At 40.3% G+C, this 72,089-nt stretch overlaps 1 protein-coding gene across 1 annotated transcript; it reads right to left on the bottom strand.

Annotated features, from left to right (window-relative positions):
- Positions 1-23,006: 23,006 nt before the first annotated feature.
- LOC117878359 (60S acidic ribosomal protein P2-like) lies at positions 23,007-45,269 on the bottom strand. Its single transcript, XM_034772530.1, has 2 exons — positions 45,193-45,269; positions 23,007-23,362 (listed from the first exon to the last, which is right to left on the bottom strand). Exons 1-2 carry the CDS (start codon positions 45,267-45,269, stop codon positions 23,056-23,058), a joined length of 384 nt encoding a protein of 127 aa, XP_034628421.1. The 3' UTR covers positions 23,007-23,055.
- Between the last annotated feature and the right edge of the window lie 26,820 nt (positions 45,270-72,089).

Raw genomic sequence — 72,089 nt, 5'->3', positions numbered from 1 at the left:
GAAGTTCTCACTCTTCTCCGAACAGAACATAAGTATAAATTATGTAAGACTTATTTATGACCCTTCCTTGGTTCAGGCCTTGACATCAGTCTGATTTTTTTTTCCACAAACTTGGCTGTTTCTAGGGCGTTTATTAATTATAATCATTTAGCATTACAGTAGCAGATCTGGGCCCCAAATAACTGGGCAGGTCTCACTTTTCTAGGCACTGTGAAAAGCAGAGGAGAGAGACATTTCCTGCCCTAGAGAGCTCAAAATCTACAATTATAATAAGAAGCAACTGAACATATAGTGGGGTCTGGAGTAAAGCAAACACATTTTGCTTAAGCATTTTCTCAGCTCACCACCTGCCTAGCCATTGCCAAATAGCCACGTTCTGTAGGCACCATGGCAGAGTTAATTCTAATGGAAGTTTTTAAAGGAGGACAAGTTGGTTGATAGGGCTGGTCAAACAATTCCCTCAAAACTGTATTATGATGGATGTGTTTTTTATTTTTATTTTTTTTTCACAAAAAGTTTCTGCTTTCTGCAGAAATTGAAATATTTCATTGAACTATTTCAGCTGAAAAAAAAAAACTTTTCAGCCCAAACTGGGCTCATGTCTCCATTTTCCTCTATAGGCTGGAATCCCGCATCTTGACTGCATCACCCATAATGCACCATAGCCAGGGACTCCAGGTTACTCAGTTTTCCCTCACCAAAGGTGAATTCCCTTTGTCCCAACTCCCCTCTACAACAGAGATGCTCCAATTCCTCTTATATGCTAGTTGGAACTAAAAGAGTAACTGCCACTGCCAATATGTATCAGCACCAGTTATTATTTATCTTTAGTCAGATTTCTAGCACTTGAAATTACGATAATTTAATGGTAGAGTTTTGCATTCCATTACAGGGAGCCAAAACCTACAAACAAAATTGATACAAAATTCCCAGGTAGACAGCCTGAGGATGTTGCTTGACAACCCACTAATCCACCACTGAATTGTAGGGATGCATGGAAGTAAAAGAGATATTATAGAAATAGGATTTTCAATACAGGATCTGGTCACTGGACCATCATGTATAATGTCTCCTGCAGCAGCCAGCATCTGAGAATGCAATGAAAAAAAGATATAATGCACATAATCAATACAGGGAGGAGGGTTGCTATCATACACACACACACACACACACACACACACACATTTCATGCCTTGAAGCACAGGTGTTGTTGACTTTGGGGGTGGGGGAGGAATCATGTATTTTCTTTCATGTAATTTCTTTAGTCTGTGGAGGAGTGTGAAATTGTTTTCATGATATTTGTCAAATTTATCTGCTGCATCATGTTTAAAATTAAATATTGTCAGATAATCTACAACATTTGTAATGCATTAGCTATGTGTTATTAAGGCTTTGTCTATGAGAAGGCAATGAATTATGTAAGGACCCTAGTTTCATGCCTCCTTAGAGGACTTTTCCCCACGTAATGCTGGCACCTGTACTACAGTATGTTAATTTTCTTGGTGTATATTTTTCTTTATATTTATGTAGAGCAAATTTTAACTGAAGGGCAAAAGAAATGTGAAATGAAATATCGACATAGAGTATACTAGCAGCCACATAAAAAGAAGTACAAAATAAGCAAAGGCTCTCAATAGATGAAGCAAAGCTGGAATGCTAGCATTGAACCTTTTGTAAGACTCTTGTACTTTTTGAGTGAAATGCATTGGAAATGTTCCACAATGGGAACATGGGAAATAAAGGCAGATCATGAATAGTTCAAGATCAAAGTCTGAATCTATAATGCATTTTCTCAGAGTAGACATATGAATCTCTTATTTTAGTATTTCACTTCCAGTTGAAGAGGTATATAAATAGGTCATCACTGTACTTGAAAGGTGACTCAAATGGGATACTGAACCATCTTTGCTAATGGGCCAAATCCTGGACTCCTGGAGTGCATTTCACATAAAATAAATAGAAATATAAGTATGGAAGGGACATCAACAGGTCATCTGGTCCAGTCCCCTGCACTGAGACAGGAGTCAGTATTATCTAGACCATCCTTGACAGATGTTTGTCTAACCTGTTCTTAAAAACCTCCAATGATGAAGATCATACAACCTCCCTAGGTAATTTGTTCCAGCCCTTAACTACTTTTATGCTTAGGAAGTTTTCCCTAATGTCTAACCCAAATCTCACTTACTGCAATTTGAGCCCATTATTTCTTGTCCTGTCCTCAGTGGATAAGGAGAACAATTTATCACCCTCCTCTTTAAAACAATTGTTTTCATACTTGAAGATTTATGTCCCCCCTCAGTCTTTTACAGACTAAATAAACCCAGTTTTTTTCAATCTTTTCTCTTCTTTAATCATCTTCATTGATCTACTCTGGATATTCTCCAATTTATCCATATCTTTCCTGAAGTGTGGTGCCCAAAGCGGGCACAATACTCCAGCTGTGGTCTTTTCAGTGCTCAGTAGAGTGGAAGAATTACTTTACATTTCTTGCTTATGACACTTTTGCTAATACACCCTGGAATGATGTTCACTTTTTTTGCAACAGTATTACATTATTGACTCCTATTTAGTTTGTGATCCATTATAACCCCAAGATCCTTTTCTGACATATTCCTTCCTAGGCAATCATTTCCCTTTTTGTATTTGTGCAACTGATATTTCTTCTTAAATGTAATACTTTGCAGTTATCCTTATTGAATTTCATCCTATTTATTTCAGACAATATTTCCAGTTTGTCAAGATCATTTTGAATTTGAATCCTGTCCTCCAAAGTATTTACAACCCCACCCAGCTTGCTATAGTCCACAACATTTGTAACTGTATTCCCTGTGCCATTAACCAATTCATTTATTAAGATACATCCATGTGGGACTCCCCTCAATATGTCCTATCCTGCTTGACTGTGAACCACTGAGTATTGTTTTCCAAGCAGTTGTACAACCACCTTATAGTAGATTTGTCTAGGCTATATTTCCTTACTTTGCTTATGAAAAGTCACATGAGAGCATCAAAAGCCTTACCAAACTTGCGATATAGAATATCTAATGCTTGCCCTAATCCACAGGATTTGTCACCGTCAAAGAAGCATATTAGCTTGGTTTGACATCATTTGTTCTTGACAAATCCATGTTGACTGTCACTGCCTTATTATCTTCAAGGTGATTGTTTGATTATTTTCTCCATTAACTTTCCAGGCACCAAAGCTAAGCTGACTGGTCTTTAATTCCCTGGGTTGTCCTTACTCACCTTTTTTTAGATAGGTACTATATTTGCCCTTTTCCAGTCCTCTGGGATCTCTCCCATTCTCTGAGTTTTCAAAAATAATCGCTAATGGCTCAGCAATCTCTTCAGCCAGCTTGTTAAGTATTCTAGGATGTATTAAGTGAGTCCCTGCCAACTTGAAGACATCTAGCTTGTCTAAGGGCATGTCTATATTTAAAATGCTGCATAAGCGCAACTGCACCAATGCAGCTATGCTGCTGGAGCTCTTAAGTGAACACGCTCCTATGCTGACAGGAGAGTTTCTCCTATCAGTGTAGTTAATCCACCTACAAAAGAGGCAGCAGCCATGTCGATGGGAGAAACTCTCCTGTCAACACAGCACTGTCTATAGGGGAAGTTAGGTCACTGTCACTACATCCCTTTGAGGTGTAGATTTTTCACTCCCTTGATCAATGTAGTTATACTGATATAGGTCTATAGTGTAGACCTGGCATAAGTAATTCTTAGCTTGTTCTTTCCCTAATTTAGCCTGAGAACCTACCCCATTTACACCAATGTTCACTGTGTTATAGTCTAATCATTGCTAGCCTTTTTAGTGAAAACAGAAACAAACAAGGTTTAACACTTTGGCGATTGCTGTGTTTTCTGTTATCTTTTCCTTCTCGAGTAATTGGCCTACCCTGTCCTTCGTCTTCCTCTTGCTTCTAATGTATTTGTAAAATGTTTTCTTGTTATCTCTTATGTCCCTAGCTATTTTTATCTCATTTTGTGCCATGGTCTTTCTAATTTTGTCCCATATGTTCGAGTTTATATATTGTATATAATTATCATCCTGCATAATTTGACCTAGTTTCCATTTTTTGGTATCACTCTTATTTAGTTAAACCCAGGTGGTCTTTACAATACTTCCTATCTTTCCTATGCTTTGGGATAGTTTGCTCTTGTACCCTTAGTAATGTCTCTTTTTAAAAACTGCTGAATGTCCTGAATGCTTTTTCCCCACTTACACTTGCTTCCCATGGGATTTTGCCTACCAAATCTGAGTCTGATAAAGTCTGCCTTCTTGAAATCTATTTTCTTTATTCTGCTCTTTTCCCTTCTACTATTCCTTAGAATCATGAACTACATTTCATGATCACTTTCAGCCAAGCTGCTTTTCACCTTCAAATTCTCAACCAGTTGCTCCGTGTCACAATCAAAGCTAGAAAAACCTCACCCCTAGTTTCTCTCTCCAACTTCCATAATAAAGTTGTTTCCAGTATATTCAAAGAACGTGTTTGATAACACGGCTCTACAGCCAAAATGCTTCTGAAATAAATGTAGTCCAACTTTACTAATTCTGGGTCACTGAGAACGAAAATGATGCTTAAAATTGTTGATTGGCTCTAGTTTTCAAGATATGCTATTGGGTCAGTATATACAACCCTTGACTTGGGAATGGCGGAGGATAAGTGAGTTATAAAGGGAAGGGATCTCAATTTAAACCAGAAATGACTAAAATACATCTTTGACTGGATCTAGGAATAAATCTATGACTGGGTTTGGACAGTACTTGCTTTTTTGGCAAAACAATGAATGATGCAATCTGAAGCTGGTATTGCATCATACATGATATGAATTGCATCATGTTATTCCTAGAAGTCAAGGATGATGAAATCATAACGAAGTTTACATCACTCTGCTGAACAAATTGCCCTATATCAGCTCTAGAAGTCATACAGTGTCATGCTCTCTTATTTGTCAGTGTTTGATTTTGCAAAGAGACACATTTCTGTTTAGCCAAAGTGAGCAGAGATGCCTCGTACTTGTGTGAACAATGCAGATAACTTCTGCTATGTTTGTGGTGAAGTGATGTTTGCATCACAAAAGCGCAGTATAACCACTATGGTTAAGAAAGCCTATCACCTTTATTTTGGCTGCAAAACTGGAGATCAGGACAAGAGGTGGGCCCCACACATGCTGCAACACTTGTGCAACAAATCTTCGCCAGTGGTTGAACAGGAAAAGGAAATCTATACCTTTTGCAGTGCCAATGATTTGGAGAGAGCCAACAGATCATACCAGCAATTGTTACTTCTGCATGGTGCCTCCAGTTGGGAAAGGTGTGTCAAAGAAGAAAAAGTGGACTGTGCATTATCCAAACATTCCATCAGCTATATGCCCAGTACCCCACGGAGGAGGACTGCTGGTTCCTAATGCACCAGAATCATTCTCACTTGAGTCAGACAAGGAAGAGGATGAAACTTCTGGTCCTGAACCATCAATGCCACAGGACCCACCTTTTCTCCCATCCTCCTCCTCTGAACCACACCTCATAACACAAGGTGAACTGAATGACCTTGTGAGGGATTTGGAACTACCCAAGAGTAAGGCAGAGCTGTTGGGCCCAGACTACAGCAGTGGAATCTCCTGGCAGGTGATGTTAAGGTTTCCATGTTCTGTGACCATCAAAAGGATCTTGTCCCATTCTTCTTCATGGAAGGTGATCTTGTAGCCTGCAACAACATTGATGGTGTGATGGCAGCCCTCAACATCGTTCACGATCCAGATGAGTGGAGACTGTTCATTGATTCATTGAAGACAAGTCTTAAAGCTGTTTTACTGCATAATGGCAATGTTTTGCCATCAATTCCAGTTGGTCATGCAGTGCATGGAAACCTATGACAACATGAAACAACTTTTGAGGTGCATAAACTATGACCAACATCAGTGGCAGCTTTGTGGCGATTTGAAGGTTGTTGCTCTCTTGCTTGGTCTGCAGACTGGATACACAAAGTACTGCTGTTTTCTCTGCAAATGGGATAGTTGTGAAAGAGATTCACACTCAATCAAGAAAGATTGGCCACTCCAACAGTCATTGGAGCCTGGGAGGAAAAGTGTTCAGCATCCAACACTTGTTGAATCAAGGAAGATTTTTGTTACCACCCTTACACATCAAGCTGGGTCTGATGAAGAACTTTGTCCAGGCCATTGACAAAACACAAGCAGCTTTCAAGTACCTCCGTGGAAAATTTCCAAGGTTAAGTGAAGCTAAGATAAAGGAAGTTGTCTTTGTTGGTCCTCGGATTCGTGAACTTCTTCGAGATGATGCATTTGACCATGCACTGCATGGCAAGGAAAAGACAGCATGGAAAGCCTTCCAGTTAGTTGGAATAAATTTTCTCAGAAACAAAAAGGCAGACAACTACAGGTTGTTGGTGGAAAACCTCCTCAAGGCATACAAAAGCCTTGGTTGCAACATGTCACTAAAGATACATTTTTTGCACTCTCATCTAGATTTTTTTTCCACCGAACTGCGGAGCAGTGAACGACAAGCACAGTGAGCGATTTCACCAGGACATTGCAACAATGGAGAAACGCTATCAGGGCAAATGGAGCTCATCAATGCTTGCAGACTATTGCTGGACAGTGACAAGAGATGCTCCATTTAACGAATACAAGAGAGAAGCCAAGAAGCGCCGAGTAGACACTGAATAGGACTAAACTATGTACATCATCATTTTTTTTGTCTTTTGTTTCATAATACATTTTATTTATATAAACCTTTTCCTGATTTTTAAAGTGTTACATAAACAGGACAGGTGAAATATTATCATGTAAAGCAACCATAAACACATGAAAAGACCTAGGTTTACAATTTATGATTAAAACTCTACTATCTACTCAATATACATAGACATAAAATGTAAAAACTTAAATATCTTAGAAACAGTAGCCAATCAGTTGTTTTAATTGTCATATTTGAATTCAGCACCTCAAAATACATAATAAATAGCACATTTTATCTCTGAAGCAGACGACTTCTCAAAAATTGTAGACCAGTGTAATCGATGCCCTACTGTATTATTTTCCCAACAGGTGTCTGGGTAGTTGATGTCCTGTCCTGTGCTTTGGATGATTTTGTAGGTTGCTTGAAAAAAAAGCTTCACCCACCTCTTCTTTCTGGTTAGGTGGTATATAGTAAATAGCTATCATGACATGAGGCCTGTTTTTTTACTCCTTTTATCCATACCCAGAGACTTTCAACAGGTCAGCTTCCCACTTCTATCTCAAGCTCATTGCAAGAGTATCTTTGATATACAAGTCAACACCTCCTATGGTAATGGTAAGTGTCCCATTGGTGGAAGAGTAGATATTATATATTAGGTGCTTTAATATTTCATTTCTTTGATTTTGAGGGTTTGTGTCATGTGTTGTCAGGAATCAGGCCCTGCAGCAGAGCCAATCTCTGGGTGGTCTAAGGCACACAGCTGGCCTGCAGTAGGCTGCCTGAGTGGCTACATCTCCTCATTGGCTGAAAGTCATCCCCTGTCTTAAACCCAGCAGCAGCAACAGTCCAGCTGCTGCTCAAAGCATTTGCTCATAGATGTGATAGCTCCTGTGCTTGGTTGTACCCAGCCTTGACTCACTTTTGGCTCTGATTCCTGATCTCTGACTTCGGCTCCGACCCTTGATTTGGCATCTGGCCTCTGACTCTGGTTCTGACCTTGGGCTCCAATTCCTGGGTACCGACTCCTGGTCCAACCAATAGGCACAACTACCCACATCTTTGTCATGTGACAGGTGGTTTTTGTGTGTGTAGCAACCTTAATTACTTTACAATTCATATTTTTGTATTTTAATTCATATTTCTTAATGATTTAAGTGCTCACATTGTGTCCAGCACACTCCAAGATACAAAAATAATAATAATCGCTGCCTCGAGGAGCTGATCCTTAACAAAGAGATGTAGAAGAAAGGAGGAAACAACTTACATTTTAGAAAACTCACTGTGAATCTGTCTCCATAGTTATTAATAATATTGTGGACTCACATATTGTGGAGTAAGTGCATTTCTGGAGGGATCTGAATGAAAGACTATAGTGGGTTTGTGTAGCAGGATCTGTGAAACTGGGAGTTCTGCCATTGTTTTCAAATCCTCTGAACAGTAGAAATGCCACTGAATGTGATTAACTCCCAGTATCTAATCAGATTAATAATCATTTTAATGATGGAATCAATTTAAATCCACCCTGAGTCCTGTAAACATAAAACGGGTGGTGTGTGTGCGTGTGCGTGTGTATGTATGTGTATGTGTGTGTGTGTGTGTGTGTATATATATATATATAATATATTTCAAAGTACAATTTTTTTTTTAAGTCAAACAGTGCTATATTGTTAAGCTGCGAAACAGCTAACCTCCCTTTAGGTGTGCTGAAGTCCTGGCATTTAGACGTGACATGCAATCACAGTCATGCATGAGAACTACATCAACACATCTCAGAAGATTTATAAAATTTTCATCACCTGAAAAATTATGTTGCAATTCACTTTCACAATTCCTCCCCCCCCCCCCTTTTCTGTGTGCTACTTCTTAACAAGCCTCTGGAAAAGGGACAAATCTTAGGGATTTTTTTTTTAAAGCTGTCTGTCACACTGTAGCTGCATAGTTAGGAGTCTTAAGATAGTTATTTCAAATTATGCATACCGTTCTTATGTTCACTCTTTTTGCCTCTCACTTTTTTGTATTCCTCTATTAAACTGTATTTCTAAAAGCAAATATCATTAAGAAAAACTAACTTATTTTTAAGAGAACAACAGAATTTTGATAATAGTAATAAAACTAAGCAGTAATTTTAAATCTATACCCTGCACTGCTTACTCACATAATGAATTTAGTTTTCATGATTACAATACTCAAATGACTTCAGTGAGAGTATTGGTAGTACCGTTGTGCCTGAGAGCCCTAGTCACGGACCAGGACCTCTCTGTGGTAGGCATTATACAATCTCAGAACAAAAAGACATTCCCTATGTGACAGTGACTACAGTGTTTATTATTATAAACTGTTTTTTTAAAAGCTTGACCATGTTAGTTACCAAGCCTAAGGAATTACCAATTCAGAAAATGTTTGGTTATTACTATAAATATATTAGTATTATGGTATCACTTAGGGTCCCATTGTAAAAAGCAACAGAGAGTCCTGTGGCACCTTATAGACTAACAGACATATTGGAGCATAAGCTTTCGTGGGTGAATACCCACTTCGTCAGACGCATGCCATTGTGCTAGGCCCTGTACATACTCATAGCAAGACACAGTCCCGGCCCCAAAGGGCTTGCAAACTAAATGAGAATTTACAATCTAATAATTAGTGAGAAAATAATTTTGTCTAGCTGTCTAGTAAAAGACCGTGATTCTATCAACTTTATTAACATACAAATAGTTCCACGGAAGTCAGTAGTGAGTAAGGAATTGTATAAAATGAGTTTGGGGGGCAGATTCTGGCCTTTGGCTTTTCATATAGTTACAATAATAAATACAAAGAATAAAATCTGCAAAAATCACCTTCATCCAACCATGTTAGTCGGAGCAGTGTTCACGTAAAGAAAAGTGAGTGTGGGGCAGTAACCATAGACTGCTCCATTGGGAGAGGTAAACCCTCCAGAAATGCTTAATGTTTTAACTGATATAAATAAAATAAAAACTGAAGAGAACAGATTTTGTATTAATATTATAATAATGATTGTTAATTCTATCTCACCATCTCAGAGTATATATACTTTACAAATAAATGAAAATTGATAGGTCCCTCTGGTTTAAACAAGAAAGCAGGAGGTACAGAAGGAGTATGGTGGGGAAATGGGGACTGAAAGTATGAGGTTCAAAAAAGCCACTTTGGGGACATGCTTATCCTGTTAGCTTCTCTTATTATTTTTAAGACAATATAAGCTAATGCATTAAAGTAGAGAACTTCTTCAGTATTCAGACTGTGGTTGTACTTAGCAATGCAAGGCTAATGGAAATAGTGAGTTTTAAGGAAGAATCTGAAGAAAAACAAGGAGGTAGCATGGTACACAGGTTTAAGGAAGATGTCCCAGGCATAGAAGATGACAAGTCAAGAAGGCATGGACCTAAATATTTAAAACTACTGATAGATTATAGGTGCTTCAGTTTTTTGGAAGCCAACTTGAAGCACCTCAAAGGGAGGGAGTTTTCAGATGGTGGTTTCTCAGCACTTTCTGAATATGATGCCTCTTTCATAGGTCTCGGCCAAAAAGTGAGGTACCCAATGTCTCTAGTTACAGTTGAAAATGTAAACCATGGATTTTTAATGACATTTACAAATCTGACAACTTGTTGATGTCATAACTATGTTAGGTACAATCCTTTAGAATATTGCACAATGTCTTTAGACCACTAAGAGCAGGTGGATTTACAACTGGTACTGTGAATTATGCATTTACAGAAAGGAAAATATGTCACCATTTGGGGGATAATAGTTTGGTACACCCAGAAAGAGCTAAGGCAGGAGCACTCCAGGTTCCTGTACCCAGTACACAAAGAAGCAATTAAATCATCTCTGGGTCTAGCAAATTAATAGTAATAATTAGGGCTGTCAAGCAATTAAAAAATCGTGAATAATTGCATGATTTAAAATAATTGTGATTAATCGCACTGTTAAACAATAATAGAATACCATTTATTAAATATTCTTGCATGTTTTCTACATTTTCAAAGATATTGATTTCAATTACAATACAATATGCAAAGTGTACAGTGCTTACTTTATTTTTGATTACAAATATTTGCACTGTAAAAAACAAAAGAAATAGTATTTTTCAATTCACCCGATGATGGGCAATCACTGTTTACCAAGTATGATCATCTTCCATGGGAGTTATGGGTCCTCAGGTGGCTAATAAGGCCAATCCTTGAACCACAAGTTCTATTACAATGAGGGCAGATGTTTTCAGGCTCAGCAGGAGGCTGTTGACCATTACTGGACACCAGTATCTCCTTCCTCCTGTGCCTCTTGTGCTCTTCGGCTTGTCGGCGAGCAAGTTCAAAATGCAGAGGACCATCACGTAGGACTTCACTCCATTTTAAGCAATCCTGGGCAAGTGTCTCCCAAGTATCAATGTCAATATTACATTTTTTTATGTTGTCCTTCAGCAAGTCCTTATAACGCTTCCGTTGTCCACCCACATTACGATACCCATCTTTCAGCTGAGAAAACAGGACCTGTTTTGGGAGGTGATGGTCTGGCATCTGGACAATGTTATCAGTCCAGCAGAATTGCTGATGGATGATCATTGCCTCGATACTGGTGGTCTTTGCCTCTTCCATAACACTAATATTGGTGCTCCTGTCTTCCATTTGATCTTCAGAATCTTACAAAGTCAGTGTTGATGGTGCCTCTCAAGGACTTTCAAGTGGTGCCTATAGTTTGTCCAAGTTTCAGACCCGTACAACAGTGTTGGGAGAATAACAACTTGAGAAACAAGAAGCTTGGTGTCTGTTCGAATGTCGTGATCTTCAAAGACCCTATGCTGTAAACAAGAAAAAGCTACACTGGCACAGCTCAGGTGATGTTGAATTTCTGCATCAATATCTGCCTTGGATGAAAGATGACTTCCAAGATAGAGGAAATGATCAAAATTCTCCAGTGTCACTCCATTGATTTTGATAGATGGGGCATGTAATACCTCATTTGGAGAGGGCTGATAGAGCACTTTCATCTTCTTGATATTAAGAGAGAGACCAAGACATGCGTAAGTATCGGCAAACACATTCAAGATCATATGAAGATCTTTCCCAGAGTGGGCAAAGATTGAGTTGTCATCAGCATACTGAAGTTCCACAATAGATGTTGTGGAAATCTTACTCTTAGCTTTCAACCTGCTAAGCTTGAACAGTTTCCCATCCATTCTGTAAGTGATTTCAACACCAGCTGTAAACTTCCCCAGCAATTAGGTAAAGAATGACAGCAATAAAAACCGCAAACATAGTTGGAGTGCTGATACAGTCCTGTTTGGCTCCTGTTTGTATGTTGAAAGGTTCACTCTGGGACCCAGTGCTGCTCAGAACAGTTGCCTTCATGTTAACATGAAGCAATTTTAGGACATTGGATGTCCTGATATATACATCAGTCTTAGAAAGTAAAGTCCAGAGGGCATGGCGAATCACTGAGTCAAAGGCTTTAGTTAGATCAAAGCAATGTACAGTGGTTGGTTTTGCTCCCGACACCTTTCTGGCAGCTGCCGTACTGTGAAGATCATATCCACAGTTCCATGACATAGTCGGACACCACTCTGTGACTCAGGTAAAATTTCTTCTCACGGGGCAGAAAGCAGGTTGCAAGGATCCGGCCATAACTTTGCCTGCAATGGCAAGGAAGGAGATACAATAATTTCCACAATCCACTTCATCCCCTTTCTTGAAGATGGTGACAATCAAGGCATCCCTCATTTCACTGGAGTCTCCTCCTTTATCCAGATTTTAAGGATAAGCATGTAAAGCTGCCAAATTAGCTCTGGTCCACCGTTTTTAAAGATTTCAGCAGGGATCCCATCTAGACCTGCTGCTTTGTTGTTCTGCATCTGCATGGTGGCATTGTGTAGCTCATATAAATTGGGGGGATGTCCAAGTTCATCCCGAAATGGTCGTTGAGGGATTTGCTCAAGGACTTCATCTACAACCATAGAATTACGGTTAAGGAGATCTTCAAAATGTTCTTTCCAATGAGAATTGATGGCTTTGTTGTCCTTCAGCGGTATGGTTCTGTCCTTAGAGCAAAGAGGATTCATACCATGACAAATTGGCCCATAAACAGCCTTAGTGGCACTAAAGAAACCACATGTATTGTGGATGTCTGCGAGATGTTGGAGTTCTTGTGCTTTCTCAGTCCACCATTTGTTCTTAAGTTCACTGGTTTTACATTGTACTTCCGCCCTCAGCTTGGCATGGGTTTATCTCTTTATATTACAATTTATGTCATTCTGCCAAGCACAAAATGCCATTCTCTCATCATTGATGAGTTGCTCAATTTCAGCATCAATTCACCTAATACAAGTACTGTAGTACAATCTGTTTATCATGAAAGTTGAACTTACAAAAGTAGAATTATGCACAAAATCCCCTGCATTCAAAAATAAAACAATGTAAAACTTTAGTGTCTACATGTCCAATCAGTCGTAGTTCTTGTTCAGCCAATTGCTCAGACAAATAAATGTGTTTACATTTAGAGGAGATAATGCTACCTGCTTCTTATTTACAATGTCATCTGAAAGTGAGAACAGGAATTTGCATGGCACTTTTGTAGCTAGTATCGCAAGATATTTGCATACCAGATGCAACCACCATTCCAGGAGACATGCATCCATGCTGATGACAGGTTCTGCTTGATAACCATCCAAAGCAGTGTAGACTGATGCATGTTCCTTTTCATCATCATGAGTCAGATGCTACCAACAAAGTTGATTTTCTTTTTTGGTGGTTTGGGTTCTGTAGTTTCCGCATCAGAATGTTGCTCTTTTAAGACTTCTGAAAGCATGCTCCACACCTCATACCGCTCAGATTTTGGAAGGCACTTCAGATTCTTAAAACTTGGGTTGAGTGCTGTAGTTATCTTTTGAAATTTCACATTGATATCTTCTTTGCATTTTGTCAAATTTGCAATGTTCCTTAAATGAACATGTGCTAGGTCATCATCTGAGACTGCTATAACATTAAATATATGGCAGAATGTGGGTAAAACAAAGCAGGAGACATACAATTATCCCCCAAGGAGTTCAGTCACAAACTTAACTCATTTTTTTTTTAACAAGCATCATCATCATGGAAGCATGTCCTCTGGAACGATGGCCAAAGCATGAAGAGGCATATGAATCTTTAGTGCATCTGGCACATAAATATCTTGTAACACCAGCTACAACAGTGCCATGCAAATGCTGGTTCTCACTTTCAGGTGACATTGTAATTAAGAAGTGGGCAGCATTATCTCCCATAAATGTAAACAAACTTATTTCTCTTAGCGATTGGCTGAACAAGAAGTAGGACTTAGTGGACTTGTAGGCACTAAAGTTTTACATTATTTTTGAGTGCAGTTATGTAAAAAGAACCCTACATTTGTAAGTTGCACTTTCATGATAAAAAGATTGTATGAGTACTTGTATGAGATGAATTGAAAAATACTATTTCTTTTGTTTATAATTTTTATAGTGCAAATATTTGCAATCAAAAATAATATAAAGTGAACACTGTACACTTCGTATTCTGTGTTGTAATTGAAATAGATATATTTGAAAATGTAGAAAAACATCCAACATATTTAATAAATTTCAGTTGGTATTCTATTGTTTTACAGTGCAATTAATCACAATTTTTAATCATGATTATTTTTTTTGTTTATCTCATGAGTTAACTGTGATTAATTGACAGCCCTAATAATAATTTGCAGCCATTCAAGACTTGTTATAAACATATTGTAAGAGATCAGAAAAAAGAAGCCTGATAGAGTTAAAAGTGTGACATTTAAGCTTTAGTATCCTGAAGCACAAGTTTTGCAATGATCCAGCATTGGCATAGTCCTGATTACACCCAGCCTTTTACTGTCCACACTGATGCATCAGAAGCAGGCCTTGGAGCTGTATTGAGCCAGGAAGTAGAAGAGAAAAAAGCACCCCATAATTTACATTAGTCAAAAATTATTTCATTCAGAATGAAATTATTCAACTATTAAAAAAAGTGAGTATCATAAAATGGGCTTTGGACGCCATCAGATATTATTTAATGGGAACAGGATTTTTCCTACTGACTGATCATCGCCCTTTGGCATGGATTAATCAGATGTGGAAAAGGAAAGCCTGTATGACAAGTTGATACTTAGCTCTGCAATCTTTTAAATTCACAATTAGTCATTGGACTGGTACCATGATTATCAATACAGATGATTTATTCTGATATGGGGTTAGTTAGATGCGTTCAATAAAGAGGAAATGGGATGTTTGTGGTACAGTAAATTAAGAGGATTTTTGACTTGCCATAATTAGGAAAAAAGGTCTAGTGCTCACTCTCAGGGGTCTGTGTGTTTGATGCAGTAGAAGTCAAGGCCTTGAGGGTCTGCTTCTTTTGTGTTTTACATGGACCCTGAAATGATCCCCCTGAATGAAGCGGGACTTAGTAAGAGGGACTCTCACACTTATGTTTAGAGAGAACAAGAGCCTTCCAGCAGTGTAAAGGGAAAGCTACCCCATGGCTGTGTGTGGCAAAGCAGACTCTTTTCCATTGATGGCCCCTGAAGACAATCTCTTCAGCCCTACATTAGTATGACACTTCTTTTGACTCAGTCCTCCAGTCAAGTCACTTGTAGTCCTACCTCTTTGAGATAAACACACTAATAAATCTGGAAGCATCATACAGGAGCTTCAGTCCAATGTTGTGCTTTGTAAGCCTTCCAGACCAGGGCTCCAGGGTCTTTACACCACTGTCTCAAGTGTACCTTTAGAGGAACTCAGGCCCACCCTCTACTTGGGATTCAAGCCCAAACACCCTGTATGAAGCAAAGAAGGACTGGTTGTTCTGATCTGAAGTATCCCTGTGCTGCTTCCTACTGTGGCCCATACTTAGGCATTTCTTACAGTCTCTTCCCAGGATTGCATTCTGAATGTCCCAAAAAAGGGGAACCAAACTAGTTATAGGGAACAAATGAAACAAAAAAGGGCCCACACAGCCCCAAGAAGGCTCTGACATTTAGAATTCTCTGGCCCTATCCAGGCCTTTCTTTCAGCTACATCAAGAGGTCCACACCCTCTCCGCATCAGCAACTACAGAGCTGGACTTTTCCTCTTCTAACTCCTCCCTTCAGGCTTGACCCCTCACAGAGGCTCAACAGTGTTTGTCTGATGCAGCCCATGGTCTTTCATTATCCTCTTTTTGGCCAGCATGGCATTTCAATGTAACTACATCACAGTGATCATGGCCAAAGTTTGGCTGCTCTGTGACCCCTAGCAGAGAGGCAGAAACCAAATACTTCATAAAGTTAAGAACTCTTGGAATTTCTCTTTTTTCCCCCTGAGGCTGATTGGTTGTCATCTTCTCTTCCTGCCCCTTTCCACCCATATCTTCTTGTTATCTCCAGGTTGCTCCCTGAATTAAACCTTTGTTCTTCCCCAGATGGAGACTACAGAGTGGTAGACAAAGGAAGAAAACTGTGTCATGTATCCTTATTGAGTATGAGGTTAAGAATATAAGGGTGAGTCAATAAGTAGGTTTAAAAGAATGGGTAGTCATATTCATCCCAGAGGCCTGTTTGGGGAGTGCTTGTGCACACACAAGTAGATAGAGCAATGGACTGAGGCTTCAGAGACTCGGGTTCTAATTCTGGCTTTGCCACTGATCTGCTGGGCGTCCGTGGGCAAGTCTCTTCAGAGCTCTGTGCCTCAGTTTCCCTACATGTACCGTCATTGATACTCGCTCCTTTTGTAAAGCACTTTGAGATTTATTGATGAAAAGCTCTAGATAAGGATTAGGCCTTATTAATATGTGTTGTCCTTCTGTGGAATTAATGTGAAGAAGGTGAATGGTCAAATGATATAAACGCCTGACTTGAAGGAGTCAGTCTGAAGATAGATGAAGGGAACTGGATGCTCCCTGCTTGTACCTTAATTCTGTTCTGATAAATGCTACATTTTGTTAATGAATTAGTGCAACTCTTTTAAACCATTCAGATTGGCTTCTGCATGTATTTTCCCCAACAGAACAATCCAGAAACCATAGAACGAGAACTTATTGAATTTCCTGCCTCCTGTGTTGGTTTTCCCCTGTAGATCTGGCAGAAAAGAGCTCTCACTAATAAATAATCTGTGCACCCCTTCCCCCTTAGTATATAAAACAGTATAAAGCATTTAAGGAAGCTTGATGGTTATATACACTTTGTTGGGTACTTTGCAGCAAATTTATTAAGCAGAAAAAAAAGTTGCATTAATTTCATTCAGTAAAAATGCACCTTAGTAAAGAAAAGAGTGTATCTTTGTCCTAAACAATAGAATTAAAGTACCTACTTTAATATTTATTTTAGATATATAAGCCAAACCCTAAAATGATGTAAATCAGCATTGCTTCTTAGAGAGCTAATTTACACCAACTGAAGTTCTCACCCATGCTTTCTTTTCTTCTTAGACAGAAAGAGAAAAATGGAAGAGGTATGTTCTAAATTCATGTTAATTATGAATTGCTTTTAGTTATTCTCTGTAATAAATAGATCATATATTCTAGTGTCTATGTATCTATTACTCTAATTACAGTGTGTACAAATATAGAGTTATCACCACATCAAAAATACTGACCAAAAAATAAAAGAGAAAGAAAGAAGCAAGGTCTTTGGAGATTTTGTTTGAACTGAATGAACCAGTCAACCCTAGGTTTGAGGTTCAAAAAACTTCTCTACTTAAATCCACATTGCAGATCACTTGCCCACAGTATGTGTCCCCTCTATGTATTCTGCATTCATTCCATGCGCAGAGCTCCCATCAACAACAATCCAAATATGTACAGGGCTGGCTCCAGGCACCCAAGCACATGCTTGGGGCGGCACCTGGTAAGGGGTGGCGAGGGGAGCGCGGCGCGGCATTCCATGGGGTGGGGCGCTCCGGCGGCGCGGCACTCGGCAGGGGGGGGGGCGGGCTCCGGCGGCGTGGCACTCGGGGGGGGGGTGGCGCGGGGCGCAGCGCTGGGGGGAGGGGCGCGGCGCTTTTTTTTTGCTGCTTGGGGCAGCAAAAAAGTTAGAGCCGGCCCTGAATATGTAGCATATACAATTAATGTTGGTCAACATTTTTCTGGACAAAGTTTCCATGGAAAATGATGATTGATTAACCTGAAAAGTTTCACAAAAACAGTTCAGGTTTGATGAGTTTTGGGGGAAATCTCTGTCTTGTACTGCCCCAAGTAAGGGGCAGTTGTTAAATTTACAGTCTGGGCCGCTCTCGGAGAACTTTTCATTTTCTATTTAATTATGATCATTTTAACTGTGTGGCTATAGCACTTGTTGATAACACATCTTCTACAGTTGGTAAGAAATTGAGTAATTTTTTACAAAATGATAGTTACTTGTTTATGGCTCTAAATGTGAGACTTGATACTAAAATGACTAATAAATCAGATGTTTTTATCTCCAGTTCTTGCATTACTATTTTACAAGGCAATCCTAATGTCTCCTGCCTAATGAGGAGAAAACAGGTATAAAATGTGGTTGTATTAAAATATGATAAAAACCCTTTCATTTAGGTCTATTTGAAACAGGGAATTATCACAGCATGCATATCCATCAGCCTTTAATGTGCTATATAACATGCACACGTACACTTATAAAAAAGAACAACTTATTCCTGTGAATAAGATGCCTTAAGTTAACATTTAAGTTTTAAAGTTATTTTGTCCCTGATCTTACACCAAATATTGAATTTTAACTAGCAACACATGGAGACCAAAGCTACTTTTCATGTCTTGTAAATAAATCATTCTAAAATGAACCATCTTTTTTATTCCTAAAATATGGTAGGAGAGAAAAGTACATTAAATCACAGCTGTCAAATGTACATGCATCACTCTGAATTTAACTTTATAGTCTCCATTAATAGTCAAATTCTGTAACCTTATGCAGATAAAACTAATGAAAGCAAGCACTAGTACTTCTTTGCAGATTATACAATCTAATTTTTAAATTGATTTTAAAAAGTTTGAATTTAAATTTTCATTCATATCTAACCATAACTTCTGTGGGCTACTGTTCCATCACTGATTAACCCTTCTGTCTACTTCCAAAGTCCTGCCCATTCCTTTAGTTACTTGTATTACAACTGTCCAGCTTAGATTGTAAGGGTTTTCAGGTCAGGGACACATGTTATGTATATGTTATATAATGGGCTGAGCATGCCTATGATCATTCAAGAAATAATGGTAGAGTAAACGGGGATGGAATTTCCCAAAAACGTAGGAGGGGTGCATATCTAAATTGGTGTCTCCCTTCAGTGAAATCAACATGGGATCTTTTATTCTAACACTGTGGGTCATGGAAGAATGTTGTGGCAGGAGAGTGATCTCTAACATTGCCTGGTTATAGTTTTGAGAGCAGGGCAGGAAGGAACAGAACTGGAGAGTAGCTGTTCTACATTGCGTGGTCTCCTCCAAACCTAGTGGTATTTCAGCCAGAAATCATTCTGAGTTTAATACTTATAGCAGCAGCATTTACTTCCACTTCACATTGTCCACACACCACAAAGGGGAACCAGGATGCAAGTTTCTGATCGTACTCCGACTGAGGTGAAAAACAAACTTAAAGGGCTAGATCCTGCTCCCAATTATCAGCAAACATATCTCAGCCACCCTATTCACCCGCACCCAACATACATCACAACTTTAAAGGTCATTGTGATGTTTCACTCCATATTCTTTATAAACATATGCTTATGATATGAATGTCATAACTGAGATATACTTTATGCAAGCTGGCTCATGTAATATCATTGGAAAGGTTATAGATTCATAGATTCATAGATTCATAGATTATAGGACTGGAAGGGACCTCGAGAGGTCATCGAGTCCAGTCCCCTGCCCGCATGGCAGGACCAAATACTGTCTAGACCATCCCTGATAGACATTTATCTAACCTACTCTTAAATATCTCCAGAGACGGAGATTCCACAACCTCCCTAGGCAATTTGTTCCAGTGTTTAACCACCCTGACAGTTAGGAACTTTTTCCTAATGTCCAACCTAGACCTCCCTTGCTGCAGTTTAAACCCATTGTTCCTGGTTCTATCCTTAGAGGCTAAGGTGAACAAGTTCTCTCCCTCCTCCTCATGACACCCTTTTAGATACCTGAAAACTGCTATCATGTCCCCTCTCAGTCTTCTCTTTTCCAAACTAAACAAACCCAGTTCTTTCAGCCTTCCTTCATAGGTCATGTTCTCAAGACCTTTAATCATTCTTGTTGCTCTTCTTTGGACCCTTTCCAATTTCTCGACATCTTTTTTAAAATGCGGTGCCCAGAACTGGACACAATACTCCAGCTGAGGCCTAACCAGAGCAGAGTAGAGCGGAAGAATGACTTCTCGTGTCTTGCTCACAACACACCTGTTAATGCATCCCAGAATCATGTTTGCTTTTTTTGCAACAGCATCACACTGTTGACTCATATTTAGCTTGTGGTCCACTATAACCCCTAGATCCCTTTCTGCCGTACTCCTTCCTAGACAGTCTTTTCCCATTCTGTATGTGTGAAATTGATTTTTCCTTCCTAAGTGGAGCACTTTGCATTTGTCTTTATTAAACTTCATCCTGTTTAACACAGACCATTTCTCCAATTTGTCCAGATCATTTTGAATTATGACCCTGTCCTCCAAAGTAGTTGCAATCCCTCCCAGTTTGGTATCATCCGCAAACTTAATAAGCGTACTTTCTATGCCAATATCTAAGTCGTTGATGAAGATATTGAACAGAGCCGGTCCCAAAACAGACCCCTGCGGAACCCCACTCGTTACGCCTTTCCAGCAGGATTGGGAACCATTAATAACAACTCTCTGAGTACGGTTATCCAGCCAGTTATGCACCCACCTTATAGTAGCCCCATCTAATTTGTATTTGCCTAGTTTATCGATAAGAATATCATGCGAGACCGTATCAAATGCCTTACTAAAGTCTAGGTATACCACATCCACCGCTTCACCCTTATCCACAAGGCTCGTTATCCTATCAAAGAAAGCTATCAGATTAGTTTGACATGATTTGTTCTTCACAAATCCATGCTGGCTGTTCCCTATCACCTTACCACCTTCCAAGTGTTTGCAGATGATTTCCTTAATTACTTGCTCCATTATCTTCCCTGGCACAGAAGTTAAACTAACTGGTCTGTAGTTACCTGGGTTGTTTTTATTTCCCTTTTTATAGATGGGCACTATATTTGCCCTTTTCCAGTCTTCTGGAATCTCTCCCGTCTCCCATGACTTTCCAAAGATAATAGCTAGAGGCTCAGATACCTCCTCTATTAGCTCCTTGAGTATTCTAGGATGCATTTCATCAGGCCCGGGTGACTTGCAGGCATCTAACTTTTCTAAGTGATTTTTAACTTGTTCTTTTTTTATTTTATCCGCTAAACCTACCCCCTTCCCATTAGCATTCACTATGTTAGGCATTCCTTCAGACTTCTCGGTGAAGACCGAAACAAAGAAGTCATTAAGCATCTCTGCCATTTCCAAGTTTCCTGTTACTGTTTCTCCCTCTTCACTAAGCAGTGGACCTACCCTGTCTTTGGTCTTCCTCTTGCTTCTAATGTATTGATAAAAAGTCTTTTTGTTTCCTTTTATTCCCGTAGCTAGTTTGAGCTCATTTTGTGCCTTTGCCTTTCTAATCTTGCCCCTGCATTCCTGTGTTGTTTGCCTATATTCATCCTTTGTAATCTGTCCTAGTTTCCATTTTTTATATGACTCCTTTTTATTTTTTAGATCGTGCAAGATCTCGTGGTTAAGCCAAGGTGGTCTTTTGCCACATTTTCTATCTTTCCTAACCAGCGGAATAGCTTGCTTTTGGGCCCTTAATAGTGTCCCTTTGAAAAACTGCCAACTCTCCTCAGTTGTTTTTCCCCTCAGTCTTGATTCCCATGGGACTTTACCCATCAGCTCTCTGAGCTTCCCAAAATCTGCCTTCCTGAAATCCATTGTCTCTATTTTGCTGTTCTCCCTTCTACCCTTCCTTAGAATTGCAAACTCTATGATTTCATGATCACTTTCACCCAGGCTGCCTTCTACTTTCACATTCTCAACGAGTTCCTCCCTATTTGTTAAAATCAAGTCTAGAACAGCTTCCCCCCTAGTAGCTTTTTCAACCTTCTGAAATAAAAAGTTGTCCCCAATGCAGTCCAAGAATTTGTTGGATAGTCTGTGCCCCGCTGTGTTATTCTCCCAACATATATCCGGATAGTTGAAGTCCCCCATCACCACCAAATCTTGGGCTTTGGATGATTTTGTTAGTTGCTTGAAAAAAGCCTCATCCACTTCTTCCACCTGGTTAGGTGGCCTGTAGTAGACTCCTAGCAGGACATCTCCCTTGTTTTTTGCCCCTTTAAGCCTAACCCAGAGACTCTCAACACTTCCGTCTCCTATGTCCATCTCTACCTCAGTCCAAGTGTGTACATTTTTAATATATAAGGCAACACCTCCTCCCTTTTTCCCCTGTCTATCCTTCCTGAGCAAGCTGTACCCATCCACACCAACATTCCAATCATTGTGTATTATGATATGTGATTGGTTACTGGAAAGGTTACTAAATGTGAATATCCAATTTGTATGCCTATATCATTTTTGTATCTGAAGTTAGGAATATTGATCATGTATCTGCATTTCAAATGTGTTACTTTGGGTGTCACCCCCAACTAGCCCTTCAGGTACAACAATGGAAAAGCCAGAGAGGGCTAATGACCCATTAGCAAGAACAATGGACTGTGAAAGAGCTTAGTCTTCCTGTGGCCACTCCAGGCAGCCTATGAGTAATGACTGCCACAGCCTACAGAGACATGGGTCTGAGTCATCTGGTACTGGACCCACCCCTTGGGATGCCAGTGTTATTCCACTGGGAGACAAAGCGTTCGTGCAACATACAAGAGCTATATATGGCAGGGGAGTGACATCATCTAGATTCTCCTCTACCTCCCCACCCAAAGAGACACTGGAAAACACCTGGAAGCAAGAACTGAACTGGGGCCCAAGCTGGAAGGGTGTCTAGCTTGTGAGTAACAATACCTGAGGTCTCAAGCTGGAGAACTGTGTAGCTGCCTTTCAAGACTTTTTGTAATCTGCCTGCAACAAGATCTAGGGTGAGAAACTACTATTTGTAACCAGTTTCTTTGCATGTTGGTTTTATTTGTTTAGTAATCTACTTTTTTCTCTCTGTTATCTCTTATATTCACTTAAAATCCACCTTTTGTAGTTAATAAACTGTGACAGGGTCAGGCAGATGGCTACAGGAGAGTGATTTTTTTCCATTTTAAACAAAATGTTTTATTAACTTCTGTAGCAAAAGTTTAGTCAAATAGTCCAAATCCCATGTCATCGTCAGATTTCTCAGACTCCTCCTTCTGTTCTTTCTTCTCCTCAGCAGGAGCAGCAGAACCTGGTCCAGCTGAGACTGCTACAGCTCCACCAGCTGGCATGCTGGCAAGTTTGCTGTTACCCTGAGCAATGACATCCTCTATATTTTTTCCGTTCAGTTCACCAATAACCTTGTTTAGGCGTTCATCCGTCTCAATGTCTACACGGTTGAGAATCTTCTTCAAGTTCTTTGAAGTAGGGGACTTGTTGCCCCCAAGGACGGCCAGAAGAGTGATATATCTGCTTACTATTAGCTCCAGGAGTGAGGTCAAAGGGTCGTTTGACCCTTTGACCTCACTCCTGTCCCTGTTCTTTTATTAGTTGTCCCCCATAATTTATTGGTCTCCAGGTCCTGTGGACCCCCCTCCTTAGGCTGGGGGGGGATCCATAGGCACTTCCTGGATCCCAATAGGATTAGCCTCAGATTAAGCAGGTTCCTTTCCCCTGGGTAAGGTAACAGGAGCAGTTCCAGGCATCAGGAACTTGCTGGAACCAACTAAGGCAGGCAAATTAGGACACCTGGAGCCAATTAAGAAGCTGCCTGAATCCATTAAGACAGGCAGGCTAATCAGGACCTCACTTCAGTCAGTGAGGGGTGTGCAAGGAGCTGAGAGTGAGAGGGTGTGCTGCTAGGGGAGTGAGGAGTACAAACACTGTCTGGCATCAGGAGGAAGGTCCTGTGGTGAGGATAAAGAAGGTGTTGGGAGGAGGCCATGGGGAAGTAGCCCAGGGAGTTGTAGCTGTCACACAGCTGTTACAAGAAACTCTGTAATCAGCTGTGATCCACAGGGCCCTGGGCTGGAACGTGGAATAGAGGGTGGGACTGGGTTCCCCTCATTCCCCTGCCCCCTATTGGATATAAGGGGAGTTGACCTGGACTGTGGGTCCCACCAGAGGGGACGGTCCCTGGCCTGTCCCCCAACCCAGTAGGTGGATCAGCAGAGACTGCAGGGATTGTTCTTCTTCCTTTTCCCCATGCTGGCCAGTGATGAAGTTAACCGAACGGCAGGTGTGAGCCAGTAGCAAAAGTGGCCAAAAGGAGGGTTGCCATGAATCTCTGAGGGGAGCAAATCTGCCAATAAGCGGAGGACCCACCAAGGCAGAGGAGGAACTTTGTCACAAAACATTTTTCTTGTTTATAATATAACCCAGTTTATGCAATTCATAATTGGGGGGTGGGGTGGGAGAAGAGGCTGTGCATATCTTCCTCCACATTGAGGGAGGAGGTGGAGTTCATAATATACATTTGGGTCTGCACTCCAAGGGAGGTGGACACCTGCCTGCTGGGGCAAGTCACTTAAGGTGAATCTTCCCAGAGTTGATCTCCGTGTCAGTTTGGTCTGCAGTTGGGTGTGTCCTTGCCTGTGTGTCTGCTGGAGGAAGAATATCCTAGCTCAGCAAGACAGGTAAAAAGGGTACCCAAGCTGGCATAAGAGGCAGGTTCAGTGATATCTTAGCACATCAGGTGGCACCTTAACGGGTCCAACCCATCACACTCATATATGGAGAAAAGCCTACCTCACAGTCTAAACACCATGGATTTCAGAGGCCACAGGTAGCAGTGGAAGAGTCTGAAAATAAATATGCATCTTGCAATACATTCTAAATTTGTGACTAAGTTCCTTACAGATATTTCTGGCACAAACACAATATCAAGGTGGCCCTGCTTCCATCTCAAGTTAACTTAATTTTTGGATGGCTTAAGTGTGCCTGATGTATGCAGGTGCGATAGCAGTCTGAAAGGGAGATATGGCCTCAGGTAACTTGGAACAAGGTAGTTTAGAATTCTGCAGAGAGTAAGCAGCTCCTTGAGTTTCACCTGGAAATGGATTACACAGTGAGGAAAACTAGCATAATATCTATTACTGATCTGCTTCACTCAGAAGATGGATGCATTTTGTATAAGGCATAAACTTCAAAATTAGCACCAAGGAGAATGTTTTGCAGTAGTGTAGCTTGGAAAAAACAAAGACATGGATAACTATGGTCCACTTCTGAGAGACATACTTTCCTAGCCAGACCCATATGTTAAAAGCATTATTTTCCACAGAAGAAATGAGTGTCTAGTATCAATGATTAAACTAGTAAGAAACCAAGATGTCACTGTGATAATAGGCAGGCAGATGAATACATGGGAAGAGTTGTTTATAGGCTTCACCAGATACTCAAAATGCTCATTACAGAGACAAGGCGGATGAGGAAATATCTTTTATTTCTGTTGGTGAAAGAGACAAGCTTTCAGGCTACACAGATATAAACTGGATATAAACTGTTCAGGAAGGACAAGCAGGGCAGAAAAGGTGGGGGAGTTGCATTGTTATGTAAGAAAGCAGTATCACTGCTCAGAGTTCCGATATGAAACTGCAGAAAAACCTGAGAGTCTCTGGATTAAGTTCAGAAGTGTGAGCAACAAGGGTGATGTCGTGGTGGGAGTCTGCTATAGACCACCAGACCAGGAGGATGAGGCTTTCTTCCGGCAAGTAACAGAAGTTACTAGATCACAGGTCCTGGTTCTCATGGGAGACTTTAATCACCCTGATATCTGCTGGGAGAGCAATACAGTGGTGCACAGACAATCCAGGAAGTTTTTGGAAAGTGTAGGGGAAAATTTTCTGGTGCAAGTGCTGGAGGAACCAACGAGGGGCAGAACTCTTCTTGATCTGCTGCTGACAAACTGGGAAGAATTAGTAGGGGAAGCAAAAGTAGATGGGAACCTGGGAGGCAGTGACCATGAGATGGTCGAGTTCAGGATCCTGACACAAGGAAGAAAGGAGCACAGCAGAATATGGACCCTGGACGTCAGAAAAGCAGACTTTGACTCCCTTAGGGGACTGATGGGCAGGATCCCCTGGGAGAATAACATGAGGGGCAAAGGAGTCCAGGAGAGCTGGCTGTATTTTAAAGAATCCTTATTGAGGTTGCAGGAACAAACCATCCCAATGTGTAGAAAGAATAGTAAATATGGCAGGCGACCAGCTTGTCTTAACAGTGAAATTCTTGCTGATCTTAAACACAAAAAAGAAGCTTGCAAGAAGTGGAAGATTGGACAAATGCCCAGGGAGGAGTATAAAAATATTGCTCAGGCATGCAGGAGTGAAATCAGGAAGGCCAAAGTACACTTGGAGTTGCAGCTAACAAGAGATGTTAAGAGTAACAAGAAGAATTTCTTCAGGTATGTTAGCAACAAGAAGAAAGTCAAGAAAAGTGTGGGCCCCTTACTGAATGAGGGAGGCAACCGAGTGACAGAGGATTTTGAAAAAGCTAATGTACTCAATGCTTTTTTTGCCTCTGTATTCACAAACCAGGTCAGCTCCCAGACTGCTGCACTGGGCAGCACAGCATAGGGAGGAGATGACCAGCCCTCTCTGGAGAAAGAAGTGGTTCAGGACTATCTAGAAAAGCTGGATGAGCACAAATCCATGGGGCTGGATGAGCACAAATCCATGGGGCCGGATGCGCTGCATCCGAGGGTGCTAAAGGAGTTGGCAGATGTGATTGCAGAGCCATTAGCCATTATCTTTGAAAACTCATGGCAATCGGGGGAGGTCCCGGATGACTTGAAAAGAGCTAATGTAGTGCCCATCTTTAGAAAAGGGAAGGAGGAGGATCCGGAGAACTACAGGCCAGTCAGCCTCACCTCAGTCCCTGGAAAAATCATGAAACAGGTCCTCAAGGAATCAATTCTGAAACACTTATAGGAGAGGAAAGTGATCAGGAACAGTCAGCATGGATTCACCAAGGGCAAGTCATGCCTGACTAACTTAATTGCCTTCTATGAGGCGATAACTGGGTCTGTGGATGAGGGGAAAGCAGTGGAGGTGTTATTCCTTGACTTTAGCAAAGCTTTTGATATGGTCTTCCACAGTATTCTTGCTGGCAAGTTAAAGAAGTATGGGCTGGATGAATGGACTATAAGGAGGATAGAAAGCTGGCTAGATCGTTGGGCTCAACGGGTAGTGATCAATGGCTCCATGTCTAGTTGGCAGCCAGTATCAAGTGGAGTGCCCCAAGGGTTGTTCCTGGGGCGGTTTTGTTCGATATCTTCATTAATGATCTGGAGGATGTGGTGGACTGCACTCTCAGCAAGTTTGACACTAAACTGGGAGGAGTGGTAGATGCGCTGGAGGGTAGGGATAGGATACAGAGGGACCTAGACAAATTAGAGGATTGGACCAAAATAAACCTGATGAGGTTCAACAAGGATAAGTGCAGGACTCTGCACTTAGGATGGAAGAATCCCATGCACTGCTACAGACTAGGGACCGAATGGCTAGGCAGCAGTTCTGCAGAAAAGAACCCAGGGGTTACAGTGGACGAGAAGCTGGATATGAGTCGATAGTGTGCCCTTGTTGCCAATAAGGCTAATGGCATTTTGGGCTGTATAAATAGGGGCATTGCCAGTAGATCGAGGGATGTGATCATTCCACTCTATTAGGCATTGGTGAGGCCTCATTTGGAGTACTGTGTCCAGTTTTGGGCCCCACACTACAAGAAGGATGTGGAAAAATTGGAAAGAGTCCAGTGGAGGGCAAGAAAAATGATTAGGGGGCTGGAACACATGACTTATTAGAAGAGGCTGAGGGAACAGGGATTGTTTAGTCTGCAGAAGAGAAGAATGAGGGGGGATTTGATAGCTGCTTTCAACTACATGAAAGGGGGTTCCAAAGAGGATGGATCTAGACTGTTCTCAGTGGTAGCAGATGACAGGACAAGGAATAATTGTCTCAAGTTGCAGTGGGGGAGGTTTATGTTGGATATTAGGAAATTTTTTTCCCCTAGGAGCGTGGTGAAGCACTGGAATGAGTTACCTAGGGAGTTGGTGGAATCTTTCCTTAGAGGTTTTTAAGGTCAGGCTTGACAAAGCCCTAGCTGGAATGATTTAGTTGGGAATTGGTCCTGCTTTGAGCAGGGGGTTGGACTAGATGATCTCCTGAGGTCCCTTCTAACCCTGATATTCTGTGATTCAGAGCTCTTCTGAAGAAGAAAGTAGTAATGACCTGAAGAAGCGCTCTGGCTAGCTCAAAAGCTTGTCTCTTTCACCAATGGGAGTTAGTCTAATAAAAGATATTACCTCACCCAGCTTGTCTCTCTCATATTGTGGGATCAACATGGCAACCACAGTACTACCTCTTAAGATGACCTAAGTCTTTTTTAAATTGAGTTTTAGCCCAGTAGCTTTCATCAGTTCCCGAAACTGTGCTTGACTTTGGGAGGGTACAGAGAAGGGTATACCTGGGTCTTATAAATAGGAGCTGTTGGGCTTGATTCACAGGATACTGGCACAGAATTACAGACTTCCCACAATCTCTTATCCAACAGGAGGGTGGAACTGGTTGCGGTGGGGGCAGGCAGGGCTAGATTTATGCCTTACATGCCCCTAGGTTCAGCATCTTCAGGCCCCCACCCCTGCCTACATCTGACCTTCATGTTGCACAGTTTTAGAGAGGTAAGGTGCTCCTAGACACGTGCCTACTGTGTATAATTGGAAATCTGTCCCTGGGGGCAGGTACTGGGCTCTAAAAGATTCACAGATTACTTTGATTCAATTCTTTTGAGCACCTTCAACTGGCAACCTGAGAGGAAATCAGAAGTCACACTTCCCTAACAAAGTGTTGTGGCGATATCACTGTCTGCCCTTTCCCTGTGATGGAGCCTTGCTCGGGCATTCTTCCATTGGGGTATACATTGGTGTGCAGATTGTACCCTCCTGTTCCCAGATGGGTGATTCAAGCCTTTAGAATTTATCATGCTCAGTCATAGATACTTTGGTGGTACATAGAGAAAGCTTGAATATATTTACATTTTCTTTTATGAAAAAAAAACTGTTAGATGTTTTTCACTTTGAGAGCTGAAGAAAACAAATGTCATGATAATAGGGGGTGCTACTGTCTGGCTGAGCCATTGTGTAGGATCAGAAAGACAATGGAACAAAACACTAAATGGAAATGGTGAAATCCTGGATGAGCAAATTCTGCTCACCTTGTTTATACAAGTGTCCCATTGACTACAATGGTCTATTTATGTTAATGGGACTACTGGTGTGAGTCATGAAAACAGAATAAAAATCTTACTACTGTTGCTACTATTAGTCTCTGCAGGTGCTAAAGAAAATCAAATACCCATAACTGGACCAGTGTCCAGTGTATGGGAGAACAAGATGATCATGTAGTGGTAAATAAAGTGTGTCTTCTTCTTTTACTTTACCAAAGGAATGCCTTATAACTTTGAAGAAGTTCTCCCACACAGCCTGATTTGGTTATAGTAGCACACTTTCAGTGGTAACCTTAAATCTCTGTCTGCACTAATATTGCATTGAATCAATATCAAGCTAATTCAGGCCTTTACAATTTTTGAAACATATTCTTGAAAAATGAACTGTAACTTAGTAACCTGAAGGTGAACATCAGGCTTATCCACATCTAGTCAGGTTCATTCAAGAAGTTGACTTGAAACTGCAATTAGTTGGTGTCTGATGAAGTGGGCATTCACCCACAAAAGCTTATGCTCCAATACTTCTGTTAGTCTTAAAGGTGCCACAGGATTCTCTGTTGCTTTTTACAGATTCAAGACTAACACGGCTACCCTTTGATACCTGCAATTAGTTTGTTAATCCCTTCCCTTCTACATGCTCTTTTGTTGTCTTACAGAGGTCTGATTTATTTTAGCTGGATGTACTTAAACTGTTCAGCAGCAGCCATATGTCTAGATAGATACCACAGCAGTAGAGTGGGTGTTGTATAAAAATCCAAGTAGAATAATTGTGAAGATGAGAAAATAAGGACAAGAAATTTCATAGAAATAGCCACTACCACATCTACTGTGGAAACAGAATTTTAGCCCCAAACAATGGCCTGGTGTTTAAAGCACAGGACTAGGAGGCAGTTGGTCTGGTTTTGTTGCTGGTTCTTCTCTAGACTTCTTGTGTGATGTTGCTAAGTCACTTGACAACTTTTCCTGTCAATAAAAGGGTGATAATAATGCTGATCAAGTATCAAGGGGTAGCCGTGTTAGTCTGTAGCTACAAAAACAACGAGGAGTCCAGTGACACTTTAAAGACTAACAGATTAATTTGAGCATAAGCTTTTGTGGGTAAAAACATATTTCTTCAGATGCATGAAGTGAAAATTACAGATTCAGGCATAAATATACTGACACATGAAGAGAAGGAAGTTACCTTACAAATGTACAAAATAATGCCCATGTATCTCATGGAAGTGCTATGAAGATTAATTGAGCTCCTCAAATGGAAGGTATTGCTGAAGTGCAAAGTATTATCTATATACAGCAGACAAATACTTGCTCTAAGTAGCACTGACTGTTAATTACCTGCAAAACTGTGTTTGGAAAATATTTGATCTGAAACTTAGTAGATAAGATTGTGGGTTAGTTTCTTTCCCCATCCTTTTTTCTATTCTTCATCCCCTCACTTACTCTAAAGCACAGCAATTTTTAATGCAAACCTTAATTTTTTGCATAACTAAATTAGTTTTAATTAGATTGGATATTGACCTTGTGACTATTCTGTATTTTAATAATCTTTGCATGTAATCTGCTAAACATTCATAAATGTCATGTAGGTGATACAACACAGATTAATTTAGAGAGTTCTATGAATGGGGTGATGAAAGTTCAAATGTGTAAAGTGTGGTTTAATCATCAAATTAGGTTGAGTGTTAAGACAAGTACCTTAGTGAGTGTAGGGAAAAGTTGTTATGTTGGGAGTATTATTAGACAATTGAATAGTTCAGTAAATGTTTGATTTTAGTATGTGGGATAATTTATTTGATTTAGCTGTAGGTTTTGAATTTGACTAGTGATTTTTGGGTGCCTCAGTTTTAGGGTACCCAATTTTGGATTTCTTAAGGGGGCAACATTTTCAGAAAGTGCTGAAAACCCAATACCTTAAAAGAAAAAGAACTGACTGCTAGTGGCAGACATACCTATTGAAGAGATAAAATGCTTCAGCCCACTCCTATTTACAGATAAATGTGGTAGGTTTGACTATCTGAGGACCAACTGTAGTTTGGTTCAATATAAATTTAAAGTAGATTGTATTAATTCATATTAATACAACATTTTCCAAACACTTATAAAGGTGTACATCCAATGCCCTAAATCTAGAGGAAGTCTTGCAAAATATAGTTTAATTTAATAAAACATTTCCAAGAGGAAACCCAAAGCAATATAATAGGTAAAGAGATGTGGAAGTTGGTGATCTTCTTGAAGTTAGGCTCTCTACCCCCCCCCCCCCCCCAGCAGGCTGCCCATGGCCCTAATTCAGCAAAATATTTTATCAGGTTTGTAACATTAGGCACATGAATAGTCTCATTTAAGTCAATGGGACTACTTGTGCTGAAGTGCATTGTTGAATCAGAGTCCACATCCAGTAAAGTGTAAAAATTTAGACAGCCATACCTGCATATTACCACTCGACTGGCAGAGTGGAGTGGCATTTAATACAATTGTTGTGTACTGCTTGCATAGGCATCCACTAGAATACCACCACCCTTTCGACCACAGAACTATATCTGTTCTGTTGCCAAGCCAGCCTCTGTAGATGCAGGACAGAAAAACAATTTACCCCATTATTTATCTCTTTTGGAGGCTGAAAAAGTTGTGGGCAGGAAGCAACTACGAACTTCTAATTGTTAGTAATACCCATACTTGAAAGGGGTAAACATGAAGGAGGAGGGAAAAAAAATATTTATTTTGGTCTAAGATGTACAAATGTGAAGTTAAGGAAAGGAAATTTAGACTGAACATCAAGGAAAATATCCCAATGTATAAATCTCAGATGAAAGTGCATTTTCCATCATAGTTATTTTTCCATATCTGAAAGTATAACAATATCCACTTTTCAGTATGGAACACTGAAGAGTCCTTCTTCCATCAGGCATAGAAAAATATAGAAACTAGCATACTTCCAACAATACTGAAAGACCAGACCTATAGAAATTATTGTTCAGAGCTCTATAATATGATGTTGAAAATGAAGAAACACTTTTCATGGACTGTACACATTCTACTACCACCTCTGCAAAGAATTATTCCTCCAAATTAATACTGAGGCTTTTCATTATCCAATCAAAGGTGTTCTATCAATAATGCTTTGTATGTAGAAGCTTTTTGTGTTGAAACACTCCTTACATAATAGTCACTGAAGTACAATATTCCTTTAGCAGTTTCTATTCATTCTCGTGAGTCTCTAAAATTGTTTTGTTGTCGCTCAGATCTCACTGGATACTGAAGTTTTCTAAGTGATCCTTGAGACTTCTGGAAATTATACAGGATGACAGACATATCAGAGCAGTTCTTTAAAGAATGTTACAAAGAATTAGTGTTAAAACAGCTGCCTTGGATTTCTTACAACACTGCATAGCCCTCAATCTGATAATACAAAAGATCTCAGTGTATATCACTGGAACAGATACATTTCCACTTTTAAAATTGGGAGGGATATATCACGTAGGCACTTTAATTGAGTTACAATTTCCCAGGATGTCCAGGAAGTCCCTGCCTGAGCCTAGGTTATTTAGGGAACCTTATTAGGTTTGTTTCTTCCCTGAAATGTGGTTAAACACCAGGGTTCAGTTGGAGAACTGAGTGGCAGTCAATGTATAGATCTTTAACTCATGAAAGGATTCCTTGCCCATGTCTCTCCATTATGCGCTAATTGTACAGTTGTTCTCATCCCCCAGAGAAAGTGAGAAAAGGCTTATATTTTAGTTAGCACCACTGAAAACTAGACTGGGCTAGTATCGAACAATATTCTATATAGGAAATCCTGCATTGGCAAGGGAATAAACAAGATGATCTTTCCTCTCTACAGGTCTGATCCAGAGGCTGTCAATATGAGCCTTCTTATTGACTTCAATGGACTTTGGATCAGGCTCTATTACTTGTATAATTATCTAATATTTTAAATGTTTCTCTACTCAGAGTTTGTTCTTTGTCCTTAAAGTAGTTGTTTGTTTAGACTTGTTTTAGACTGTACCTGTGCCCTATGATACCCTATATTACATTTTAAGGGGAAAATATCTTCATCATATTTATTTTCCCTTGTATCTGAAAGTGTAACAATATCCACTTTAAGCAACTGAACACTGAAGAGTCCTTCTTTCATCAGGCATAGCAAAATATAGAAAGTGGAATACTTCTAACAATACTGAAAGTTCAGAGCTATAGAAACTATTGTTCAGAACTCACTAATATAATGTGAAAATGAGGAAAAGCTTTTCATTGACTGTACACATTCTGTTCCCTTTTTTGAACAAGAATTATTCCTCCAAATTAATACTGAGGCTTTTCATTATCCAAGCAAAGGTGTTCTATCAATAATGCATTGCGTATGGAAGCCTCTTGTGTTGAAACACTCCTTATATAATCCTCACGGAAGTACAGTACTTTAGCAGTATATTGCTGTTCTCATGAGTCCCAAAAAATATCATTCTGTTATAATGCAGACTTCACTTGCTAACAATTTTCTAAACGATCCCTGAAACTTCTGAAAATTGTACAGAATGGAGAGCAAATCAGAACAGCTCTTTAAACCATTTTACAAAGCAATAGAGGACTAATATAGCTGACTTGCATAGCTCACGAGATTGCTTTTGTTTTTTTCCTAAAGCTGTCCTGTTAGCTTTTGTAGTGACTCTCCTGCTCAGAGGCTTCTTTATAGGTTGCAATTTGGAAATATTTATATGTAAAAGATGAATAGCAGTTTATTTTTCAGAGTGCAACAACAAATGTAATTGCTTCTTAAGTAAAATGACAGAGAACCATTAGACCCGTTTGCTTGTGAACAGAGGTAATGATGAAAATTTCAGACACGCAGCTGCCACTTTCAGAAAGGTGAGTGACGGGAAAGAGGAGTTGGACTAGAAATAGTTCAGGTTGCTTAAGTCTGGCAAATAATAACTAGTAATTATATACTATGGACTTGCTTATGGATCCAGGATTATGCACTACCCTAACCTGGACTTGAGTTAAAACAACCATGGAGCTACAGTAACTTACACTTCTGAAGGCTTATCATAGCAGAGAGGAGCTTCACCAAACCCATACCTCATGCCTGTCACAGCCCTATTACACTCAGCAAGCCCCCTTCACTATAGGAATTCTCCATTACCCATTTACAGTCAAAATCAGCTCTTTTGTACTGCCTGAGGAGTACAAAGAGCTGGGGAGCAATGTGAGCTATATCTAATATTGATGGCAGAACATTAAAAATTCCATCTTCAAGGTACTGAGCACTGTTGTGAAATGCTGATTGCCCCCACCTCTGACTTCAATGGGCATTGGAAGCTCTCAGCATCTTCCAGGACTGAACATTAAGGTTTCAGGGGAAATTTCTTTTTTCAGTCCAAAAGACATATTTTGGAGGTCATATTTTAAATGATAGTACTCTGATAACATCCTATTAACGGGGAAATTAGTAAAGGTGCATAGCTCTCACACTATCTGAAGCCTCTTAAACTATCAGTATCATTGGAACAAATACATTTATTTTTGTTAAACTGGGAGGGATCTATCACTTGGGCACTTGGAGTCACTTACATTCCCACAGGATGTCCTTATCGTCCTTGTCTGAGCCCAGGTGATTTAGAAAATCTCTGTGGTTCTACCCTCACCCCTCCCCCCAAATTCCTGAAACTTGCAGTTATACAACAGGGCACAATTGGAAAACTGAGTTTCAGTCAATGAATAAGTATCATAGGGGTAGCCATGTTAGTCTGGATCTGTAAAAAGCAACAGAGGGTCCTGTGGCACCTTTAAGACTAACAGAAGTATTGGAGCATAAGCCGACGAAGTGGGCATTCACCCACGAAAGCTTATACTCCAATACATCTGTTAGTCTTAAAGGTCCCACCGGACTCTCTGTTGTTTTTTAGTCAATGAATAGATCTTTATCCATTACAGGATTCCCTACCTATCTCTCTCTGGCTGTTTAGAACCTAATCATGCCGTGATGGTACAGGGTTTTCTCATCTCAATTCACTTTTATATAAGTATTATTTCACTATTACAACCCTTGGTGATACATGCTGATTCCAAAACCCAGTACTCAGTACCACAAATTAGGCACATGAGCAGGAACACAAGAAAGTATTTGTTTTTTTTCACTGTACTCTGTTTTTCCCCCCAATTTGCATTGATTTAAATTTAACGCTGGGGCCAAATAGTCCTGTAAAACCAGCACCTGCTCTTGGGGGCGGAAGGGGAAGGGAGAAGATTGGGAAACGGTTTTGTACCATATTCATTACTTAATTCAATGTCTGCCAAAACCCAGACTTTGCTTGCAAGCTAGGGGCTAACACCAGATTCCTCACTTAATTTTAACTCTGTCAAAACCCAGTATCTGCACCCCTGAAGGGTGTTGACAGTTGAAGCATTCCCCCCTCCATTGTCTTGTAACTCTGCCGAGACCTAGCATCTGCTTGCACAGAGGTGTTGACAGTTTGAGCTTTAACACTTTCCCATTGTACAGTTACTCTGCCGAAATCTGGCATCTGCTCACACATAGAGGTGTTGACAGCTTAAGTTAGTCTAAAACTATGTTCCTATGAGATTGGCAGACAAAGGCGGACAATGGGTGTTGGGGAAGTTTTTTCCTCTCCTAATGCCAAGTCCTTGGGAGATAGGGAGGCAAGGTGGAATCCTAGGAGTTGAATAATTCTCCTTTTATAAGCAAGTCTCTCAGAGATTGGCAGACAGTGTGTCACTGGATTATGTAGAGAATTCACCCCTCAGAACAACAAGCATTGGTGTGATTTTGGTCACTAGTCTAGAACATCTGTCATATTACGACCTCATCTCCTTGTCACAAGAATGTGATCTCAGGATAATGAGTGGCCAGTACACTGGAAGAATCTTTTAATGTCCATCTATGCAGTTTGGGTGTAACCCAGTGTGAAATCATAGCTTTCCAGCAGAACTTTAATGTCCTGCATTTCTCAAGGCTGTGTTAAATCTTTGCAGACACACTGGCACCCTGGGGTTGGTTGGAGAAAGGGAAACTTTTGTGATGGGGCCAGACCTCTTCTGGAATGTTACTGCTTCTCGGTAATAAATGGCAAACACACTGGAGGCAAGGGCTAGTTGTAAGATAAAGTCCCATCCTCTCTCTTAGTGTTGGGAATCAATGAAGAAACCAGAAGATGAGCAAACAATGTCCAAATCCAGGATGAGAAACACCTTAGCTTGCAATTCAATAGATTTTACATATTTTGTTCTGGACTATGGTGCAGTGATGCAGTTAAGTCATAGCGTATGCCAAACATAAGAGAATAAAATAAATCAGCTTTCAAAGGACCAGATTCTGATACAGCTTACTTCAAAACAGTTCTATTGAAGTCCTGGGACCACTTATTCAATATGAGTAAGGGTTTCAGAATCTGGTCCAAACTACTTAGAGAATATGATTAATATGCTATTGCAGGCCACTCCCTGGCAGCATCATGCTGACATGGGTTCTCAGACATCACAGTGGTATAATAACCTGTATAGAAGAGTGAATAGAGTTTAAAAAAAAAAGACTAGAAGAAAACTTTTCCAGATGGAGCAGAAACATTAAGTGAAATAGAAACAAATATTCTCTCAGAAAACAAGGGAAAATAGCTTCAGCTGTGATAAGCTTCAGGATCACATCAGCTAATCAAGGACACAGTAAAAATATCAGACAATTTTCACCATGTGTCCAGTCCATAGTTTCAAACCCAACAACAACTCTAAATATATCGCAAACAGCAACCTGATCAAATGAGCAAAAGAGAAAAAGAACAAAAAACAGAATGAAAACAAAAAATTGAAATTAATTTTCTGGTGCTCTGAAAATGGAACTAAAATGCGGACTTCTGCATTAGCACTTCTGCACTTTGATATGAACAGTACATATAGCACTATTCAGAACAGATAATACCAGGAAGTTGAGGATGTTTATGGGCAAACATGATGTAAAAAAGAAATGCAAAGACAAAGTATCCCTTTTATATGACCCACTGCTGTAATCAGTATTTCCAGTATATTTAAATAGAGTGTTTTATGTAGAAGCACCTGTATATATTGTTTTTTTACAATTGCCCAAAAGACTGCTAACTCCATGCTGTTCTATTGTATTCTTGTACAGTTCCACTTCATGTTTGTATCAGACAATTAGGGTGGTAATTACTGTAGTGCTATATTTGTAGAGATGGTTCAAGTGTTTCTAACTATCCGCTGCAACTTGAATGGTTACCTGGAAACCATGGTTGAAGTACATTAAATATCAGGAGTCTGCCTTTTTACATATGGAGATGTTGTTTTCCCATGCAACAGAAACTCACCAGCATTATTGAATGAGGGCATCAAGCAGCCAGACAAACTGTCATTTTGTTGTTCTCCTCTGGAATCTCTCCAATTTGTTCACATCTTTCCTGAAGTCCGGAGCCAGACACAGTACTCCATCTGAGGCCTCGCCAGTGTGGAGTGGGACAATTCTCTCCCTTGTCTTGCATGCAACACTCCTGTTAATACACCCCAGAACAATATTTGCTATTTTTTAAACTGCATCATATTGTTGATTCATTTAATTTGAGATCCACTAGAACATCCAGATCCAGACCAACACCACAAGCATCCTAAAACAGGAAGAGACAGAGAAGACTGCTACCTAAGACAGAGAGACACTACTCACCCCATCATTCTATAGACTCTCTTTTTTCAGATTGAGTCTGACTGTACATTTTGCTACAAAACCCCCTAGCCTAGAGATCTGCTCAGGTCTAATTTTAAAGCCCAACCTGGACCAAACCTGACCTGTGCCCAAGAGGGTTTAGTCATTTTCAGATGTGACCTGAACTCATATCAGTGCCACCACCTCAAGTTGGCTTGATGGGGGCTTCCCTCTCATCCCACAAGTGCCTGCAATCCACCTTTGCATGCTTCCTACCTGTGGAATTGGCCTGACAGTAGCTGTGTGCTGCAGAGTGAGAGGCAGCTGCGTGCCCCATCCTCACCAGCTGCCAGAAAGCTGCAGAGTGAGAGGTTTCACAACTTATCATCACACTGTCTCTACACCAGATACACAGCACAGCAAGGTGGTAGTGGCCAGCAGGAGTGGGGCACACAGCTGCCACTACTGTGACTCCAGGAGCAGGAGGAGGTGATTGGAGCTGACCTGACCCAAGCTCAAGTTGGTTGTGTCATTTGCAGACCCAACCTGACCAGACACTTTTTTTCAGGTCCTGTTAGGCTTGGGGTGGGGTATAGGGCTCTATTCTAGCCTGCAAGAAGGAGCAGGAAACTCCCCTACTCTTCAGGTGGTAGCTTGTAAATCCAGCACAGTTCTCATTATGCCACAGAGCTGAAAGCAGGAGCTTCTCAGTTGAGATCATGTTGGAGATATATAGGAGATTTTGTCTATCTTTCCAGAGAGTGGAAATTGCAGGGTCTTCCATTATGAAAGTGCTAAAAAAAGGGCAGACCTTGATTGTAATAAATTCATTTCTTTGTAGAAAGCAAATTGTGGTATCTTTGTAGATTCAAAGATACCACATTAGTATTTATGGAGACTGGATGTCTCAGCACTTTGATAATGCGCTACAGAGCCTTGCAACTGGGGGGTCACTAGTTTGAATCCTGCCCAGCTCAGTAACGATTTAAAAAGTTTTCCTTATCTAAAGGTCCAAACTCAAAAACTGACCCCTAGGCTTTTCACTAGATGGTAAGTTCCAGGGGTCAAGGACTGTCTCTTACTAGGTATTGATATAGTGCCTAGCACAATGAGGCTCTGATCTCAGTTGGGTCCTGTAGTGATGGCTCCTGCATTAGGCGGCCAAAATCACCTTGCACACTATAAGGATGTGTCTACACAACATATTTATTTCAGCAGAGTGTCGTGTAACACTCACATAGCCACCATAGTACAGGTATAAATAGTAGTGTACATGGTGAAACACGGCTTAGGCCAGTAAAGATACACCTGAAGAGTGTAGTATGTACCTGAGTGCATATCCTACATGGCTCTCTACTCACCCAAGTTGTGCCTTCCCGATAGCTTGCTAACACAAACACTCCCCTCTAGGCCTCGCAGTCATTCTATACGTTAGTGATTGGCACGCTCCAACCCTTGAGCCCTTTAAGCATCCTTGTGGAGCGGGAGGGTCCAGTCACAGGTCAGCTGGACCCTCTCTGAATTCATCATTCCACTGCTTCCAAGAAAGAGTACACTCCAGCTAACCAGTTACACCTCAGATCACCACTCTGCTTAACACACAGCACTTAGATATGTTTATTGTGACATCAAGTCTATGCTTATTTAACGAAGTGTGGAGATTCAAGTAGTAGTAAGTAGATATATTGGAAACAAATGGTTACATATAAAAATCATTAAAAGCATTGTAGAGTCTAGACTTAATTAATAAAACACTCACATCTAATAAAGTGTTACTCACCCCAAATCCATTCAGAGCTTTACAACCAGGCTGGTTGTGAGCATTCTTTCTTGAGATAAGGACAGTGTCTGTTTGCCTCCCAAGTGAAGGATTCAGTGTCTCTGAACTCCAACACATACCAGACCAATGCTTTGTATTTATTCATAACAGGACACCTCCTGTTGTTTATTTCTTCCTATAGATTTCACACAGTCTTTCAATTTGCTGTGTATGCAGATAGGCATACAATACACCGGGGATCAGCAACTTTTGGCACGCGGCCCATCAGGGAAATCCGCCGGTGGGCCAGGATGGTTTGTTTACCTGCAGCGTCCACAGGGTCAGCTGATTGCAGCTCCCACTGACCACGGTTCACCATTCCAGGCCAATGCGGGCTGCGGGAAGCGGCGGCCAGCACATTCCTTGGCCTACGCCACTTCCCACAGCCCCCATTGGCCTGGAACGGCAAACCGCAGCCAGTGTGATCTGTGATTGGCTGAACTTGCAGACACTGCGGTAAACAAATCTTCCCATCCTGCCAGCAGATTTTCTTGATTGGCTGCGTGCCAGAGGTTGCCGATCCCTGCAATACACAAATGGTCAGACAGGGAAATAAATGTCAGTGCCTGATAGGAACATTTCTGAGATATGTCACCTTCTGGTGACTGTCCTCAACTCCAAGACCTTTAGAACATATATATGTTTTTAATTAGAGATACATAACTCCTTAAACAGCCCTTCATAATGTTTCAATGATTATAACTGCCAATGTGCTACTGGACATCGATTTCAGAACTCATATAATAGAATCATAGAAGATTAGGGTTGAAAGAGACCTCAGGAGGTCATCTAGTCCAGTGGTTCTCAAACTAGGGCTGCCACTTGTTCAGGGAAAGCCCCTGGCAGGCATGGCCGGTTTGTTTACCTGCTGCATCTGCAGGTTCAGCCAATCGCAGCTCCCACTGGCTGTGGTTCGCCGCTCCAAGCAAATGGGGGTTGCAGGAAGCGGCCCGGGCCGAGGGACATGCTGGCCACCCTTCCTGCAGCCCCCATTGGCCTGAAACAGCGAACCACGGCCAGTGGGAGCCACGATCAGCCAAACCTGCGGACACGGCAAGTAAACAAACTGGTCTGGCCCGCTGGGGGCTTTCCCTGAACAAATGGTGACCCTAGTTTGAGAACCACTGACCTAGCTCAAAGCAGGACCAATACCAACTAAATCATCCCAGTCAGGGCTTTGTCAAGCAGGTCCTTAAACTTTTAAGGACTGAGATTCCATCACCTCCCAAGGTAACCCATTCCAGTGCTTCACCACCGTCCTAATCACTTCCCTCGATCTGCTGGCAGTGCTCCTACTAATGCAGCCCAATATGCCATTAGCCTTCTTGGCAACAAGGGCACACTGCTGACTCATATCCAGCTTCTCATCCACTGTAATCCCCAGGTCCTTTTCTGCAGAACTGCTGCTAAGCAAGTTGGTCCCCAACCTGTAGTGGTGCCTGGGATTCTTCCATCCTAAGTACAGGACTGTGCACTTGTCCTTGTTGAACATCATCAGATTTCTCTTGGCCCAATCCTCCAATTTATCTAGGTCACTCTGAATCGTACCCCTACCTTCCAGTGTATCTGCCTCTCCCCCCAGCTTAGTGTCATCTGTGAACTTGCTGAGGGTGAAATCCATCCCATCATCCAGATCATTAAAGAAGATGTTGAACAAAACTGGCCCCAGGACCGACCTCTGGGAAACTCAACTTGATACCGGCTGCCAACTAGATATTAAGCCATAGATCACTACCTGTCGAGCCTGACATCTATCCAAGTTTCTATCCACCTAATAGTCCATTCATCTAATCCATACTTTTTTAACTTGCTGGCAAGAATACTGCGGGAGACCATATCAAAAGCTTTGCTAAAGTCAAGATATATCATGTCCACTGCTTTCCCCATATCCACAGAGCCAGTTATCTCATCATAGAAGGCAATCAGTTTGGTCAGGCATGACTTGCCCTTGTTGAATCCATGCTGACTGTTCCTGATCACCTTCCCCTCCTCCAAGTGCTTCAAAATTGTTTCCTTGAGGACCTGCTCCATGATTTTTCCAGGGACTGAAGTGAGGCTGACCGTTCTGTAGTTCCTCGGGTTCTCCTTCTTTCCTTTAGTGAACTATTAAGCAGATATCAAACGCAGGGGATCTCTGTAAAACACAGGGAACCCCTCTGACAGTTGGCACCACAGAGTCCCTGAGTCACTAATATGCTTGGCATTAAAGAAACAATACATTCCTCCTCCAACACCTTACAAACCATCAAGTGTGAATCATAAGCAAGGCTGGTAGATTGGAACAAGGACCTCAGGATGGAAGGAACTGGGACTGGAAGCTAGCAGGGAAGGAGAGAGAAACTGGGACTGGGAAGTAAAGGGAGTGGTAGCTGTGGGACTGTGACTGGCTGGACAAGGAGACTAGGACTGAGTGCAGGGAACAGGATTGGGATCTGGAGGAGTCAGGGGAGGAAAGTAAGAGAGGGCTATCAGTTAGTAGGTGGGGATGGGAATGAAATGGACACTGGATGAGCCAGAGGGAGGCGAGCCTGAAACTGATTGGATAAGAAGACTGGGACTGAAAATTACAGGGGCGAGGGAAGACAGATCTGACTAAAGCTGGGTGCAGGGGTTGAACTAGAATGGGAAGTTGGGCAAAGAGACTGTGACATGGAGCTGGAGTGGTGTGGGATTGGGGGGAGGTAATGCTGATTTTGGATGAGGATCCCAGGGAGGAAGATTGGAACTGGGATCCAGTGTGGATGGAAAACCCGGTCAGGCATGAACCATGGAAGCTAGGGAAGGGGAGAGACAAATTGGTTGAAAAGACAAGAGGAAAGAACTGGGATTGGTTGGGCAAGGAGACAAGGAGCCGGGGGTGGGGGGAATGGAGACAGGGTAAGAGGAAACAAACTGGAATGGGGAGTATGCTGGGGAGAGACTATTACTTGCTGGGCAAAAAAGACTGGGATGAGAAGCCTGAGGAGTGGAGACTGGAAGTGGGAGGCTGAGGATGGAACTGAGATTAGGACTTTGCAGGTATGGAAGAGACAGGAATGGGACAGAAATAGGTAATGACAAAGTGGTAACCCTTGGAGGGAAATGGGAATTCTTCTGCTGTCAGCCAATATCTGTGAAACTCAAGGGAAAAAAGTTCCATCCACACAGATGCTGACTTTTCATAGTTCCTGGAGGTGCTCGACCCCTGGCTATGCCTCAGGCTCTGCCCCCACTCCTCCCTTCCCCCCCCCAAGACCCTACCCCCACCCCACCTCGTCTTACCTCACCCCCCCACCCCATTCCACCCCCTTCCCTGAGTGTGCTGCGTCCTTGCTCCTCCCTCCCAGCCTCCTGCATGCCACGAAACAGCTGTTTGCGGTAGGCGGAAGGCACAGGGAGAGAGTGGAAGGCACTGATCTGCAGGGCCCACTGGCGGGTCGGAGGTGCAGGGGGGAGAGGGAGGTGCTAATAGGGAGGCTGCCGGTGGGTGCTCAGCACCCACCATTTTTTCTTCATGGGTGCTCCAGCCCCTGAGCACCCATGGAGTCAGTGCCTATGTCCATCCCCAACCTGTCCCCCTAGTATTTCTCCACATAGATGATGCCAACCTACTCTTGCCATCAGTTACTGCATTAGCTCAAGTGATAAAGGTCTGCTCAGTGGATCTGAAGGTTCCAACCCTGCTGATGAGTTCTGGATATTCCAAGAGGATACATTTCTATTTTTGTTTTTGTTTTTTTTCCCTATTTTTTTTAAAAACTAGGAAATTACAGTGTGAACACTCAGAGCTAGTGTTGAAGTGAATAGGGTGATGTACTTTGAACCTGGAAAGTACTGGGAAAAGTCTGGTACCAGGCATCCTGAATTGGGCACCCAAAATTAGTGGTTACTTTTTGCATTAAATTACTTTGCTTCCATTCCCCCATCAGTAAAATGGAGCTAATACCACCCACTAACCTCACCAGGGTGTTGTGAAGATGAATTCATTAATATTTGTGAAGTACTCAAATACTAGAGAGATAGACACCATAGAAGAGACTGTGGGGAAATTAATAATTCTGTCTTTAGATTGGTGTTTGAATAATGTGCAGGCCTGAACCCATTGAACAATGAGGAGAATGTGAAGTATTGTATAGCTGCTTGTTCAGTAAGTACAGTATCAATGAGGCCGGGGTCCTATGAGGAGGGGAAGAAGAACAAAAAAGGATATAATTTAACTAGATACTATATAATAATGCATACACACAAGGGGTCTGAATTATAGATGCATAGGCAGCCTTATTAATGGCATTAACTATTTTTGAGTGCTGGACTTTGCAACTTTAATAACGCTCTTTTAACTTTGTTGTGTGAAATAAAATGGTATAGTTCTCAAAATTCGCATTCAAAACATTTGTTACTGGTCCAGTCCTGTAGTCCCTTTACTATCCTTCATCTTCTCACTTTAGTCACATTCAAAAGACTACTTGGTCCACTTTTCTAAAATGGTGTTAAGGACTGTTTTTAAAAAGTTTGTAATGAACTGCTACAATTTGATGTCATTTTACCAACAACAATATTCCTACATAATTTCAGCTTTGTACAACAACTTCTTCCTTAAAGAACTGGCTTATTTTTTTCCTGGTGTCCTTGAAAAATCCAGCCTTGTTGTCTTGGTTCTGTCTTTTCTCTAATGAACTGTCATGTCCAGACTTCCTCCAGCAACAGTTTAATTTTTTCCCTTTTGCCTATTTTTGCCACTGGATCTTCACTTGCACTCTGATTCAGCAACTTTTTCCTTTTTCCCTTTTGTAACTTCATCAATTTGTTCCTTCACCTTCTATAGTTCTTTTTCAAATACAATCTTTTCAAGACTTCAGGTAATTGTACACTGAATTTGCAGCACCTTCCAGCTTCTTTGCTTTGCTTCTAGTTTTTTCTTCACAGCATAGCTTTTTTTGTCTATTCTTTTACACAAGTCTATTCCAACACCACTGCTGTTGTTCCTTGACAGATCCCTCCCATTCTTCTACTTTCAGATCACTGTAGATCAATCAGGATATAAGCTGTCCTCGCATCAGATGAATGTGTTCAGCTCAGTCAATATTGACTTCTCTCATGCCCCTGGCCTAACTGGGAGTTTTGTCACATTGGCTGTATGTCTGCCCTGTCCATAGTAGGTGGCTATCAATTTCTCTGTCTTGTGTTTGAATTTTATCATCTGGGATAGATGACATAACATTTTTTCTTGCACATTTTCAGCTCTTTTACAAATGTTTGGCAAGCTGAGTATGCTTTGGGTAAAGGTATGATCCATCTCAAATTCTGCATGTGCTTTGAAACTGAGTCATACTTCTTGGGACTGACCTTATTTGCCTTTGGCATGCATGCAAGTTTTAAATTATCCCTTATCCTACTGCCCCCAGGGTGCTCTGAGCCAGTAATTCTTCCATTACCATAGCTCATATACTGTCCAAAATATATCTGGCATGAACTCTGATTCACTAAGAACTTGTCCAGAGTCTCATTAATAATGCACAATTTGCATTTGATCTGAAGGTCCAATGCAACAGATTCCTGTGTGCTTGGTATAAGCCAAGAGGAAAGCTTCTCAGTGTTTCTCTTGGTTCCTGTCTCACTTACCTGAAGATTACTGTTTCATAAGACATATTCTTTTCTGGAGAGAAATGGTCAGCCATACTGGGCATTTTCAAGTGCATCTTTATCTCTGCCACATTTTGTTGCTCGTCCGTGAATCAGATGTCTTTTACATCATTGCCCATATAGTACTGCTGAACACAAACTTGTCATGTTGGACTTCAAATTCTGAATATATCCAACATACTTCTGAATCTGCTTATCTATTGCTGCCATCACTCTGCAACATCTGTAGCCTGATAGACCAAACTGGGAAAGGAGTCAGTGCAAATACCACGGTGCTTTTTATTTTTTTCCTATTTGTGCCTTTTTTTGTCCCCCCCCCCCCCACTCCCAGACATCATTTCAATTTAACTTATTGCTGGTTTGTTCTATTAGTTTCCTGTAATTTTTGTACTGCAGACCTTATGAATTGTTCCCCATTAAGTACTTCCAAGAGCTTGAATGTGTGAACTATTGCCCATACCAAAGATGAACACAATGTAATTACTGTTAGCTGTTCAGCCACACCAAAGATACCCAATATTCCTTCAGAAAACAACTTTAATTTCACAGTTGTAAAATAATAAAGATTTTCCTCTTTCTTCATTGTAACCTGAATGAGCTTGTTCTCTTGCTAGTCCTATTGTCCAATTGCAGATTTGTAGTGTCTCATTACACTGGACTCATTTTAGTTGGCTTTCTACTTTCTCTTTCCTTCCAGATCTCTATCTTCACAACACAGATTCGTTAGCCTTACAGCCAGTTTTAAAAACTTTTGGAATACACCCTAAGCCATATTAATGTACTATATTGCGTACACTGAGGCTGAAGTGGCAGGTAACTGCTAGTGGGGATTTGACTAACTTCCAGCAACACTTCATTTGGCAGCATTTGGCTGTTAGGATATAGCTCAGTTTTAGGGTTTGACTACACATTTACAGCAATGAGAAAGGATCCTTATTGAGAGCAGGCTGGAAGGTCTGTCTAAATGTAGCTTCTGCAGGTATGTGTTACCATACTTTCTATGATTTATCATCTACAATCCTGTCATTTTATTGTTTGCTGCATACAGGTCATGAAATTCATGCTAGTGCAGAAGATTTCTCAAGGATCTGTCAGGGTTCCCTCCCCACTCTGAACTCTAGGGTACAGATGTGGGGACCTGCATGAAAGACCCCTAATTTTATTTTTAGCAGCTTAGGTTAAAAACTTCCCCAAGACACAAATTCTTCCTTGCCCTTGGACAGTATGATGCCATCACTAAGGGAGTTAGACACATTTTCAGGAAAAGGACCACTTGGGGAGATATTTTGGGGAAACAGGAACTCCAAGCCCCTTCACCCCCTTTCCTGGGAAGGCTTGAGAGTAACTAAGGTGAGCACAAACCAGATCCTTGGGTTTTTAGGACACTAAAAACCCCAATCAGATTCTTAAAAAACAGAACTTTATTATAAAGAAAAGTAAAAGAAGCACCTCTGTAAAATCAGGATGGAAGGTAATTTACAGGGTGATCAGATTCAAAACACAGAGGATTTCCCCTCTAGGCAAAACTTTAAAATTACAAAAACAGGGATAAGCCTCCCCCTGCACTCTAGGATGCCCTTCAGATTGACACCAAGAGGGGGTTCCATAGGAGGCGGAGCAGAGCCTAGTGGGAGGGGGGCCCCACACCAGGAGTACAAGCACTTGGTGGTCTTAAGGATAGATTTCCCACAATGGGGATCTGGGCAGGGCGGATGGCTCCTTGAGGAGTGGGACCCCCAGTGGGGTCCTTCCAGGGCAGCCTGTTTATGTAGGAGCATGAGGCCTCTCAGTCCCCACTCCAGGTCAGTACACCTGGTTCTGTTCACGGCTCACCAGAATAAGCACCCTGGCAGGCCGGGCCAATTTGTTTACCTGCTGTGTTGGCAGGTTTGGCCAATCACGGCTCCCGCTGCGGTTGACCATCCTAGGCCAAAGAGGGCTGCGGGAAGTGGCGTGAGCCAAGGGATGTGCTGGCCGCGGCTTCCCGCCGCCCCCATTGGAGCGGCGAACTGCGGCCAGTGGGAGCCACGATTGGATGAACCTGCCGACGTGGCAGGTAAACAAACTGGCCCGGCCTGCCAGGGTGCTTACCCTGGTGAGCTGCGTGCCAGAGGTTGCCGACCTCTGGCATAGAGAGTACACTTATAAAGTTTTTGGACAATACCAAGCTGGAAGGTTTGCAAGTGCTTTGGAGGATAAGATTAAAATTCAAAATGATCTGGCCAAACTGGAGAAGAGATCTGAAATAAATAGGAGGAAATTCAATAAAGACAAGTACGGAGTACTTTACTTGGGAAGGAACAATTAGTTGCACACATACAAAATGGGAAATTATTGCCTACAAAGGAGTAATGCAGAAAGGGATCTGAGGGTCATAGTGGATCACAAGCTAACTAGGAGTCAACAGTGTAACTGTTGCCAAATAAATAAAGCAAACATCATTTTGAGCTGTATTAGCAGGAGTATTGTAAGCAAGATGCAAGAAGTAATTCTTCTGCTTCACACTGATTAGGCCTCAGCTGGAGTATTATGTCCAGTTCTGGGTGCCACATTTCAGGAAAGATGTGGACAAATTGGAGAAAGTCCAGAGAAGAACAAGAAGAATGATTAGAGGTCTAGAAAACATGACCTATGAGGGAAGATTGAAAAAATTAGGTTTGTTTAGTCTGGAGAAGAGACAATTGAGAGGGGACATAACGGTTTTCAAATACATAAGAGATTATTACAAGGAGGAGGGAGAAAAAAAATATTCTCGTTAACCTCTGAGGATAGGACAAGAAGCAATGGACTTAAATTGTAGCAAGGTCAGTTTAGGTTGGACATTAAGAAAAACTTCCTGTCAGGGTAGTTAAGAAATGGAATAAATTGCCAAGGGAGGTTGTGGAATCTCCATCACTGGAGCTTTTTAGGAACAGGTTAGACAAACACCTGTCAAGGATGGTCTAGATAATACTTAGTGCTACCATGAGTGGAGGTGACTGACTAGATAACCTCTCAGGGCCCTTCCAATCCTCCAATTGTGTGGTACATGGAAAGGCCTCTACACAGGTGTTAATATGGGCAGGGTGCAACCTGTGTGCACATGGTTTACACCCTGCTGATGTGCAATAAGTTTGTTAATGTGCTTCTAGTCTCATTTCAAAGAGAACCAGGTCAAAGCACAGTAAGGGACTGCTAAGGAGAGTTAATGAACACCGTGGCAAGCTAGATCATACCCTTGCTTGCTGAGAATCTGCTGCTATAGGCTGCTGCCTAGCTTGCCTGTGCCTAGAGTGGTCTCTGGTGCCTACCTCCTTCCACAGTGAGGCCGAGTGCTCATGAGGTGGTGGGATACATGCTTTAAGGGATTGAGGTTTTTTTAACCCCTGCTGGCCTGGACAAAGCCTCCCCACTTTTGAGGTTGTGGAGGGAGGAGGGGCATTTACTCAGTTCCAGCTAGTTACATATTTGCAAAATCCACTGGAGTTAATGGGAGTACACAAGGGTCATGGAGAGCAAAATCTACAACACTAGGTATGCCCAGGTGCAACCACGGGTCCAAATTGCCTTGCAGAACCTTTATTACTGGTGATGAGACAAGATGGAAAGAATTTTGCTTGAATCGCTATTTTCCTTTCCTGTATTTTCTTCTTTATTTCATTTTGCTGTAATAAACAGATAGAAATTGTCATCTGTGTAACCGGATCCAAACTACAAAAAATAGATATTCGCTATTAAGATATTCAGTTGAAAATAAGGCATGTATTCCCAACATCTCTCATTAAATAAAAATATTGAGTATGGAAAAAAATTCAACACCAGCTCATGTTCTTCTCTGAATAACTGGTACAGTAATTTTGCACAAAAATAAGTAGTATATCATGGATTGTTCATTATATATAATAAAGTTGTTCAAAATAATAGTTTTGGGGACTATGATAAGTAAATATCCAGTTACTGTATTCTTTGTTTTTATATGAATTCTTTATTTTTTTCCACCCTTTAGCATTTTTCAGTTTAATTTACTGTCACAGCACCTAATCTGCCTTTGTCAGTAAGATTCCCAATTCAAGGTGAATAACTCTCCATGTCACTGCATTCCAACATGTAAGCTCTTTTTGTTCAGTGCTTGTACAGCACCTAGCACAAGGGTGTGCTGGTCCATGAATGGAACTCCTAAAAACTACTACAACAGTAATAATGCACTCATAAGCCAATAAGGGCCTATTTCTGCTTTCATACTAGTGTATGTCAAAATTAAATCAAGTCAATGAAAATTACACAGGTATAAAATGTATGGCAGTGCTGCCATTTTTAACATGAGCCTGACACTATTTGAAGCTTTTCCTGAAGCCCCAGCTCCTAGAATAAATCTATTGCTGAGAATCTCAGCTTTCATTTCAAAGCCATGAGCTTTTACAGTTGTGGAGAAAAGTTTGACACCATTAAGCCTAGAGACTCCACATCCAGAGGGCAAATAAGAGCTACTCAACATTTACTATTTTGAAAACATTATAGTGTCAGGCTTTCTGTGTTCTCAGACAAGGTTATGTTCACTTCACATTTTGAAATTGCACACATAGCAGTTACTAAATGAAAGCTATGGTTCTGAAGAACAATGATAGAACTGTCTGTGCCCCCAAGGCTAGACCTTTAGGATTTTCAAGGGAATACAGTCACATTTTGGAAGACACAGATTTAAGGGATGGAATGTACCAGCAACAATTTGAATAAATATTTCCAGCAAATTATTCAGGTACAGTAGTTTTATTTACTATGATGCACATGCCTACTTTAGGGACAACCTCAGAAAAGTTACAGCCCATTGACTTCAATGCAGGTTAAATCAGGGGCTAACTCTTCTAAGACTCTCTTGAAGAGAGGACAGCTAAAGCACAAGGCTGGTGGGTGGAACAATGGAAATAGAACACTTACTTGTATCAGTGCCCCAGGGAACAAAATAAAGATGCCCATAGTCACAATGTATTGTACAAACACGCTGTATTTTGCATAGATGAAATGCTGGAGTATGTTATGACTTTAGCTTAATATAAATAAAGTTTATTTTGAGGTTAAGACCTCCATTCTTTTTGCTAGGTAAGAAAGATTACATTTTTATTTTCAGCCTCTTCACATTTTAATTAGAGTGAGCCCTCCTGTATACACCAACAATTAACTACAGCTACAGCAACAATCATTAAAGTACAGAGACCTCTAGAAAGGGGAAAAGAGTAAAGAGAAAGAAAGAACAATAAAATGAACTCCATCTCTACTTGGAAGTCAGGTTTCTACATCCTTCATCTAATTCTCTCTCCTTTTGGGTATCACTCTAAGCAGTAGCTCTGACAGGCTAGCAAAGACCAGTTAGTACTTCAAGTCTAATAATATCTATTTGTTTTCAGCATTAATTCTAGGCAATTATGAATAAAGCCAATCATAACATTTAATGAGTAGGTCATAAAAACATTCCAGAATTTCTCATGTACTATACCTTGGAGGCCAAATTCACTACACGTATAAGCCAATATGACCCTGCTGATTACAATGGATTTGAAGCCACTTATGCCAGTGGTGAAAATTGGGATCCTTCTCTTTAAATCTATAGAATAGACATCTTGCTACGGCTCCATAGTCAAAAGAAAGTTTTATAATCGAGAATTCTTATTGGCTACAAACCTGGTTTCTTTGTTGAGAAAAAAGTGACTCACCAGCTGGCATGCTAGATGTGGTGAAGCATGTTCTGCTCCCATGGAGCCCCCTGCCAACAACTGCTCCAGACCCACAGTGGTCAACTTCATCTCATGACTTAGCTCTTTGTCCAGATCACTTATAGTTTTTCCACCCCAACCCCACTTCCAAAGTAACAGGCTCATGCAGGTCTTCAGCCCAATTCTGGACTCAATAATCCTTACACCCATTGTATCAGGGGTTTTCACACACCCTTCCTTAGTGGCTAGTAGGGAAACTCCAGCCTCCCCTTTAGTCTGAATTTGAGCTCAGGGACCCTATAAACAAGTTCCTAAGGTCTGCTCTCTAAAACTCCTTACTTCTTCCCCACACCACTTCCTAAGTCAGTACATCTCTAAGACCTTCTCCCCCTGCTGTTTCTAGGACTCACTCCTCTGCAAGTTCTTCACCCCTTCCCATACTCTGCAGAGTTCTTTCCTGCTCTTGTACAGAGCAGTGCCTCCTAGAGCTTTCTCCTTGGAGGTCCAGCTTCTTGTCTGCTTCTTCCCAAAGGAGTGATTGGGGGTGGGGAGCTGCCTTCCTGGTGGCTGGTACTTTTATCAAGGCTCAAAGAGGAGTTTATATCATGCCTGGTTTTTTTTCAATGTCTCTCCTAACTCTTTGCCAAAATTCCCATCTTAGAAGAAGATCCCATGCCTTCTAGCTTCCTTGTACTATCCTGAAGTCCTTCCTCTATTAGTCACTCCACTTCTGTCAGCTGGAACTCATCCTTAATTCACTAACCCAGCTCCTCCCCAACTGGGACTAATCCTAAACTGGGACTGGCCTATCATCCAGGTATACTAATTGCTCTCTACCTCCAGTTAATTCTTTCTCTGCCAGAAACACCCCATAACACCTGGATTTTAATTAGAGAGAGATCCAGACTTTGCAGTTTACTATCTAGATTCAAACATTCCTATATTTTTGGCAATCTTGGAGCTAACATTTTTGTTCGCATCCTTTCTAGGATATCTCTCTCTCTCTCATTCATAGCCTAGAAAATCAACACTAATAAGAATAGAACACAAGCTTTTAAAATTATAATAATCAGCTAATATAAAACCACTGCAGAGCTTCATTAATGAAAAGGGGTAATCTGCTGTGACAAGAGAGAGAATTCTGGAGACAGCAAAGGCGCTGAATAGTAGCGTTGCTAATTTGCATGATTTTATCACAAGTCTCATATTTGGTCCTCTTCCTAAAGCTTCAGCACCTAGAATTATATGAATAACTGAGATTCTCAGCTTTCATTAAAAAAAAAAAAATCTTGATTTTTTTGGGCTGATTCGTGACTTTTCATTGTTAGGGATTAACAATGTTGGGAAAACATAAATGGAGTTCTCAGCCAAGATGACAGATATGTTTGGGCCAGACAACCACCCACCTTTATCCATGAATAACAGTTTACCCCAGATGTCCCAATCCTCTGATTAAGGAAGCAATAGCCTCTGTTGATCCAATCACAAACACAGGAGGGATCCCCAGTCCCCAACCTATTGTACAGATAATTAATGAAGATGTTGAACAAAACCAGCCCCAGGACCGACCCTTGGGGCACTCTGCTTGATACCAACTGCCAACTAGACATCGAGCCACTGATCACTACTCATTGAGCCTGATGAGTTAGCCAGCTTTCTATCCACCTTATAGTCCATTCATCCAATTAATAGTTCTTTAACTATGGGAGACCATATCAAAAGTCCATTCATCCAATTCATAGTTCTTTAACTGTGGGAGACCATATCAAAAGCTTTGCTAAAGTCAAGGTATATCATGTCCACCACTTTCCCCATATCCACAGAACCAGTTATCTCATCAAGGAAGGCAATCAAGTTGGTCAGGCATGACTTGCCCTTGGTGAATCCATGTTGACTGTTCCTGATCACCTTCCTCTCCACCAAGTGCTTCAAAATGGACTCCGTGAGGACCTGCTCCATGATTTTCCCAGAGACAGAGGTGAGGCTGATTGCTCTGTTGTTCCCCAGATTCTTCTTCTTCCCTTTTTTAAAGATGGGCACTATATTTGCCTTTTTCTAGTCATCTGGGACCTCCACCAATTGCCACGAGTTTTAAAAAATAATGGCTCTGCAATCACAACAGCCAACTCTCTCAGCACTCTCAGATGCATTAGATCCAGTCCCATGGACTTGTGCATGTCCAGCTTTTCTAAATAGCCCTTACCCTGTTCTTTCACCTTTCATTTGTTCTTGTGTCCATATTAAACAATGATTTCTAAGAGTCAGAGGAGTGAAGTGCTGGATCAGACTTCCAAGGGGAGTTGTAGGGGCAAAATACTAATTTGTTTTAAGACTGAGATTGATAATTTAATGGAGGAGATGGTAATGATGAGATTGCCTACAATGGCATATAGGCCAGCTGTGATTGTTATTTGGCAAATATATCCGATGGCTGCAGATGGCACACTGGATGGGGAGGGCTCCCTTCTTGTTAACTGTTGAGAATAGCTCCCTTCCACCTTAATTGAATTGGCTTGTTAGCACTGACCCCGCACTGGGTAAGGCAACTGCCATCTTTTCATATGCTGTGTAATTATACCTCACGACTGTATTTTCCACTCCATGCATCTGATGAAGTGGGTTTATCCCACAAAAGCTTATGCCCAATTAATTAGTTTCTCTCTAAGGTGCCACAAGGACTCCTAGTTGTTTTTGCTGATACAGACTAACACGGCTACCACTCTGAAACCTTTTCCGGGTGTCTGGCTGGTGAGTCTTGCCCACATGTTCACGGTCCTAACTGATCACCATATTTGGGATTGGGAAGGAATTTTCCCCTGGTCAGAGACCTTGATTTTTTTGTCTTTCTCTTCAGCCTGAGACAAGGGTCACTTGTTGGTTTGAACTAGAGTAAGTGGAGGATTCTTTAAATGAAGAGTTGAGGATTTTAGTAACTCAGCCTTATATTATGAGTCTATTACAGGAGTTGATGGGTGAAGTTCTGTGCCCTGTGATGTGCAGGAGGTCAGCCTAGATGATCATGATGGTCCCTTCTGTCTCATAACATCACACTGAGTTACTAAAATCTGAGACATCAAACCTCACCGTAAGGCATCAAATCTCATTGTTAGGAATGCCATTTAAGCACTGTAGGGGGTTACCTTGTCCTTATTTTTTAACAAGAATAAGAAAGGCATTGTAACAGACTGCTGCACAACATCATTTTCTGAGTCCATTTAATCCACTTTCCACCTCGGCTTCCCTGGTCACCTCTTCTCTTACAGTGTTTTTCATCCCTTTAATCATTGCAAGTGACAGCAAAAACAAACATGACAGATACACTAGCTAAACAAATTATTTAAACTGATGAATTTTTTTTCTCAATTTTATCAAATATCTGGTACATGCAATACACTATAAGCCAAAATTTACACACACTTGCAAAAGTACAAACCTGAAGTAGCTCCTTTGACCTTATCATTGATTTTCCTTGGTGTCCTTATCAGACTTTCAAGGAATCTACATCAGTTTAACTGAGAATTTGGCCCACTGTGTGAAAAATGGTAATTGGATTGCTCATAGTGACCTGACTGGTCTTGACCTTTATTTGGATTTCACATTTTCATTGATTTTTGTGCACTTCTACTTCAATTATAGCCTGAAGTTGACCTCAAAGACTGTCCGTACTTGATATTTAGCTCATTATGTCAGATACAATGGACTCTTTTCTCTCATATTTATTTGAAAAAACACAATCACATTTGACATACTGATCTATATATCTCCCTATTTTCATTGCAAACAAATATTTTCCCAATTTTTTTCCATGAAATGGAAATTCTGAAAAAAATTCATTTGGGAAAATTTAATTTAGGACAATTTCATAATGAAAATTTTATTTCAATGTGATGTAATTTTTAATTTTCTTTTTATATTAACTGTATTGTTTTTACATTACTTTTATTGTTTTTACATTGTGATGACATCAGAGGTAGTAGTGAATAACATATCTTGACATGATTTAACATACCATATTGTCATAAAATGACATGAGCATGTCATATTATGCACTACTGACATGTCATGAGATAATGTAAAAATCATAAAATATAAAAAAGTTTAAAAAAATATAAAAACACCCAAACAAAAATTTTTGAAACTTTTCCTAAATGAAAAAAAGCTAGTCCAAATCACTTTTTTTTTTGTCATCTCAGAAGCTTTTTTTCTATGGAAAATGTCATTGAAATATATACGATTTCACCAAATAAATAAATAAATAAATAAACAAAAAGTTTTTGGCCAAATGATATTTTCCAACCGAAAACTGTTTCAACAAATATTTTCTGACCAGCTCTGCTCAGGAGGCTACTGCAATCACCAAAAAAGTAAATAATAAAATATCAAAACAGATAAGGGATCAGTTCACAAAATATGCACTGTTCATTCTTTGTAGGAATTGCACAAGATTATGAAATACATTGCACCTGACCACACAAGTATCTATAAATGTTGATAATTATCACTGCTGTTATTGTATAAATTTTTCTCATTTATATCTTATCAACAAGTCAGAAAAGTCAATGATGTGTTTTGAAGACCTTATCTAAAGGACACAGAGGTCAATTGCAGTCTTTGAATCAGATGTTGAATAGACAAACTACATTATAAGAACTTACAATAATATCCTTTTAGTCATTTCACACATATATAGTTACAGTAATTATTGTAAACAACAGAGCAAAACAATAACTAACTTTCCTGGGGGGATAGCTCAGTGGTTTGAGTATTGGTCTGCTAAACCCAGGGTTGTAAGTTCAGCCCTTGAGGGGGGCCATTTAGGGAACTGAGATAAAAATCTGTCTGGGGATTAGTTCTGTTCTGAGCAGAGGGTTGGACTAGATGACCTCCTGAGGTCCCTTCCAACCCTGATATTCTATGATTACAATAGAAGACAAATGACCTCAATGCCCATGGTTAAATTTGCAATCTAATTGTTACCTGTCCAGGTATCAATTAATATGTCTCACACAACAGCATAATTCAATATATACAACTAGAATTTATAATACTATGTATTGTATTCTTATTGATGGTGTATCCATTTCAGAAAACCACAATATTACCTCTTCCCTAAATATATGTGTACTAAGTATCCTTTTAATTTTAGTCTGGATTCTAATTTTAGATCTGGTTGAAAGGATCAAATAAATATCAAAGAATTAATAAACAGTGCTTTTGAATAATTTGAAGTTTATTTACAAGAAGATAAATATACAAGATAAAGGGGGAAATAAAGAGTATTTTTATCAGAGCATTGATTTTCTAAAATTAATGGTTATAATGGGGAAATTGGCATGCCATGCTGCAAACAGATGAAAGATCATGAATGTAAAAGCAAAACTGGGATTCTGAAGTGAACTGTGAAATAAATCAAGTGTCTTAGATTATGAAAAGAACAGAAAATATTTTCTGCACATATTTCTTCTCAGTCCATCACTGAAAATGTATTCTGATTGGATCCCTAAAAGTTAGCTTTCCATAAGAATGCACAAAATGGTTTTAAAACCTGAGTGACAAGGTTGAAATTGGACTCTTGCATGACCTCGCATTTCAGGAACACTCTAGTGTTCTTTGAATTATAGAGCATATGATCCAACCTGCTGTGGATTGGCTTTATATTATATTTTTTCCAGTTAAAATTTTGTATAATTTAATTTCACAGATGGTGTACAAAGCATCAGGATACTAAGTTTCTCAGTACCAAAAGTACTTTTTTTTTTCTTTCTAAATCTACATTTGGCACCAAACCTCTCCAAACGAACCAAGGTGATTGAGAAAACTAATTGGATATGTCTCTTTTTTGCCTGATCTCATCATTGGATACTTTTCCCTCATTTTCTGTCTGTTGATTACCCTCACTTGGGTCCTGATCCAGCAATGCAGCAAAGCACATGGATAACTTTAAGCATCTGAGTATGTCCTATTGAATTAAGTGGGATCACTCATGCTTAAACTTAGACATGCTCGGGTGATTTGCAGGATTGGAGTTTTATTGTTTTATGTATTTATTTATCTGACTTGAGTCAGAACCACTAAAGTAAATGGGAATTTTGATATTGACTTTAGTGGGCATAGGATCGAGTCATTAGAATGCAAGCCTTTTAAGGCCAGGACTGTGTATATTCTTGTTTCTTTGAAGCAAAACCAAACTTGTTGGACTTGCTGAAATATTAAATAATAATTTATCCCGACATTTTATTTTAGCACAAAAGTTCACATGTATATAAAATGGAGATTGGTCTAAATCTATGTAAATAAAGGGTGACTAATTCCTATTTGTTTCCATAATTCAGACTTTAAAAATATTTTTTCTTATTTTTACTTAAGGCAAAATTTTCAGACTTGAGTACCTGAATCTAGGTACTTGAATCCATATTTAGGCACGTAGGGAGGTACTCAAGTTTCTGAATAGGTGTACAAGCACAGAGGCCACTGACTTACATACAAGTTCTGCACATTTGACTTCAGTGGAAAACGCAGTTACTTAGGCACTTAAATATGTACTTAGGTCCTCACTTTAGGCATGTGGGTTTGAAAATGGCATCCTTTCTGGTTTCCTTAATGTTACATGCAAAAGCAGTCTAGGGTGTTGGGAGCTCAGCCACAACAATCAAATTCTTATTTCACAGTGTCCCAACTGCACACATTATATAGCATCTATTAAGACATTTATAACAAAAAGATTTTAGTGTCTCGTGCACAGTATGTATTACAGCATTTTCAAGAAAGTTCGTTTTGTTGTGTGTTTTTGAGATTAATATTTGTTGCTTCTCATTTGTCTTCTTTTGCAGTAAAAATTTAGAAGCAGTAAATTTCCCATAGTTGACGTCAGTTTAGTGAACAAAATAACATATCTGAGAGAACCACCACTGTAAATGACCCTAATTGACACTCATCAGTAATATCAGCAGAGAAACAAGAGACTGAAGGGGCACTGAACTCCTCCTCCTAGAGATGACAGATGGAAAAACAGAAATAGAGAAATTAATAGCCAAATCCTTAACCCCTTCCATGTAAGGGGAGTCTGCAACAGCCTGACTGATACCTAGGATAGTCAGGTTAGTGGTAAGAGGATATGGAGTGGTTCTGCAGCAGCTTGACAGAGCTGTACAATATCTGGATGATGGGATGGATTGCACCCTCGGTTGGATGGTAAGGATAGGGTCCAGAATGACCTAGACAAATTGGAGGATTGGGCCAAAAGAAATCTGATGCGGTTCAACAAGGAGAAGTGCAGAGTCATGCACTTAGGACAGAAGAATCCCATGCACTGCTATAGGCTGGGGACCAACTGGCTATGCGGCAGTTCTGCAGAAAAGGATCTGGGGATTACAGTGGATGAGAAGCTGGATATGAATCAGCAGTGTGCCCTTGTTGCCATGAAGGCTAACGGCATATTGGGCTGTATTAGTAGGAGCACTGCCAGCAGATCGAGGGAAGTGATTATTCCCCTCTATTTGGCACTGTTGAGGCCACATCTGGAGTATTGCATCCAGTTTTGGGCCCCCCACTCCAGAAAGGATGGGGACAAATGGGATAGAGTTCATCCAAAGGCAATGAAAATGATTAGGGTCAGGGGCACATGACTTATGAGGAGAGGCTGAGGGAACTCGGCTTATTTAGTCTGCAGAAGAGAAGAGTGAGTGGGGATTTAATAGCAGCCTTCAACTACCTGAAGGGGGTTCCAAAGAGGATGGAGCTAGGCTGTTCTCAGTGGTGGCAGATGACAGAACAAGGAGCAATGGTCTCAAGTAGCAGTGCGGGAGGTCTAGGTTGGATATTAGGAGGGTGGCAAAGCACTGGAATGGGTTACTTAGGGAGGTGTCTCTTCCCCTGTTCTTGTAGGACTGGCCACTCTTCTATTCTTCTTTGCTCTCACATCTTCTGTTACTGCCTGCCTCTCCCCTTCATTTCCCAACTCATTGAACCTTATCTTCAGCTGTCTCTCCTTCACTAGCCAGTCTTTTCCTCTGCCTTGTTCTCAATCTCATGATTCCATAGGCCACTTTTCTCATCCAACAGTCCACCCTCACAGTTCTCCAGTCCAGCATGCATCTTCAGTCTTCATGTTTCCTTTCAGTCTCCTCTCTCCTTCCCTCCATCATCCACTCAACTCCCCCTGGAAACTCAACCACAGGTTCTGGCTGCATCTCCAAACCTCAGATCTTCTCTTCCATGAGATCTATGAAGCGGCACTTCATAGAAACAAAGCACCTTTCTGGTATCGTCTCTATACTAATGCAGCTTCCACATCCAGTCATCTCTATTGTCTCTTCCATTCTACAGGTCAATGGCACTGCTGTCGCTGTAGTTGTCATAGACTTCCCTCCTAAGCTTTTGCCAAGAAGGGAAAAAACAAAAAACAAAACAAACACCACATACACACCTTCCTCCAAGCTTACAAACTTCCACTGAAACTCTTGTTTTCAGCTCTGTTTACTGACTCTAGGGCTGGTAGCTGGCTGCCTATATAGGCACCCCACTCTTAGTATCCTGGGAGTATATTTTACTGACAATGGGAATATAGTCTCTGATTCATTAAAAACTTAAGCATATAGGTAACTTTATTTAATGAATCTTGCTTAAAATGTTTTACTGGATCAGAGCATAATGTCCTATACTAAAATACTGCTTTTTTTGGCCCTGATCCTGCAAAAATGTATGCATATGCTTAACTTCTAATAACATAAGTAGTACCATTGAGTTCATTGGGACTACTCACAGGATCCAAGTAAAGCATATGCATAAGTCTTTGAAGAATCAGGGTCTTAGCTGCCACATATATCCAATCGAGAATTGCTTCTGAATCTCAGAAGAATATGTAGTGTCTAACTGTGAGGCTGTGTAAACTCACTGATTCATTCAAAACAATTCTGTTTTAATCATCACTGAAATCCTGATGTGAAATGTTGCATGTATGGGAATTATAATGTTAGAAATGATCACATTTTAGGTTCCATATTGAGTACAGATGGCTACAGATTCTTTAATATATGTATCCATTTGGCATTTGTACATTTGTGTATAGCAGTCTCCTTCTCATTTATGTTTAATGATGGACTGAATCCAAACATTGCAAGATGTTCTCCAGCATGTTAAGCTTCTGTTAAGTGGACTGATAGTAGGATCCTTCTGTATGGAATTCTTTGTGCTCTCAGCATGCTTGCATTCCAAGACATTCCATCTTCATTTTTTGCAGAGTTTAATTGACAATATTTCATATATAAGCAAATAACGGCATGAAGATCCTCCTTGGTTATACAGGAAGAGGCCTGACCTGACACTACTGCAGTAGGGACACATTGTCATATCCCAACAAACCTCTCAATTTTATTTTAACTCAGACCCAGTCCTGTAAATGTCTGAAAGAAAATTAGAGCTTTGCTATAATATTATTTGTCAAATAATATATGGTGCTCCTGCACCATAGCTGCAATTTTCAATAAGCATGAATTACTCAACATCATTTATATTTTGTGGGGGAATTGAATTCCAGACACTCATTCCATCATTACGATATGTTTCTGTCTTCTTGCCTCTGTTCTCCCCAGCCCAAAGAATGTGTGTTTCTTTACTGCTGGAAAGTAGGAGAATAATTAAATGGATTCTCACTAAATAATTCAATTCACTGAGATAAAAGCTTTTTCTCAGGTCAGGTCCAGTGAGCTAGCCATTTGAACATTACTTTTCTAATGGAAGAAATAGCATATTTACTAGGAATAGACTTGGAATTTGCTGATAGTCATAATGTGGGAAATTCTAAATGGCTGCCTTTGTGTGTGTATGCATTTTAATACTATGAAAAATAGGAGGCACTGGAGCTGTTGAGGGTTTACTGTAGCTTAGGAGTACTCTTAGCTTCCTTGCTGACTTTGCAGTGTCCTCAAGTAACACTTTCTACCTTTTTTACTTAGCTAGAAGTCTGTCCCATGGCCTGGTTTCAGTTATACATTCTTTTGTCACCTCCTCGTTGGACTACAGCAATGTGATACATGTGGGCATGAAGCTGTCAGTTCTTAGGAAATTCCAACTAGTACAGAACACTGCAGTGTATCTTATCAGTAATCCAGGCTACTGCAAGCACATAAACGTGTGCTCTACTCACTATGCTGGCATTCCATAGAATATTGAGTCACATTCAAGGTGTCAGTCTTTATCTTCAAGGTGCTCAATGATCTTGGCTTAAGATATCTAGAAGTTCAGGTGATCTTTTAAAAGGAGACAATGGTCTGGCACATCAGACAAAAAGAAAGTTCATGTACCTCACTATATGATATAATATAAAACAGTAGCTGTTATTAATTCATAAACTATTGTCTCATTTCTCTAGCCATTCTTTCTCATCTCTAAAATATGTTCTTGCAGTTTCTCATACAAAGATTCTTCCACAGCCAGCCCCTCTCTTGGCCTGTTAAATTGGCTCTGCTGGAAGCATCACTGAGAAGTCACTGCTTATCAAAGACCCAATTTATTTCTGCAATGAACAGGTAGGCTGGCAATAGTGGGCAGTAGTTTTTAAAATCTAACTTTATTTGGCAGTTTTTGAAGAGTAATAAAGTTGTTAGCAAGTCTGTTTGCAGACTGAAGTGGCAAGTAACCTTGGGTTGAATCCTTGATCCATTCAAGAAAGTGGCAAAATTCCTACTGATTTTCATGGGGCCAGGATTTCTCCCCTAGATTTTAACAGTGTCTATTTAGGTCCAACACTGGCCATAACCTCATATTTATTTCAATACAGGTATATACATAACACTGAGAGCTGTGTATGGAACAAATATTTTAAATTGGAAAGACAGTTAATATTGTGACAAACGGTCTGGTATCTGTCGGTAAGTAATTGTGGAGTATAATTGTGTTAAGATTGAGTTATGAAAGTCTCTGGACTGCACTTGTAAACACCAAGAAAACGATGTGTAATGTATCTCACTTGGCAGGCCAGGAACTGTCTCTTTAGCCTGGAAGTGAAGCACTTGAAAGTAGGTCAATTAGCACCCCTAAAAGACCTTGCTCCCCACAAGGGAAATTTATCTTGAGTGTGGGAGGATGCAAATGTTTACAGGCACTTTAAAGGAGTGTTTGGGGGCAAACCCGAGGCTGGGGGTAGTGGAGGAGTTCGCAGTCAGGCTCGAGGCAGGAGCTGATACCAAAGGTCAGAGTCTGAGTCAGGTTTCAGGGTCCAAGTCAGGAGGAGAATTCCAAGTCAAGCTAAAGTAAAAGCCAAACATCCAGGGTCAGGAATAGTCATGGTAACTAGAGAAGATGCATGCTGTGACCTGGACACTTCCTGGAATTCCCCTTGGGTTTATATAGGGAGGGAATTAGGAGCCATGGGAGGAAGCAAAGAAAAAGAGTTTGTTTTGGGAAGAGCACTGGCTGGGAAGGCAGACTTGAAAACTAAGTAAGGAAATTGCTTCCTGTTGTTTGTTCTTACGTGTTCAGGGAAATGGGATTTTGTGTACATTCTTTGTCAGTAAAACAGGATCACACCAACAAAATATATGACTAATTTAATCAATTCTACTTCCTAATAGAAAACAAACGACATGGCCCTGAATGTTAGCTAACAGTTCAGGCCAAAAGGGCAACAAGAGACCCTGGAAGACAGGAAGAGGCAATAAATTTCTGTCAGTCTCTGACCAAAGAGGGCCAATTGCCCTCTAGAAATGTCATGTGTTTGTTTTTTATTACAAGAGAGCTTTATCTCAACCACATGGAAACTGTGGGCATGAACTTAAAGGTTCTGAGTTCACAGTAATGCAGCCTTCCTCGTAGTTTGCACTTGCAGCTTCTACATGGGAGAGATACAGCACATCATTTTGGTGCACACTGCTATTCAATTCTCCTTAGCCATGCCCTAACACCCAATATGCATTCCTTCCGTAATACTCCCACCTAGCTGGAAAGCACCTAAGCATTGTCATTTCATATTTTGCTTGATATAATTGTATCTCAGCTTCAAAAGAAGAAATTTTCCTGATATTTGAGTTGTTTTGTGTCATGGCACTGAGACAGAGCGAAGGCCTTCTGGACAAGAGGGGAGAAGTAAGGGGTTTCAGTGAACAGAACATTTGACAAGTTGCAGTGATAGTTATCAAACTTGGAGTCCTGCTGTTCCCACATAGTGTGAAACACAGCACAAAAGAAAAAAGATGTAAGGAAAAATCTGCTAACTTAGTGGAATGCAATGTACACTTAAGCATCCTCATCTATGCATAATGGTCCATGCTCAGAGGCTTCATTAGGTGTATTCAACAGCAGCCCTCCACATTCAAAGTCTGAGTTTGCACAGCTATAACAGCCTCTCTTTTATGTCAATCCGTCTGATAATGGGGGGGGAGGGAGGAAAGGGAGATGGGTGACATGATGAAGAGAACAGCACTGAGGAGGGACTCTCCATGTGACTTAAGCAAAGCATGTTTTGGCTGCATGAGAGTGGAACCCTGCTAGGCACAGCAATCTCCAGCTGCCATAATGGCTATCTGGGCTACTGGCAGTTAGGGGAAATTAAAACAGCCTTGATGCCCCAGAATCAGAGGAACACAAAATTGGCCTACACCCATATTTGCACATTTATCCCTGAGCTGCAGCAAGGAATCTTCATCAGCTGATCTAAGGACTCCTCAGCTGCAAAGCTAAACTTCTCACTCAGACATTCTGGAGGTGGGGTGCCATACCAGTACTTACATAACTAGACAGATCATTCTGATCATCATCTTGCCTTCTCATCCCAGTTCAGTTTCAACAATCAATACTCCCATTCACTTCTAGGGCTAAATATTAGTGGTTTGATGCCATTTGAAAGGTGGGATTAATAATAATAATAATATAATAAATGGAGATATCCTATCTCCTAGAACTGGAAGGGACCTTGAAAGGTCATTGAGTCCAGCCCCCTGCCTTCACTAGCAGGACCAAGTACTGATTTTGCCCCAGATCCCTCAGTGGCCCCCTCAAGGATTGAACTCACAACCCTGAGTTTAGGAGGCCAATGCTCAAACCACTGAGCTATCCCTCCCCCTAGCTTTTTTCACTATGTAAGGTTGGTTTATTTTTACCAGGTCTTGAGATAGCAGCCACTAAAATAAAATGAACAGAAAGAGGAAAATCTCAATGATGTGGCTTTAGAGACTGATATTTTACAAATCACAAGGGTATTTAAGGGGAAGATGAAATTTCCTGCTTTCCAGTGGTGGATGTGTAGCATTAAAGCCATTTTTTTCAAACTTGGGTGTCTATAGTTACATACCCAAATCCATATTTAGAGGTGCCGAGGAAACTAGGGTGCTCAGCATCTCTGGCAATCAGGTCATTTTTATTTAGGTGCTTAACTATAGGCATCCAAGCTTGAGATACAGGCCTTAGTTTCTGCTGTCCCTATTGTGCAACAAGATTTCATTTTTGCTAGTCCCTTAAACTAGGAAAAAATATAGGTTATTAGAAGATATTTATTAGACTGGCCAGGATGCTTTTAGCACCTCAGGAGTCCATCCCAGAAGGCATGAAAAAAAAAATGGCAAAATAATCCTTTGCGTTTCTTGTGAATGTGGTTCACAGAAAACTGAATTAGAAGCAGACTGCTTTACTATGCAGGTAACAAATTATCTTTATATGCTGAGAAAAAAAATCAGTCTTTTTTTTTTTTACAGTATCTGAAAAGTATGTCTTGTGTTGCACATCTCTGGTGTCATGCCACCTGAATGTTATCAAATAACAATATCAAGATAGATGAACAAGTACACTGGATACTCCAGCTGCAGCTGAGCAGCAGGAACAAGAGAAATTATTTATCTGCCATTTCACATTTTGCTGCAGCTACATTATCTGGTTCAAGGCAAGCAACAAAGTCTGAAACATTACAGAAGAAAGGCTGCTTTACCATCAATCACTGTGACATCTGAGATAACTAGAGGAAGTGCAAGAAATCATAGGGCTTTAATCATTCCCTGTTAGACAATAGAGGTTTTAATAAGTCTACTCATTAAAGGTTTCAGGCTGCTTAAAATATTGAACTCTAAAAAAAAAAAAAAAAAACCCAACACTATTTTAAAATTACATGGAGGGCCTAACTTAACCCATCAACATCCAGTAAACTCAGATAACATGTTTTTCACTCATGCAGTAATGCAGGTTATTGTACCTACAATTGCAGAATTATTGTAATTGGAGATGCACCATCCTGATAATGTTTGTTATAATTAATATAGATAATTGAAATTACAAGCTTCTAGTAATTTAAAACCTCACTGCAGCCTCTGACAATAAATCTTTGCCAAGAAATGGAGTACAAATGGGTGAGGTGCAGAATGCCCAGGTTCTAATTAGAACCAACTGTGAAATTATTTTATTTTCTGTGAAAAATGTCAATGAAATCTAATCTTAGTTTCATATATGGGGACAGTCTTCATTTAAAAAAAAATATATTTTATTTTAATAAAAATCCAGAAATTTTCTACACAATCAGATTGGGCATCTAACTCCCCAAGAAACCTTTGAAAATTCCAATCTTAGCTGCTTAAATTTAGGCACCCCCTTTTGAAACAGTGGTCCAGAAACCTTTATCACATGGAACATTGCAACAATGGGTATGAAGGAGTAAATCATTACACAGGAATCCTTAATGTAGGTACCATTGAGATCCTAGATCACAGCTCAGGTCCTCTTTTTCATTATCCAAAGTTACAAGTTCATAATATAGATTAAAAGTCAGAAAGTTTTTAGGGACAGAATATCTTTTTGAATTATTGTTATACAAAACAGCATCTGTCTCACTAACAGATCCCAGCTGTCAGAATCAAACCTGGGCTTTTTGAAGCTTAATGTATGAGCCTTTACTGTATGAGCTATATACTATATGACTCTGACCCAAGGCTGTAGCAGACTTATCAAACTGTAGCTGGGCTAGGTATCACTAGAGAGGGACAGAGCACCACACCAAGCAGGCATGGGTTACATATCTATGAAACTTTGCTCCATATCCTGCAAAAATGACCAAAAGACAAGAAGTAAATAATGTGACTCACCTCTAGGCTAAGATATTTTATCTCATAAAAACAGATCTATTAACTTTCTAAAACTGGGATTTGTAATAGAAACTCAGACAGAGACTTAACTAAAGAAGCTCTAGTGGAAAACTCAGTAAATAACATAATTTATCCGCGCAATTCTTCTTTATCGATTCTTCAAATTTCAGCCTGCAGCTTCCTGGAGGGGGAGGAGAGGGGAAGAAGAAGAAGAAAAAAAAAAAAGCTTTACATTCAGAGCTTGGTGACAAATATTAGATATTAGTATACTAAATTGCAGGTGTTGCTCCTATCTGCATTTTTGACCTTTAGGCTTTACTGTATGGAGCACATTCTTCAAAATACAAAGGAGAACAACAGATTTTCACTGGAAAGAAGAAAGATTCAGAGAGCTTTCTGAAGGCATTCTTTATTAGGCAAAACAAGCAGAATGAGCAAGTATATTTCCTGCAGCCTCTCTGTCTTGGATTGTAATTTCATCACATTTCTTAAGCCTGGCAGAATCAAGCTTTATCAGTACTTGGATGGGAGACCCCCAAGGAAAACCCATTGTGCTACAAGAACTAGCATTGATGTTTTAGTAGGTGGCTCTTTTCTTTCTTAGTCATGGTCCAGTGCCTTAGATGGATGTGGCATCTTTACGATAAAGTGCAAGGTGAGACACTGAGCTATAATTATTGATCATTTATACATTGCCATGAGCATAAGGTAAACTTTACAACAGATAAAGCAGGCTATACAAAGAACAAAAACCGTGATAGGAAAGTTTTTTTAGTTTTGGTCTCTGCTGAAAGATGACTTTCTTTATAGTACTATATTTTACTCACTCTTTGAATTCAGAAACAGCTGAACTATTTCCCCTCAACTTATCAAAACAAAAACATTCTTAAGTAGAGACCTCATCAAAGGTGAGATTTTCAGAAAGTTATGAGCAACTGTGGAAAAAATGGTTTAGAAAAAGAAACTATTATGTAGCCATTACTTTTGTGGTCAATGCCACTCTTGCTGGAGAACCTCATTGAACTTGTGGGGCAACTGAAAAAGGCAGAATATAATGTAATCAATTTTTAAATTGCAGAGCTAAATGTGGCTAAAACCAATATTTTTACCAAACTGATATGGAGCCAGTTATAACAAAAAAGCCAAAGGATCTTCATCTCATATGGCTGTCCATGAAGAATCTAGTATTTTATACTAAAAATAACAAGGGTGAGATTTTGAAAACACAGTTAGTGACAGCTTAAGTCTGCCCCCACTGAAGTCAACTGGAGCTTTACCATTGAGGCCTATGGGAGCAGAATTCAGCTACCAAAATGAGATTTTCAAAAGCTTTCATTAAGAGTCTGAATTAAAACAAACCTGTCCTGAAACCTAAATAAGATGATTATATGAACAAATACCATTGCTTCTGCACTCTATATCTCTGCAGCTGAATTTTGAGGGGGAAAATTGTTCCAACTACACATTACTTAATAGTCAGAGAATTGAGAACCCATCAGCAATGAGCTGTCCCAGTACTAATACTGTAGCACTGTCAAACCAGGTCTCAGTGATGATGGCGAGTTTCATAGCATACCCACAGAAGTTGGATAAAAAAAAACAACAACATAAAATATGTTTGTAGAAGGATGCACCATAACAATACTATTTCTTATCATTCAGAACTCTAACATGCAAGGTCCCAAACACAGAAAGTGACAAAGCAGGCTGCTCCCTAAACAGAAAAGCACAACTCTTCCTACAGTACTATAGATTGTCTGTCTGCAGACTGACTGAACAAAACCCAGATTGCACACTTCCTGACAGAGGCCCCTTCTTGCAAGCAGGTCCAGGAAACCCTTTACATATATTCTACATCTACACTTGGAGGTAGGTGTCTGATTCCCAGCTTACATAGACATACTCACATAGCTTTCATTGAGCTAATGCTCTAAAAATAGTAGTGTATCTGCAGTAGTACAGGCAGCAGCAAATGACAGCATAGGCTAGCTGCCCCATGTACAAACCTGCCTGGACCCCATGGTTATGCACTTGAGGCAGCTAGCCCATATTGCTGTTCACTATTGCCCATCCTACACTATTTTTAGCATGCTAGCTCAATGAAAGCTAGCACAAGTATGTCCATGTGACCTGGGAATTACCTCCCGCCACCTCAGCTCTAAGGGACAATGCAACCTCAGAGTGATAGCCTGCAATTTTAATACAGTTTTCAATACACCACATGTGGCACATACTAATTTACTATCCATTGTTCCCTAAAGATCTTCTATCTGCATAATGGCTCAACTCACCCTTGCAAAAACTATAGTATTTACAGTTTTTATAGAACAAAGGATAAAGACCACTTATTGACATAGTAAGTTGACAGTGAAATATAGTCCCACACTTTTTCAGTGGAAACCTGCCTCCCCCGCAAAAAAAGTCCACAGTATAAATTTGATGTTAATTAATTGTGAGAAGTGTAACTCTTTAATCATCCTGTAATAATGAGTTATAACTGTGATAATCATATAGCATAGAATTTGATGTGAGCTATATGAAATTCATGGTATAAATAACTAATTTCTTATGTACAGGAGAGAAACAGAAAGGAAGGAGTATTCCCATTGTCAAAAGGTAACCACTCAGGCTTTGCTCATGTATGTAATAGCAGAGATGAAGATAGACAGCTTCTATTCCCATCACAGAATGGTGGATGGGTAGAGAAGTAATAACAGCAAAGAGAGGTTGTTGAAATTTTCTGGTGAAATTTTTTTCTCAAAGAAAAATGGCCTTTTATTTTCTTCCAAAATCACCATTTCCATGGAAAACTTTTGTTTAATTAAAAAAATGGGGGGGGGGGGATGAAAACTGGAAAAAAGTTGAAAATCAAATGATTTGATATTCATTTTTGTTTAAAAAAGAAAAGAAAATTCCCTTGAAATTCTAGAAAAAGAATTTAACTTTTTTTTTAAATTATTCTGCTTCTTTCAAGATTTATCAGGGAAAATCTTTACCATTTTCCGACCAACTGTAACTTGAGGCAACCATACTGCCTTGAGATCTGTGGTTTTGAAAATTGCTTTGTCTATGGATTCTTGGGATCAGTAGACATCACATTGGTGCCTCCTTCACCAGGCCACAAATCTTTCCCATATTGAATCTCATGGGATATTGTGAGTTCTTTCTTTCTTTCTTTCTTGTCCTACAGTTTGACCCTGTGCAAATAATTATACACCATTTAAGGAATATGCATGGTATAATATGAATTCCAATGCTGTACATTTTTTAAACTTCCATTGTTTTGAAGAAGGAAAAAAAAATCCCAGAGGAAAAGGACCTAGGGGTTACAGTGGACAAGAAGCTGGATATGAGTCAACAGTGTGCTCCTGTTGCCAAGAAGGCTAACGGCATTCTGGGCTGTATAAGTAGGGGCATTGCCAGCAGACCGAGGGATGTGATTGTTCCCCTCTCTTCAACATCGGTGAGGCCTCATCTGGAGAACTGTGTCCAGTTTTGGGCCCCACACTACAAGAAGGCTGTGGAAAAATTGGAAAGAGTCCAGCGGAGGGCAACAAAAATGATTAGGGGTCTGGAGCACATGACTTATGAGGAGAGGCTGAGGGAACGGGGATTGTTTAGTCTGTAGAAGAGAAGAATGAGGGGGGATTTGATAGCTGCTTTCAACTGCCTGATAGTGGGTTCCAAAGAGGATGGATCTAGACTGTTCTCAGTGGTACTTGATGACAGAACAAGGAATAATGGTCTCAAGTTGCAGTTGGGGAGGTTTAGGTTGGATATTAGGAAAAACTTTTTCACTAGGAGGGTGGTGAAGCACTGGAATGGGTTACCTAGGGAGGTGGTGGAATCTCCTTCCTTAGAGGTTTTTAAGGTCAGGCTTGACAAAGCCCTGGCTGGGATGATTTAGTTGGGAATTTGTCCTGCTTTGAGTAGGGGTTGGACTAGATTCTGAGGTCCCTTCCAACCCTGATATTCTATGATTCTATGATTCTAATATGTCCACATTTTTGTGACTTTTCCCTCTTTTATAATTTTGGTTTCCTTCTGTTTGGGAGACTCCTATGATGATCAGCACAGTTACAGTTTAGCCCTCCCTCCAACAAACTAAAGTACAAAGTTAAGTACGTCTGATGGACTTCAGTTTGAGTTAATATTTGACACAAATGATTGTCCCTGATCATATTCAGTATCCTTGTAGGTCTATCAGTCCCAGTATAGTAGAGAGACAAGGTCAGTGACGTAATATCTTTTATTGGGCCAATTTAACCTTGTCCCTGATTGGTTCATTTGCACGACTGCTACCTATCTGATCATTTTCCAGGTTCAGATTTCCAAAAATTACTAGTGATTTGAGGACCTAAATGTTTGGGGCCCAATTTGAGACTTTTTCAGAGGGCAAGTTTGCCTTAAAATCTTAAAATCAGGCCCTTTTCAAGTGACTCAAGTTAAGCACCCAGTACTCAAAGCACCCAAAATCACAAGTGACTTTTGAAAATAACGTGTTTTTTATTTAAGGGGAAAACAAAGACAAGATGCTTGCAATGATCATATTCTTTATATTTTAGAGAAAGTTGATTTCTAAGCATTTCCATCGAGACCATGATAAGAAGTCCCTTCTCCATTATTATATGGCACAAAACTGTGAAATAATGACACAACATTTTTATTAATAGCTTTTGGTTAGAATTAATCAGTGTTAGCCAATGAAGGACCTAAAGCTAAACTATTGGGAAAGACTGCCTTGTTTTTAGAAAAATGAACTAATTTAAGGAGAATTTTTTGCAGTCATAATAAACTCACATTTTATGCAAAGCTATTGTGGCTTCCCAGATTGCTGAAGGTACTCGACTTGGCCTCACGCTTCACAACACACCTTTGTTACGGTGTTATCAGCCTGACACATGCTTTGTAACATTTCCTAGCTTAAGTAATTGGATTTAGGAAAACATATGCAAAATCTTCTTCAAAAATCAATTATACAGCAAAATAATACTGTTTTTGCAATATTAATAAAGTCCTAAGAGACTGCTCAGTTAATTTTACTCCAAATATAGTAAATTTATCCTCATGTATTATACATTGTTTAAATTTGTGTAACATAAATTATACATAGTGGCTAGTAATTTATTTATGAGAAATAAACATAATTTCTTTGCCTTTTGTAGTTCTAAGCCACATTGTTATTCATGTATTTCAGGTATACCAATTAGCTATGCATGCTAAGAGTATGAAGTAATGTGTGCAAATTATAAAATGATTTAAGGTAACAAATCTTAACTTTTGACATCTATCAAGAAATATTATGAACCAAAGCAATGTTTTATTTAATAGAAGAGATACCGGCTTTTTAATGCTATAGCTTATTCATATCCAGGACTCATGCCTTGAGTGTTAAGAAAAGAAAAGAAAAAGCCTTGTCATACAATGATAAACTGGAGCAAGGAAATAAATATAAATTATTTGTTAAACTATTTCACAGTAGAATGTTGTTGGGGCAACAAGTGGAGTTTTTAAGCTATGGATGAACTTCATAAAGTTGCAGGTCACATTTGGCTGAGTAAACAAAAATTCACCAATTTATCCAAAGCTTATTCAAACTTATCTATACCTCTTTGGTTTGTAAATTGGGCTGTAAATCTTTCAAATACAGGATCTCTCATGAAATTTCAGTGTGTCTTGGTTTCATCTGAAAAGTAACTTTTGTTCATGGTATTGCACTATTTCTGCATCTAGTCCTTGACAAAACCAGAAAGTCCAGAAAGGTGCAGAATACATGTTCAAATAAGCAACATTTATCCTCAAAAAAGGCTCGGACCATGTATTATTTGAACCAGCTTGTCCACTCCTACTAAAGTCACTCAGAAACCATGATGATAGGCATGAAATATCCAAACCCTACATAGATTAGAATATGATCTAATTTTTAGATCGATAGAGTAGACAGACTGGATCAGAATTATTTTATGCTAGTATTCCACATAAGGGAGGGGGATGATGCTATCATCTCACCATATAGTGTGCATAGAGGTTCAATTTTACAGAGATTAGTGGAAGTATAACACATTAAGATAATGTGTATTATTGCCTCTTACAATTGGAACAAGTCAGAAAATGAAAATCTCTTCCTGCA

Source organism: Trachemys scripta, chromosome 5, assembly GCF_013100865.1.
Source record: "Trachemys scripta elegans isolate TJP31775 chromosome 5, CAS_Tse_1.0, whole genome shotgun sequence".
In the NCBI taxonomy this organism is placed as follows: Eukaryota; Metazoa; Chordata; order Testudines; family Emydidae; genus Trachemys; species Trachemys scripta.
Note: the sequence above shows the minus strand (reverse complement) of the source record. Positions and strands in the feature narration are given on the sequence as shown.

Coding starts and splice junctions, on each gene's coding strand:
- LOC117878359 (XM_034772530.1), bottom strand. CDS start 45,269: ATGCACTTGAAAATGCCCAGTATGGCTGACCATTTCTCTCCAGAAAAG. Junction 23,363..45,192: donor TATGAAACAGTAATCTTCAG/GTAAGTGAGACA, acceptor AATAGTAAGCAG/ATATATCACTCTTCTGGCCG.